General features: G+C 31.9%; 7 protein-coding genes, 1 long non-coding RNA gene, 1 other non-coding gene and 2 pseudogenes across 12 annotated transcripts in view; 7 read left to right on the top strand and 4 right to left on the bottom strand.

The window, feature by feature from the left end:
* Positions 1 to 12,405: 12,405 nt before the first annotated feature.
* Positions 12,406 to 14,575, bottom strand: LOC103829045. 2 transcript variants are annotated; one of them, XM_009104703.3, is made up of 5 exons: positions 14,121 to 14,575; positions 13,803 to 13,848; positions 13,514 to 13,675; positions 13,220 to 13,432; positions 12,406 to 12,888 (listed from the first exon to the last, which is right to left on the bottom strand). In XM_009104703.3, the coding sequence occupies exons 3-5, from the start codon at positions 13,673 to 13,675 to the stop codon at positions 12,688 to 12,690; spliced, it is 576 nt and encodes a 191-aa protein (XP_009102951.2). In that variant the 5' UTR covers positions 13,803 to 13,848; positions 14,121 to 14,575; the 3' UTR covers positions 12,406 to 12,687. The 2 variants fall into 2 exon arrangements, with proteins under 2 accessions (XP_009102951.2, XP_009102950.2); XM_009104702.3 differs by lacking the exon at positions 13,803 to 13,848.
* Positions 14,576 to 23,558: 8,983 nt separating this feature from the next.
* Positions 23,559 to 27,319, top strand: LOC103829109 (annotated as a pseudogene).
* Positions 27,320 to 28,062: 743 nt separating this feature from the next.
* On the top strand, positions 28,063 to 31,881 carry LOC103829043 (beta-glucosidase 9). Of its 3 annotated transcripts, XM_009104696.3 has the most exons (14): positions 28,063 to 28,695; positions 28,944 to 29,093; positions 29,170 to 29,233; positions 29,588 to 29,637; positions 29,731 to 29,806; positions 29,901 to 29,972; positions 30,045 to 30,132; positions 30,237 to 30,495; positions 30,586 to 30,701; positions 30,793 to 31,004; positions 31,079 to 31,102; positions 31,191 to 31,280; positions 31,364 to 31,454; positions 31,530 to 31,881. In XM_009104696.3, exons 2-14 carry the CDS (start codon positions 28,965 to 28,967, stop codon positions 31,756 to 31,758), a joined length of 1,500 nt encoding a protein of 499 aa, XP_009102944.1. In that variant the 5' UTR covers positions 28,063 to 28,695; positions 28,944 to 28,964; the 3' UTR covers positions 31,759 to 31,881. The 3 variants fall into 3 exon arrangements, with proteins under 3 accessions (XP_009102944.1, XP_033130809.1, XP_009102946.1); XM_033274918.1 differs by having other exon boundaries at positions 28,086 to 28,695; positions 28,944 to 29,233; positions 29,725 to 29,806; XM_009104698.3 differs by lacking the exon at positions 28,063 to 28,695 and having other exon boundaries at positions 28,970 to 29,093; positions 29,725 to 29,806.
* A 2,731-nt stretch (positions 31,882 to 34,612) lies between these two features.
* Positions 34,613 to 39,272, top strand: LOC103829042 (ATP-dependent DNA helicase Q-like 5). The gene is made up of 19 exons (XM_009104695.3): positions 34,613 to 35,602; positions 35,691 to 35,744; positions 35,823 to 35,935; positions 36,008 to 36,223; positions 36,287 to 36,365; positions 36,483 to 36,536; positions 36,621 to 36,695; positions 36,803 to 36,856; positions 36,940 to 36,984; positions 37,072 to 37,166; positions 37,261 to 37,390; positions 37,534 to 37,632; positions 37,750 to 37,805; positions 37,903 to 38,005; positions 38,352 to 38,480; positions 38,581 to 38,750; positions 38,839 to 38,863; positions 38,953 to 39,068; positions 39,176 to 39,272. The coding sequence occupies exons 1-19, from the start codon at positions 34,613 to 34,615 to the stop codon at positions 39,270 to 39,272; spliced, it is 2,700 nt and encodes an 899-aa protein (XP_009102943.1).
* Positions 39,273 to 39,931: 659 nt separating this feature from the next.
* On the top strand, positions 39,932 to 40,127 carry LOC117126937. The gene has a single exon (XR_004449698.1). It is a non-coding gene; the product is annotated as a U2 spliceosomal RNA (small nuclear RNA).
* Positions 40,128 to 41,454: 1,327 nt separating this feature from the next.
* Positions 41,455 to 42,840, bottom strand: LOC103829041 (probable methyltransferase At1g27930). The gene has a single exon (XM_009104694.3). The coding sequence runs from the start codon at positions 42,572 to 42,574 to the stop codon at positions 41,705 to 41,707; it is 870 nt and encodes a 289-aa protein (XP_009102942.2). The 5' UTR covers positions 42,575 to 42,840; the 3' UTR covers positions 41,455 to 41,704.
* A 1,709-nt stretch (positions 42,841 to 44,549) lies between these two features.
* On the top strand, positions 44,550 to 47,213 carry LOC103829040 (annotated as a pseudogene).
* Positions 47,214 to 53,792: 6,579 nt separating this feature from the next.
* LOC103829038 (nuclear transport factor 2B) lies at positions 53,793 to 54,603 on the top strand. The gene is made up of 2 exons (XM_009104692.3): positions 53,793 to 54,195; positions 54,338 to 54,603. The coding sequence occupies exons 1-2, from the start codon at positions 53,899 to 53,901 to the stop codon at positions 54,410 to 54,412; spliced, it is 372 nt and encodes a 123-aa protein (XP_009102940.2). The 5' UTR covers positions 53,793 to 53,898; the 3' UTR covers positions 54,413 to 54,603.
* Positions 54,604 to 55,197: 594 nt separating this feature from the next.
* On the bottom strand, positions 55,198 to 56,803 carry LOC103829037 (zinc finger protein CONSTANS-LIKE 15). Its single transcript, XM_009104691.3, has 3 exons — positions 55,771 to 56,803; positions 55,630 to 55,691; positions 55,198 to 55,545 (listed from the first exon to the last, which is right to left on the bottom strand). The coding sequence occupies exons 1-3, from the start codon at positions 56,530 to 56,532 to the stop codon at positions 55,443 to 55,445; spliced, it is 927 nt and encodes a 308-aa protein (XP_009102939.1). The 5' UTR covers positions 56,533 to 56,803; the 3' UTR covers positions 55,198 to 55,442.
* Positions 56,804 to 57,106: 303 nt separating this feature from the next.
* LOC103829036 lies at positions 57,107 to 61,589 on the top strand. The gene is made up of 2 exons (XM_009104690.2): positions 57,107 to 58,497; positions 60,413 to 61,589. Exons 1-2 carry the CDS (start codon positions 58,288 to 58,290, stop codon positions 60,707 to 60,709), a joined length of 507 nt encoding a protein of 168 aa, XP_009102938.1. The 5' UTR covers positions 57,107 to 58,287; the 3' UTR covers positions 60,710 to 61,589.
* An 8,519-nt stretch (positions 61,590 to 70,108) lies between these two features.
* Positions 70,109 to 70,184, bottom strand: part of LOC103829034 — a 3,841-nt gene continuing 3,765 nt past the window's right edge. The window contains exon 3 of the long non-coding RNA XR_625423.3: positions 70,109 to 70,184. This exon is cut by the window's right edge and continues 794 nt beyond it. This is a non-coding gene — a long non-coding RNA (uncharacterized LOC103829034).

Raw genomic sequence — 70,184 nt, 5'->3', positions numbered from 1 at the left:
ATTTTAATTACAGACATCAACTTGAACAAAACTTTCCAATTCAAACTATTTCTAACTAGCTTCGCTCGACCTATAAAGCACGTTCCGCTGATTCAAATTCGTAATTTTCAGCATTTTCATATAAACGTATCCATCTTTTGTAGAAGTAATCTCTCATGTGTGTAGTCGTCTTATGCTTAGTGATAAAAAGTCTAGCTTAATCAAAAGTAAGTCTTAAATTACAAATCAAGAAACCTTATTATTATTTACTACCCCAAAACCTTGGTCACATATATTTTTAGCCAAAAAAAAAAACAAACTTTGGTCACATATAAGACTAGCAAAAGCTCTATTGTATTATGATCACGTTTTCCGTTTGATGTGTAAATTTGGTACGGGTAAGTAGAGTTACAACTAATTTGAAAGGATTGGTTGTCGTCTGTTTCATTGCGTAGCTCTCATATTTCTCTTTGGGAAGATTTTCTTAACACTAGATTTTTTTTTAATCTATATAGATATATAGTTGTATCTGACCATTCGAAAAACAAGAGGAACAAATAAAAAAGAATATACGAAAATAAAATAGCAGGAATGAAAATGAATTGTTGTTTTTTATCAAATTTGACAAGGAATAATTTTGTTCTTTAATTCTCTACAAAAAGAAGAAATGAGAGGGAATTATTATTCCTTGTGAATGGTAATTTTTTTTTAGGAACGTTAGGAAATGCATTATTCATCGCCGTTCCCTGGTCACCATTCATACCCTTAGTTTAAAAAATCAAAACTACAAAAAGATATATCAATATTGATCTTAAGTAATTAGAAATTTTGTGTATGTAGCGTTAGAGTTATATGAATATTCCATCTTTGTTATTTAAGATCTTGAATCTATAGAGAAATAATCATTGTAATAATCCAAAAAAAAATCTAATCTATTAAAACTGAAGTACAAACATGAAATAACCCTTAAAATAATCTTTTAATTACACCCAATGCCATTTCCATTTTTCATTTTAAACATAACTAATTTTTATAAATGAACTTACAAAAAGAACATAATAAATATCAGTTTCCTTAAAAATTGTATTTGTTACACCAAATTCCCTAATATTATGCTAACGTCAATCTTTCATTTCCTAAAATAAAATATTGAAAAAACAATATTGTAATCGTTTTGAAAAAGATTTTAATTGTTTCAAACATTAAGCTAATTTCCTTTGGATTTCATTTCTCCATGTTGTCAAGCGAATAATTAAACCAAAACGTAGATATAACTTTTCATATTTAGACATATCATTGTTCAGTTGAGAACTTGAGATCATTTGAAATGTGTTTAACATTTAGCCATCTTTTCCACTTAGCATAAATGTTTTTAATATAAAACTTAGCATATGTACTGATAATTTTTTAGTTATATCTTATTGTTATTTATAATATACATCATACATCTATTATTATTTATATAGTTAACTGGTTCATACGTAAATTTGAGGTCATTGGAAATGGATCATCATAACCATCCATTTTTGTAGTTAAAATACATGTATATATAATTGTGTAGTTATCAACCACTGTAATTTCTTGGTTTATATATCATACATGTAACAGTTTTTATACATCAGACAAGTGTCAGTATTGATATTATATACCATTGTTTATACAAATATATATATATTATCTTATTACAAATGGACATGTAAACAATTATACTGTCAATTATCTTAGTGTAAAAACACTAGAAATTCATTTATGATGCACTAACTAAATATTTTCAATTGAAATATAAATAAAATCACATTTGCACTAGAGTTAATGGCAAATTTGGCTAGAAATAATCACTAATCTTGGATTCTTGATCAACGTTTAATGTATAGATCATATTAAAACATATTTTTTACTTAAAAAAAACATCTATATTATTCCACCAAATTAAGATATGCAATATATAAGTGAAGAAAATATAAAAATATCTCAATAATAATATTGAAAAAACATATAATATAAGAGATTTTGTGTAATTAATTTTAGGAGATAAATAAGGGTTTCATATTTAAATAAACACAATCTTCATATCTTATCATTTTTATTATTACTCATAAATTTCCTTTATTTTAAAACTTTAAACTAATTATGTTTTGTGTAAATGTTGCAAATGTTAAAATTATTGGGTATATAAAACAAATTGCCATCCATATAAAAGTAAATAATATATTATATTACTTTTCTATGAAATCTGTATATTTTTAAGATATCACTTTTCTTACTTGAATATCCAAAAGACATATGAACAACCAATACTATGTACTTATGTATAAACAATTAAAACTACAATCAATCTTAAATTTTGATTATAAAGAAAGAAAATACCCGTGCGTCCGCACGGGTCAAAGTCTAGTATATTATTAAAACTGAATTACTTTTTAAAAATAACCCTTAAATAACTACTTAATTACATTTTAATGCCATTGACAAACTTCTTATTCTTAACTTTTAGAATTCATTGTTTTTTTATCAATTAAAGCAACCACAAAACATTCCTAAATTGATTTTCAAATATTAACATACTTTTAAAATAACTATTTAATAAACATTATAAAACAATTAATGATATATTTATTTAGGAAAATAACATAAATCCATAACCAAACTCGTTTTAGATATATTGCAGCTATATTACTGATAACTTATTAATAAAAATGACAAAACACCCATAAAGCCACCTAAATCGATTTAAGTATTTAATTTACCAAATTTAGAACACAATATTGTTTTAAAGATTACTTATATTTCTCAATAGTATTAGTAATAATTAAAAAGTAAAATCCACATAAAAATATTTATATAATATATAAAAAATATAAAGTAAAATGTAAATATATTATTTTACATAATTATTTTCATTTAAATGATAACCCAATATAAATTTTAAGGGATATTTTCATGTTTACCACTTTCTGGTATCATTATTCATGTTTATCACCACTAAAAAATATTTTCTTCTATATATAATAAATGATTATTTAAATAAATAAAAATAAAAAATAATTTTTTTATGTTTTTGAATTATACTTTTTCAAATTCAAACTTTTTATAATTATTTTTAAAAAGAAATCCATTTTTTTTCAAAATTTATTTCTGAAAATTGAAAATTATTTTTGAAACTGTTTCTAAATTTTTTTTTTATTTTTAAAGTATTTATTTATATATTTATTAGAATCCTAAATTTTACATTCCAAAAACCTACTCACCCTTCAACTGTAAACCCTAAGTCTAGATTAGTTAACCCTAGAGTGTCTTTAACCCTTTATTAAAAGTGAAAATAAAAGTGATTAGTGTAAACATGAAAAGTAGTAATATGAATGTGATATTTTTGGTAATTTACCTAAATTTAATATGATACATGTTGAAGAATATAAAATATATAGCACCAGATTTTAATAGTATATTCCAATTTTATCATACATTAAAATTTTGACTCGTATAAAATAAAAATACATTTGTGTGGATACGTGGATCATATTCTGAAAATGCTGTTGATATAATTGATGGTTTGAAGAGAAAAAATACAATGTATGATTAGGAGAAAAGTAAATTTACTTTAAATTTATGGAAAACTAGCAGGGGGTTATAGTTTAGTAGAAATCTGATTATACACGATAGTTTTTATAGGGAAATAGATCTGTTAAACCCACTAAATATAAAAATTAGGTACAGTACTTTTCGTCTTATTCGATGTTCAATTCATCTACGACGCATAACTTTTTGTACCTTTTCAATTTATAATCCACATCCTTATACGTCGGATCTTATTATAATATCGGATCATAACGAGGTTGTATATTATTATAATATTCCAATTTGATGAAATAAATATGAAACATTCTGAATTTAAGAGAGACATGACAACCAGCAGTGATCATGCCTTAACTTAATTTTATATGTACTAGGTCCTTGACCGCGCTACGCGCGGATAGTATTTTAATTTTTTTTTTTATATTTTTATACTATTATGTCAATTGTTCAGTTTTATAAAATGTTATGTTTTTACTGTAAATTTGGAATTAAAAATCTAATTTTTCCTTACTGTAAAGTAAGTTAATTTTTTTGAATCTTACCACAACACATTATACATGAAGAGAATATAGTTGGTCTTTATATTCTTATTTGCTGTAATATTGAAAATTTTGATGATTTGTTTAAATGGTTTTTTTTAATTATATATTTTAAGATTGATTTTTCGTGACTACATTCTATAATTGTCTAAAAAAAATTGTTTGTCCCATATAGACATCCACATAAATATGAACTTCTTATAAATTTGTTCATTGGAATATTTAGTTTCACTTTCAACTTTATTCTCTTTTTTGGCACCCTCAAGCTAACTTGTGGGGCTAGCCAACTTGTTGTAAAAGGGTTTACAAAAGCTGATCGAGATGCGCGTGATCGGACACCTTTTGCTAGGCTATTCGTACAGAATTTTAAAGATCTAAGAATATAAGCAATAGAAAGTTCAGAAAATTATTTAGATACAGCATGTATTTCGTCTAGCTCCGAGTCCAAAGCAGGCCAGTCTTCCTCCTTTTGAATGAGTATAACCAGTTGTTCACAGTTGATTGAAAGACCATCTCTTTGTGTCCAAACTTCAGTATCACTTGCATTGCCCATAGCAAACCTTCAGCTTCCGCTTGCAGTGGTGATTTGGTGCGTGTATATTGGCCCTTGCTCAAAACAGCATTGGAAAGTCACCATCTATTAACACAAAGCCAAGTTCATATATATCTCTTTCATTTTATTCAGGATGTCTAGCAAGAGCTTTTCTTTGCGGAGGAACAGTTGTGTCCGTTACTTCAACTCCCATATCAATCTCCATAATCTCGTCTATACGTTGAGATATCCTCCAACAATCTACTTCAATTTTATTCGTTAATGGAAAATACATAATTCCTACGACACTATTAATTATTGTTTTTTTTTGTAACACCGATACGACAAACTTATGTTTGATTTAACAAAACTCTTATTTTAATTTTGTATTAAAGAATCAATCATATTTCATATTATCCATAATTTTAGTAAATTTGCTTATTTGTCATGTTTTTATTAGGTTTTAGCTAAGTCATTGATTTATTATTTATTTTTAGCTAAGTCACTAATTTATTAATTAAAAAAATACCCTTAATTAATATTATATATATATTAAAAAATAAATTTTATTTTAGTAATATTAAATTTCTATTTTATATTAAAATTTAGTTAGTTTTTCTTATTTTTCATATTTTATTAGGTTTTAGACTTTTAGATAGGTTATTGATTTATTATTAATTTCTAAGTGATTCGCTAATGTGTTAATTAAAACAATACCCTTAATAAATTTTATATATAATTAAAAAAGAATTTTATTTTAATCATATAAAATTTATATGTTATATTAATATTAAATAATTGATTCTAAAATAATATAATAAAATTATCAAAAATTGAAAAATAAGATAATTTTTATATATTTTTTGTTGCTATCTGAAAACAATATTTTTATTATAAAAGTTAAGAAGATACAAAAAATTATAGTTAAATATTATTCAAGAAAAAAACATTTATATAAAGATATTTTCTAAACTATTTCTAAGATATGAGTGTTTTAAAAAATTTAACACAGGATGTTTAGAACACGGGATTATGCTTATGAGAGAGTGGCTCGGGAATAGGCTTCGAAATGGGTCGAATGGGCTCCGAAAATAGCTTATTTTTTTTAACTCAAACTCAAATCCGGATGCAATGGCATCTTGATTGGTTCACAATATTTTGCCCATGTGGCAAGGCTTAGAAAATAGGGATTTAGTCCCTTTTATATAGTAGGATGTAGTTAAATAACCCGGATAATTAATTTATTTCGTAATTAAATAAAAATGACATTCGCATTAAGAGTATCCGAAAGGGCGTACTGTAAACGAAGCATTGATTCCACGAACTGTGCATTCAAAAGTTAGAGGAATAATCATGTTTAACAAGGAAAAAAATACAGATAGGCAAATCCGTAAAGATGCATCCGTCCTCTTATCTTGAAACATATTTTCAAGCTCTGATTTTATTTTCTTTGATAAATTATTAAAAAGTTATAAAGAGAAAATTATATGGAAATAATCTTTTCTTTTAAGCTAATTTATTATTATATATAACTATAAAAAATTTACAGACTATTTTTTTTAAGCGACAATTTTACTTGTTTATAATGATTCAAGTTTGACTTGTTTATAGATAAATTGGCAGTAAAAATGATAAACTAAATTAGTTATAATACATTTTGATATTTTAATTGATTTAGATGATTTAGAATAATTTAGAATGATTTAAATCAATTATAAATATTTAAATCAAGTTTTTAAGAAATCTAGTCGGTTTTCGAATCTGTAGGCACCGCTACCAATTTATAGAACATCGCTTTGTACTTACATAATATCGTCTTTGCTGACTTGGTAACTCAACTCTTGTATAGATGTATCAGCATTGAGTATAATGAAAATAATCTCTTTCACAAATTTTATATTTTGTGCCGTCCTGAGTATTTTTAAATATGTTTATTTATCTGCTAGCTTGACTTTTCATACTTATATGTTATAAGGGAATTTGCCACCAAGCCCAGCCAAAAAATAAGAAGCTTTTAATTCTTATTTTATTATCAAAGTTTTTAAATTTTGTTAAACAACCAACTATAATACATAAAATTAGCTTATTCTTTTTGGAATATCCATAACAAAGTTAACTAATTGATATATGACCATGCAATTATATAAACATCCCTTGCATACCAAAAAATACATTACAACTTTTGAGTTATGTCACATGTCATCATTCGAACGATTCTTACAATCTTTAGAAAGTAGGTTGATACATCTAAACATATATTATATTTTCTCATTAAACTAATAATAAATTAATTATTAATGTATAAAATATATTTTTCATTATTTTTTTAAAATAAAACCTACATAATTACTTAATATGATTAAAATATATATGACCATTAATATTTTTTAAAAATAAAAATTTGATAATAATATGTTTAGATCTTTTTGCATATATTATATTTTAAATTTAAAAATGACTTTAAATTAATATCTGTTAAAATTCCACATTAAAATTTTGTGATTAATGGTTTAATTGTTTTGTAACAAGATACAAATTATCATAAAACCAATGAGTACGAAGTTCCATTTAATAGATATTCATATATATCTATTTTAATTTTTAAAAAATTAAACTATATAGCATTTAAAATACATAAATATTTGAAATTTGAAATTTACTTTGATTTTTTAAAATAATTATAAATTATTAAAATTTTAAAAATCTCATAGTAAAAATTTGTTATCAATTATTTAAAAAATTTGGTTATAAAAAATACAAATGATCATAAACCATATAAGTAGAAATTTTCATTGAATAAATAGTCATATTAGAAATATATTATTTAACTATGTTAGTATCATATAAGTTTAATTATATATCATATAAATAGATAAAAGTGATAGTTTAGATTTATTTACTATAAAATAGTTGTAGATAAATAACAACGTTAGTTTTAATTTATATGTCCACTTCAATTGATTTATATTCCTAATAGTTAGTTACTTATAAATTTTTAATATATATTTATTATTTTATAATATGTAGGCAAATAAATAATAGCACGTAAAAATATTTGTAAATATTTATTCCATCTTAACCTAATATAATATAAAGTGTTGGATTTGATTTTATTTGCATCTAAAAATGTTAAGTTCTGCTAGTGGACGGAATTTAATGTAGAGTAAATTAGCTAAATATACTAACAAAGGTGGGATATCATTGAATAGGGGAAAAATGGTAATGTTGGGGGGAAAGAAAATTGGAGAGATATAGAGTATGGAGTGCAAATAGGGGAAAAGTGGTGTGTAGTGAATACAAATTCTCTTTAATGTATAACTAAATACATACAAAGTTATAAAATTAAATGTATACAAAGGTCTTGTACTTTCTGGCTTATTTTTACTTTTATTTTGTCTTTTTTTTTTGTTAATGGATTAAACCAACACAAAACGAAAACATACAAACCTAAAGGGTAACATTTTGCGTCAACAACGAGCTAGAAATGTACGGCAAATGAGTTTTTCTTGATATGTATAACATAAAAAAATGAAATAAAATAATGTCACAGCTTCGACGAAAAAACATTTGCCGATTAGATCCATTAATCGTGCACGGATGTGGCCATATCTTTATTCTTCACCGCTTCTCGTATGCAAGCTCTCTCATTATTATCCTAACTAGATTTTTTAACCGCGCTACGCACTGATAAAATATTATAAGTATTTTTCAATTCTAAAAAAATAATATAAAATATTGTATTACATTATTTAAAAAATATAAAATAAGATTACGTAACATAAATATATTTAAAATTTTTTTTTTGTGAAAATCATTATATTGTTTGATTATTGTACTTGATTCACATATTTGCATAGATATTTATGATAGATAAATAACTATATTTTTATTATCAATAAATAATGTATATTTATTATATAATATAAAAAAATAAAATTATTTACTTTTTAAATAAACTTGTCTTATGTTGGGGACTCGGTTATAGACATATCATATTCGAAGGAGACAATTTACATTTATCAATCTTCTTAACAATCAAAAAACAAATATGAATATCAAAACAATCTCTCATACGATCTCTTTATGAAATGACCGCTCTGAAAAAATTGAATTTATGCATAAAAAATGACTGGAAATGGATGTGCAGATGTATTATGTAAGCCAGCTTTAAAAAGTAATATTCATAGTTCGTATATCATTTATTGCATCATTTCTTAAACATCTTGAATAACTGATACTAATTAATAATAAACTTTTGGCTGGAAAAAAAAATCAATTTTGTCTAATTATCGTTTAATTCGTCTAACTGATATATGTATTTCTCAATTCTAAGAAAATAATGTATAATATTTTATTACATTATTTAAAGAATATAAAATAAGACTACATAACATAAATATATTTTTTAATTTTTCTTTGTGGAAATCATTATATTGTTTGATTGTTGTATTTGATTCACATATTTGCATAGATATTTGTGATATATGAATAAATATATTTTTATTATCAGTAAATAATATATATTTATTATATAATATAAGAAAAATAAAATTATTTACTTTTTAAACAAACTTGTCTCATGTTGGAGACTCGGTTATAGACATATCATATTCGAATGAGACATTTTTACAGTTATCAATCTTCTTAAAAGTCAAGAAACAAATCTAAGTATCAAAACAATATCTCATACGATCTCTTTGTGGAATAACTGCTCTGAAGAAATTGAATTTAGGCATAAAAAATGACTGGAAATGGATATGCAGATGTGTTATCTAAGTCAGATTTACAAAGTACTATTCATAGTTCATATATCATTTATGTCCATCATATTTTTTTGTCCATCCTTTCTTAAACGTTTTGAAATAACTAATGTTAATTAATATTAAACTTTTAGCTGGCAAAAAAAAATCAAATTTGTCTAATTATCACTTAAATATTTTATTAATATTGTCTAAGAAGCTTTCAAGTGATATCATAGTTTAATTTTTATTAGTCTTTTTTTTTGTTAATTTTTAGAGTTTTCTGTATTTAAGATTTTTTTCATATTAAGCTTCTATTTCTTTCACAGAATTAATATATATATATATATATATATATATATATATATATATATATATATATATATATATGTCATAAAAATTAACATCAAATCAGTTTTACTTATTTATTATTTTGGTTTTAATGAAAATACACTTTTTAAATAATTTAATTTAAAATAAAATTATATATTAATTTGTTGTATTCTAAAATTTTGATTGATTTAATTAATTTGCTTTGGTTGATAACTTAAAAAGTTTTCATATGAATCGGGGAAAACAAGCTTATGTTGTTATATTATATTTATTTGTGTATATAGAATTTATATATAATGCTAGTGTAATAAAGAAATAACATTATTTTTTTGTAACTTCAAAAAGATACTTTATTACAATTTGAAATTAATCAAAATTGAATAAAATGGTAGTTAAATATTTGTAAATCTAATTGTTTTTATATCTTTTTTAGTTGGATTCTCGTGAAAAGAAAACGATAGGTTAAACAAATGTTTCAAAATTTGTTGTGTTATTGTTTTATCTATAAATTTCAAAATTTATTGAATTGATATATTTAAATATTTCACCCTTAAATAATATTTTATTAAGACATAGAGAACTCTGTTTTGAGTTGTTTTGTTAGAATTGTACAAAAATCTATGTTTTTTCATATTTGTCACGAAAATTTATATGTTAGACTTACTTTTACAAAAAATTTAACTTTGTCACAAAAAAACAATCTATGATTTTTCTTATTTGTCAATGTTCTCACACTTTCAAAGAATATATTAGTTTAGTCACTTACTTTTTTTTTTTTACAAAACAAAGTATCGGAGTTTTGAAAGTTAAATTCATATTATTGTAACTATACATAAGAGTGTGATTACTTACTTAGTGATTCTTGTATATGTGTCCAAGAAATTTTCAACGGCTTACTGGTAACTATCATATATTTATTTCATGCTAACCTGGGTTCGATCCTTTCCTTCCATTGTTTTTTCATTTTTTTACGAAAAAATAAATGAGATGATGTGGCAACTTCGGGCTTTATAATTGGTTGATTTTTCTATCCTACGTGGACACTCTCTCCACGGCTTATATTTGCCTTTTAGTATTTTTTACGAAAAAATAAATGAGATGACGTGGCAACTTCGGGCTCTATAATTGGTTGATTTTTCTATCCTACGTGGACACACTCTCCATGGCTTATATTTGCCTTTTAGTATTGTATTGATTTTGATTTTTTAATACCAAAAAGTACTATACCGGGTTCGATCATTTCCTTCGCATTGTTTTTACATTTTTTACGAAAAAATAAATGAGATGACGTGGCAACTTCGGGCTCTATAATTGGTTGATTTTTCTATCCTACGTGGATACCCTCTCCACGGTTTATATTTGCATTTTAGTATTTTTTACGAAAAATAAATGAGATGACATGACAACTTCAGGCTCTATAATTGGTTAATTTTTCTATTATACGTGGACACCCTCTCCATGGCTTATATTTGCCTTTTAGTATTGTATTGATATCTTAACCATCCTTTTTTTTTGAAAGATAATATCTTAACCATCTTAAACATATACTACACGAAGAATGGCCTCTACACAGCTAAATCAAGATACTTGGTAGCTCGCAACTTATTACAACCTGACGAAGAAAAAGAAATACTAAAATCCAATATAACAAAATTTCAAGCCTTTGCTTGGAAGATAAAAACCCACAGAAAATTTATTATTTTATATGGCAATTGATAACATGTCATGTTGCAGTAACAAAAAAACTGGTAAGGCGTAACATGCGATGCGATATGGAGAACCAGAAGAATCTGTTACACATGCGACTTTTGATTGCCCACCAACTCTACAAGTTTAGCCCTTATCCTAGACGCTAAAGAATTCAAATATTTTTCTTGTTTTGAATATCTATGCTAATATGGACTATCTCCTCTGGAGGAAGAACATTATTATTGCGGCAGATTTAGATAGAGATCTTTATCCCTGGATAATCTGGTAATTTAGAAAGGCAGAAATGATAAACTTTTTAGTGGAATTGACAGAGATCCTTTGGAGCTAGTTCGTTATATAGAGGGTGAATGCCAAACATGGTTCAGTGCAAACGAGATGGTACCATCAAATACACAAGACCATAGTAGTGACGAACCTTAAGTCTTAAGCTTGGGTAATATTTGCATGATAGATAGGCCATGGACATCTACATCACAATTTAGCAGGTGTGGATGGGCGTGGATGGACAGCTTGGGGAAGGTTTCACTACAAGAAAATAATGTTATTGCAACTATAATTTTTGTCACAATATATAGATTTTTCGTCACAATTTTTTTATTGTGACTAATGTGTGACAAATTCAAAAAAGTCACAATAAAATGGTCACAAATCATGTTTTGTATCAAAATCGTCACACTTATAGTGACGATCTACTACGGTAGCAGATTTGTTACCAATTGTGACGAAATATAAAAGTCACAAAAATGACACATTTTGTTACGGTTAAAATGTAACATATACGTCACGAACAGTGACAAAAAATTAGTGACAGATTCGTTAGAAGTTGTTACCAAATTTATGTCACCTATTAGTCACAAACCCCCGGCCGAAAAAAAGTCACAAATCCGTCACGAATGGTGACCAAAAGGTAGTAATAATATTGTCACAAACTTTTAATTTGTGACGTTTTGTTGATACTACTATAGTTCATGATTATTAATAATCTGAAAACTGTTGCAAATTAGTCGTATATCGTGACTACGTAATTATTTTTCAAATATCTATAATACATACAATGAAACACATAATAAAACGTTAAATTACCACCAAGAACTAGCATCCAAATCAAAGAACGAAGTAGGTTTGCAAAGATAACAACAAGAAAAAAGCCTTAACAAAATACATAATAAAAGATACTAAGAACATGTGGTGAACGTACTCCATGGAAACTGGATAGTGTTGGTGGTGGATCCAGACCTAGACATTCAGACTTGTGATTGACTGAACAAGCTTTTCCATATTTTCAAGTCTTTTTTTTTTCAAAACTGTAGATTCTCTTTACAGCTCTGTTTAAGCCTGCTTCCACCTCTTGCAATCTTTTTGTTATTATTTCCACTTCTTCAGAAGCATGTGATTCATTCGATGGAGCTTCAATAGATGGTAAAACCTTACTGTGTAGTGCTCCAAGTCCAAAGACATGTCCTTGTTTAGATGTTCCAGCATCCTAATAAACATAACAAACGTGTGAACAAAAACTAAAGCCAAGCAAAATTGTAGTAATAATTAATGAGTAGGAATGTAGGATATTTACCACTGTACATCACAAAAAATCCAGTTGCAGTTAGTGAGTAACAAACAAACCACAATGACTTGACACTTAAGAAACACATATCACTACTACTATTTTATAATCGTACGTCAATTATATATTGTTTATCATTAAGGACAAATAAGAGAAATAATCAATTATATAACTAACTGTAAATATTTGGCATTAATATATATCACAAAACATTATTCAAACATTACAGTAGCACAAAAGTTTAGAATGTTACCTTGATAAATATTTCGTTTTTCTCACACTGATCAAGATTCTCAGGTGTCACATTCTGTAGACCAGAAGATTCAAGTTGTCCCAGGCGTTCTTGTACATGCTTTTCATAAGTGTCTGCAACCAATCGAGCTCGCTCATCAACGTAAGTTCCGTCCGGTTTTTGATGTGTTTTCTTCATCACAGCAATAAAAGAGAAGTCTTCGTTGTTTGCTTCCTACAAACAATTAAAAAATACATCAAAAATAAATAATACAAAATTATCAAGAGAAACTAAGAATGGAAATATAAACATTACCAGCACATCATGAACTTTGGCATATGAACATAAACCAGCTCTATGTTGATGTAGATCTAAACCATTGCGATTAGACAATCGAGAAGCACGTGCGGTAGCACTCGTCTTTTTGGCTTTCGGTGATCTCCCATAAGAGTGTCCACCTATTGTTGGTGGAGCCATCTAGAAAACCAATTTATAAGGATACGATACGTTGGTACAGTTTTAGCAAAGATACGATACTTAGATAGACTTTTAGCAATTCAATTTCAAACCAACTTCTCAAAATCCAACATCACGTAGAAATTACCTTTCTAACTGAAGGCAACGGAGAAAGAAACAAATAAGAGAGAAATCTACAAAGATAATTTCGTTTTTAGATTTGTTAGGGGAAGAAGTTATCAAATGCCTCAGGTACTTGTGTGTTTTTTTTTGGGATTATAATTGAGTTCGTGAAATACTTGGCAACATTTAAAGCGCTAGAGTGAAAAAGTTATGGCTCCACTTAAAAATTTTAACGCGGTCGATTAAAAAAAATTAGAAACCCACTACCTGATTTTAAGTCGTGTTTTAATTTTAACAAAAATATTTACTTATTTGCAATGAGTAATTTTGACAAGGGAAATACCCCTCATTGGGAAGTGATAGTCGGCATGATCTTTTGAATGCACAAAAGATAAAATAAGTTTTATGCCAAACTAGATAATTTGCGACTGTTGGTTGAGTCGTAAGACTCCCTCTACTTCTCAACGGAGGGATCTTTTCTCAAGCTAATTACTTCTGGGGTCTCTGCAGAGACACATGTGCACATAAACTTATACGTGTAATCAAAGAAACTTAGATACAATGATTTGTCAAATATATAATATGGCCAAGAAAAGAAACAAGAGATGATTATAAAATACAAAAAGAGGATATTAAATGATTTTCATGTGAATTATTATAAACCTTTTTGCAATTTTTTTTATAAACCTCAAATCCTCATGACCGACTTCAAACACACACAAGATTCAGGGTTTATGGTTCAGTGTTTTGATTTAGGGTTTAAGATTTATTTTTGGGTTTAGTATTTTTAAGATTTAGAGTTTTAAGATTTATCCAAAATTTTATGTTTACACAAGGGTTTAGAGTTTAGTGTTCTGATGACGGTGTTAAAAATATTTTTTAATTCTTTTTTTTTGCAACTAGTATTATTTTTTATTTATTTTAAAATTATGATATAAATTAACAATATTTTGTTTCTTTTTTTAAAAGATACTAAATATAAAATAACTAATTCATATTGGTTGGTGAACCTACAAATAATTCAAGAATAACTTTTTATGTTTCATCTGCTACAAGTTCTCTGTGTGTTGTCTGTAACAAAATTTAAAATTTGGTATAATACTTTAACAATTTATCAAAAACAAAAGGTTAAAATACTTTGCAGCAAATCTCAATCACCAATGATATTAAGATTCTTAGCAAAAGAAACACAGATATAATGGTTTGATTAAATTTTATAATTTGATCATATATATATAGAGAATCTAATCTCATGCTTACAAATAGAAGTAACGGTTTAGTTTTTGAAACTGAGAAAAAAAACTTTTTGGAGTAAGAATCGATGACTCTCCACTATTTATATTCACGTAAATAAAATTTACATGTTTTGTTAAAAAGAAACTAATTTTAGCAAAAATAGTCAGAAAATTTGATGACGTTCACTTTATAACAAATATACGCGAATTAGTGACTGAGTTATGGTCGCATAATTACTAACAATATGTAAGACGGAACTTTTCGTCACTAGTTTGTCATCATTTATGACATTCTTTTGTTACTTTTTTATTATGTTACAATATTATGACTAAATAATTACTATTTTGTAACATAATAGTTTTGTCACAAATTTGTCAGAAAATCGTCATAATATTGTGACAAATTATTTTGACACAAAAATCGGTCGCAATATCAACATTTTCTTGTAGTGTTTAACTTATGGGGGTACAGAATTATATTCGACGAGAGTCTCCTTTGCACTCAGAAGTAGAAGCAATAAGATGGGCGATGGAAAGTATGCTGCAATACTCGACGTGTCAAAGCTTTGGAACATACTACAAAGATTTGATTGCCATGATTACGGAACCACACGCTTGGCCAAGTTTTTTAACATAATTGGAGAGGATATAGACTTTGCATATACGTTTCCCGGATGTGGGAACCAAAATTCGCACTGTCGATTTCTGTTGAATTAAGAAAGATAGGAAACCCTAAATTTCCCAAAGGTCTCAGATATCTGATAAGCCACACGCCAAACAATCAGAAACACGAAAATATAGATGAAAAATATGAGAATCAAAAAGAGAGCAAGAAATGTTTTATTCTGAATCTGCGTATGAGCGTTACAACAAGGTAAGAGTCTTGGCCACGAGAGCTGTCGGCGAGATCCCTACTTCTAGCAACTTAAGACTGCGGAAACCTAGTTGAGTTGCAGCTCGATAACAAAAACGAAAAGTTGCCTAAATGCTCTAATTGCTAAGTTTGCTCTAAGTAGAAAAATTGTGTCCCTCTGCATCTTCAACCTCGACGTCCTTATATACTTCTCCTAGAGACGGATTGCTCTTTCTTTTTCTGCCCTCGGTCGAGTTTATCACTTCACAGAAATATTCCATTTTCATTCGATCTGAGTGTTTATCTTTGGAAACTTCAAATTTATCCTCCGAACTTGACATTTATCTTCTCCTTTAGAATAAAAGATAAATTGTCATAACGATTTGGGCTTGATTTCATATATAATTGTGAGCTGCGTTCTGGACCATTTCGGGCCGTTTTCCGACTTAAGCGTTTTTACGATTATCGAAAGAGCGCTTTCGAAATGACGTCGATTCCGAAGAAAGTTCGAATTTATCGTATATTGGAGAAAGTTCGCAGTGTTTAATTAACCGTTGCCGTTTTATACGATCAATTCGAACTTCATACGAGAAAACAAGTTCTTGCGGTTTGTAAATCATAAAGTTTCAATGGTGACTCCGATCGAGATGAAACAAGAGCAAGTTCGATCTGTTCTCAAAAGAGGGAGCTACGAGGACGGGATGAAGGCAGACTAGTCGATCCAACTCGCCGAATGGGCAAGTTAGACTGCTTGTTCGGTCCAACTCGCCGAATGGGCGAGTTGGACGACTTGCTCGATCCAACTCGCCGAACGGGCGAGTTAGACTGTTTGTTTGGTCCAACTCGCCGAATGGGCGAGCTGGACGACTTGCTCGATTCAACTCGCCAAACCGGAGAGCTAGATGCCTTGTTCGATCCAACTCGCCCGTTCGGCGAGTTGGACGTCTTGTTTGGTCCAACTCGTCCGTTCGGCGAGTTGGACGGTGTGTGCGGTCCAACTCGCCCCTTCGGCGAGTTGGACGATAGTGCCTTATAGTTGTTCGTTGTTTGGAATCCGTTTGTGCGGGGCCTAGAGTAACCTTTCTCGAAGACTTATCGTGTGAATCCTTTGCGGAGTTGTTACAGAAACTTGATTTAGGTTTTCTCATTTTTTTTTTCTTTTGAATTTTTTTTTCAAAAAGGACATTTCCCAGAAAGTTTTTGACACTGATTTCGTCGTAACCAATTTTGACCTCAACACCGGACTTTAAGATTACTCATATCCACTGGCGCATAATCAAATTGTTGATTCTTTAGCTAGGACGACAAGATCATTCCATAAAAAAATTGATTTTGTTGGTTTGTTTTATTCTGGAATGGTTACCAAAACCATCTTAAGTTTGAGTAATATAATAACTTTTCGTTTTCGTTGTAAAAAAAATAGATAGACTATATATATAAATGAATTGTTGACAAAAAATATATATTTATAAACGAATTTTTATTAAGAGAAAATTATATATAAATATTGTAATGGAATAAAGCTGGTCAAGTATCGAATCGAGTCGAAGGAATTTAATTTTCTCTCTCCTAACCAAACTCTCTCTCGCGACCAAAAAGCAGATCTACTTTCGGGTTGCCTCGGCGTTCGTTCCGGGCGCGTGCGTGTCCGTCCGGTGCCGGCGGTGACCCCCCATCTCTCTTTCTCTCTTGTTTTCCTTTTGCTCCTCATTGGCGACCTTCACTTTCTCTGCTTTGCTCGTCGCTCTGCGCTTAGGGTTTTCGTCGGAGCCGCCTTCGCACGTGAGAAGCTCCGGCTCTGGTGTGGATTGCTGAGTTTTGGAGCGGCGGCGCGGTGTGTGGTGTTGTCTCTGCCTTAGGAGTCGGCTCTTAGGGTTATCAAGGGGCACTTTTCCCCTCTTGGAGAATCAGTTGCGCGTGGAGGCGGTATAGGTGAGCTCGCCGTCGGATTCTTCTGCAGACTTCGGGCTGTATCTGGTCCTTGGCGAGTGTCGTGTGGCGGCAGATCCTCTCTTCCCCTGGGTGTCTAGGGTAAGAAGGTTCTGACTTCCCTCGATCTGAGAGCTCTGGAGATTCGGTTACTCAGATGCGTTTGTAGCTCGTGTTCCCGGCGTGTGTCGGATCACTTAGTGGTCTTGCGTGAAGCTCTGCTTCGGAGCGGTGTTGGAGTCGTCGTCTATGGCGGTTTCAAGGCGACGCTGCAGGCTTCCTATCAGTCATCCTTCCTCTTCCCGTCTGGTTTGGTGCCGTCATCGGAGAGCGTGTCGACTTGCTCTTGGTAGTTTTCATTCCCGTTTGTGCGTGGTCAAGTCTGATCCTTGCCACAGGTTTCAGCTTTTGGCAGCAAAGACTTTCTTATCTTCGGTTCTCGAAGGAGACAACCGACGAGTGTTTTCAGAGTTTCCATTTGTCAGTGGGGTCTTTGGTCCCTCGGTGGCTTGGTTGGTGATAGCGGCATTTCCCAGCACCGTGAGCAAGATAGGTTCATGGTGGTGTCGCCTCACATTGTTTTTGCAGGTCTTGGAATGTTATCGGCGTCGACTAGTAGCGGCAGGTTCGAGCCCGGTTTCTCTTTTTTCTGTTTGGTTGAGAGGCCTTCTCGGGCTCTTGGTCCAGATGGAGTGGCGATATAGGAGTACTTAGAGGGTATGGAGCAATTTTCAAAAGGTATGGTCTCCATATCCTATCTTCTATATGCGTCTGAGCTTAAATGTTGGTGAAAGTTATGAGTTCCAAGGAGATCACCGGGAGCTAGCTACTCCGGAAGCGACATGGGAGTTCCCGGCATCCGCGGCAACGCGGAGAACCTCACAGTCCTATGATCATCGTGTACGGTAGAGAACAGCAAACGGTTTCTAAGAATTTTAAAAACGAACTATCGGATTGAGCCGGGTTTAGTGGGTGGGCGAAGGTAGTTTTGTAATACATTGACTTAGAAGCTTTTGTTCGATTTGGGCTTGTAACCGGATCTAAAGTTCCCATTTTCGGGTTGATATAAATAAATATATATTAAAAAAAAAAAAAAAAAAAAAAGAATAAAGCTGGTCTCATCACTCCTTCTCGACCCCACAAGTTGACGGAGCGTGTTCAACATCATGCATGGTTTCATTTCGTTTATTTTTCTTTCTCATGACACAAATGATTACAACAGTCTAATAATCTATTTATTTCTTTTCTTCATTGCTGTATTTCTAAACCTTCCTCAATAGGAATATTCTCTTCATCAAGTACATATCTGCCGTTTTCAAAACAAAAAAGGTACATATCTGACCTATATATATAGGTGCACTAGATCAAGAACTATTATAACAATAAACGAACCAACAAGCAGAAGAAGGAGAAAGGCAGGAGTTGAAGGTTAGAGCGATGGACCTTTTTGTTGATGGTGAATTGGAGTCTCTCTTGTGGATGTTCAATTCTGATCAATGTTCATCATCTAAGGAGGACCGACCGAGAGATGAGATTCTCGGCCTCTCTAGCCTCTACAATGATCATCTTCATCATCACCAGAACAATGTCTCGTCTTCTAATCATCATACTCTCTTAATTCCTGATATGTTCCCACTTGGCGCAATGCTGGGAGGGAATCTTCCGACCACGCTTGATTCTTGGGATCAAAATCACCTCCAAGAAACGGCAACGCTCAAGAGGAAACATCTTAACTTAGAGAATCTACACAATACTTATTCTAACTGTGACACCACAAGACAAGTAAGTGAAAGATCAATAACGTCTACAACGGTTGCATTTATTCATTTTTCTATGCAATAAACTAATTACAACATCATTAACACGATATAGGAGCTGGTCAAAGCCAAGAAAAAGCAGAGGGTAAACCCGGAAACAGATACAGTCTACCAAAGCAACACTAGCTGGAGACATGGTCAGAGTATAAGCACCATTTCAGTTGAGGAGAAAGCTTCGGTTGCAAGTGCTAAAGGCAAAACAAGAGCCACGAAAGGACAAGCTACTGATCCTCAAAGCCTTTATGCTCGGGTAAGAAAACGTGTGAAAGTTTCTAGGACTTCTATCTTAAAACCGTTGTGAATCACTCTCAAATTGAACTTGAAAAAACAAGAAAACCTAGAAGCAAAACTCGATTTTCTAGGATTTGTTTATTGATTAAGTAAACGAATAAATTGCAATTATTTAGATCCGTATTATACTTTTGAAAATCTTGATATTCTTTTCTTTTTCTTTGCAAAAATTATCCTATCTACTTAAAGGGTTTTACGGCCAAACAAACCTAGCTTTTGCTTGTGCAACCGAGATTAAAGTCATTTTCAGAAATCAAAAATACTAATACACAATAGTTTACAGTTTTTGTGGGTTTCTAATTAATTATGGTAATGACTTTTGCAGAAAAGAAGAGAGAAGATTAACGAAAGGCTCAGGACGCTGCAAAACCTTGTACCAAACGGTACAAAAGTTGATATAAGCACGATGCTTGAAGAAGCGGTGAATTACGTGAAGTTCTTGCAGCTTCAAATTAAGGTATGTAAATTACTTTTATGGTTTTATTTTCCTTAGAACCCACCTTTATATCTATAACACCTATATTCTAACTAAACAAAATGCACTATATGTTATTGAATGTAGTTATTGAGCTCGGATGATCTATGGATGTACGCACCATTGGCTTACAATGGAATCGACATGGGTTTCCATCACAACCTTTTGTCTCGGCTTACGTGAAGAACTTACCGATTTAGAACATATGAATAATCCCTTTAATTGAGCCCTACCAGCGAGGTCTACTTTGGGAACGTACCATTTTCTATTAATGGTGTTGTTGTTCATTCTGATATTTTTGTTTATTCCTTTTTGTGTCTTTTTCTTTATTAAGGTTCGGGTAATAAAATATTAAAAAGTCAACTCTGGGACTAATAAAATAACAATCAGTCTTTCCTCGCACATTTTTGAAAACAAAATATATATTTGAACTAGCTGTTAAGAAAATATAGTTAAACTAGGTGTTCTGCCCGCATATGCGGACATAGTGTTCTTATAAATATTTATCTATTTATAACTATTAAATCAAAATCAACATAAGAAATTGTTAATTATGTTTTTAAAAAGATAAATCAAACACTAAAATTTATATTTTATAATAAAAATAAATATTTTCAGATAAGACACAACATATTTAGGAATTATCTTATGTTTTACAAATATATTTCATTTTTGTGAATTATATTATATTTACTTATAGTCAATTATCTGATATAACATATAAATAATATATTATTAATATATATTCATTAGTTTTTATCAAAATAGATAAATGGTTATTGTTGTGTTAAATTTTAAAAACATTCACATATTAGAATTATTTTAGAAAATCATTAGCATTTAATTATAAATTGCTTTATATCTAACTATAAATTTTATAATAAAATATTATTTTCAAATAACAACATAATATATCAAAGAATTATCTTATGCTTTAAACGTGTTTTTATTTTTGAAAATTTTATTATATTTATTTATAGTCAATTATCTAATATAATATATAAATATAATATTATTAATAGAAATTCGTTTATAATTATTTATATTTTAGATAATTCTTATGGTTATTAATTTTAATCCCTTATTTAATCAGATGATTTGTTTTTATTTTTGGCTAATTTATATAATTTTTTTATTAAGGGTATAAACGATTTATTATTAATTCTAATCACTTTTTATTTAGATAGATTTGAAATTCGTTTTTATTTTTTGATTAATTTAGATAGTTTATTCATTAAGGGTATAAACTATATTAACCGCTTTAACTTTTAACGTGAGAGCTCCGTTGCAAACATTTACTTCTCAAATAATTGTACATATTTAATCAGATAATTTGCTTTTATTTTTGACAAATTTATAAAATTTATTTATTAAGGATATAAACGATTTATTATTAATTTTAATCACTTTTTATTCAGATAGATTTCAAATTTGTTTTTATTTTTTTTATTAATTTAGATAGTTTATTCATTAAGGGTATAAACGATATTAACCGCTCTAACTCTTAACGTGAGAGCTCCGTTGCAAAAAATTACTTCGCAAATAATAGTATAGATCGCCGGCTTTATTTAGAATCAAATGAACAAATTTGAAAAATATGATACATTATATTATTGGAGTATTATTCGACGGAGGAAACCCTTCGTACGTAGCCAAGCATCCTTTTTTTCCTAGGATGCCACACGAAAGAGGCCATGCCAAAGTCTTTTGATCCCATAGTCAAATAATATCAAGCCTTCGTTTCTACTTAGTACTGAATAATTATTAGGAAATTTGGAAAAAATTATATATGTTACGCTATTAAAAAAGAAGAAAATTGAGAAATAGTGTTCATCTGTGGAGAGGAACTAGAGACAACATCATACTGCTTGCTTATTCCAATGTCGTGTCTCACGTGAAATATAGTCAGTAGCTAGTACCAAGTACAACCCCAAGTGCTAGTCAGAACCGGTCCTGAATAAAATTCGTTGAAGCATGCGCTTCTTACCTTGTTTACAATATCATTGTGCTTATTCCAGTGTCGTCGTGTCTCACGTGAAATATCATTGTGCTTAGTACCAAGTACCAATCACTACCAGTCTTGAATAAAAATCACTGAAGCTTGCGCTTCTAACCTTGTTTATAATATATTGTTTTCTTAAGTCAAACTGATAATATTAGTTCTGACTTCTGAGAACCTGATGGGTTACGTATACAAGCATCAAACAAACGAGAAACTAAGTGGATGAAAGTAGTGAAAGCTGATCAAATTCCCTGAGGGATTTCATTATCTTAAGGTGCCTATATAAAGGCAGAGTAGTTACACAAATACCGTGATCTTTACAACAGAAGATCTAAATACAAGATATTCAAAAATATACAAGAGAATATTCTATAGGGAAAATTGCCAAAAGAGAATAAAAAAACCAGGTTGTTGTCCCTTTGGTATAAAGCTAGTTTTGTCCATTTTTTCTCCTTTTTACCCTTTGTATTTCTGAAAACTAATGAAATAAATAATTTTGAGAATCAAAAAAATTATTAAAAATATAAACAATTAATAAAACATCCATATACACAAGTTGGTAATTTTGTTTTGTTCAAAAACTTGGTAAATAAGATTTTTAAGATACGTTCTACTAAAAGTAAAATGCGTCTTCAACATAAAATAGTATAGTAGAAAACAATTTCTAAAATAAACACGTTCATCTACTTCTTTTAGAACGTCCATTTTACTATTTACTAAATTTCTAAAAAAGAGGAATGTGCATTCTACTAATCGTAAAGGTATCCACTTTCCTTCCGAATGCATCTTCTACGTTTATAAAGTATTCTAAATTTTAGGGAATGTGTTTTCTACAATGTACTCTTACGTCTACTCAAAGTAGAAAATGTATTCAAAATTTTTATCATTCTTCTAAACTTTTAGAAGTCGCCTTCTACGGATAAGAATACCTGATTTTTTGCGAAAATTAATGAAATTTCAGTTAAGGAAATATTATAAAAATCTCCTAAAAATATTCTAACTTCCTAAAACGTGTTATGGTCGATTTTACTTGAAAAAATTAAAGAAAAAATGATTCTCCCTTCTCTTCTTCATCAATCTATAGTTTTCCCATAGTTTTTCTTTTGATTCTTCTCACAAACTCTTGTTCTCTATGATGCATATCTATACCGTTTTTTTTTCTTTTCGATTGCCTTTCAATTTTTTTTTCATTTTTTCCATTAACTTCTTTTTTAAATTCAAATTAACTTTTAAATTGTGTTTAATTAGATTAAATATAGGGATAATTTTGGGATTATGAGAAAAATTATACTATTGAGACAACTTCATGTTGGTTTTATACCAAAATAACAACAACCTTCTTTTTTTGTTCTCTTTTAGCAATTTTCCCTATTCTATATTCACTAATAAGTAGAAGGTTACATCCAAAGCTAATGTCCCAAGTAGAGGAGATAACGAAGTCGTTGTAATTAACACACATTAAAGTCAAAATCAAAACAGTCAAGCAATGTATAACAAAATTGACATTCATATATGTTCTAAATAGCAACCAATTTTATTGAAGTTGCGAAGAAGAAGCAGAGAAGGCTTACTCGAAACGCTTATATCTGACACCGTTGGAGTCGTAACTCGGCGTCAACCTGATTCCGGCTTCCACCAACGCGTTGAAGAGAAGTGAGAATAATTAGAATTCAGAGAAGACAGTAGGGAATGCGCAACGAATGGAGGAAATCTCTAAACGTCGATGAAGCTTTGGGTTGCAGAAGATGAAGTTATTCACTGTAACCGATAAAGAAGAAAATGTAAAATAATTGTATTTGAGTGGGTGAAAACGGAGTAAAATGAACAATTTTCTTTTTTTTTTTTTTTCTTTTTTTTTTAATGAACAATTTTCATATTAAGTTTAGTTCAGTTTCTTTGTCTTAGGCTCTGTTATTTTTTTCTTGGTGTGGTTGGGAAAGTTGATATAGTTTTGATATAGGAAACTAAGCATCACTTTTGCAGAAACTCAGCGTAAGAACGCTCGGGTGGATTTGTTTGATAGCGATGATGATACGAGTAGTATAAGCTCTTCCTCCATCATGCAATCTGAACGACCTGGCATGGGTGAAGTTCAGGTTCACAAAGATGTTCTATTGGATCAATCCCTTGATGCTCTCTATGAGAAAAGGTATGCTTCTCCTCTCCTCTCCCATCACTTTTTACTGTTTTCAAAGCTGGTTTTGAATGCGCTTTTGCTTGATTTTGGATGCAAAACTGATAATATTTGGATTCCTTTCTGGATGTGAAGGAGTTCAACGAGAGAGCAAGCTTTGGCTTCCATTGTTGATGCATTCAACAGCGACTTGCAGCATGAGTTTGTCGAAAAGAAGTAATCGTCTCTTTCTCTATTTCGATGTAGTTTAATCTCATACTGTCATACATGACTAAATTGTCTAATGTTTCTTCTTAACGTTGCAGATTTGCCACACTATTGCATCAGTGTTTACACTGCACCAAGAAAGGGTCTAGTAAGGAGACCTCCTTAGCATCAAATGTTATTGGTTAGTCCCCGAGTTAAAGCAACTTTTATGCATCATTCTCCTTAGCTTAATTTATTAAATAACAGTTAGTTAATGTGGCTTTTCAGGGTTGCTAGCATTGACTGTTGGACTCGGCGACCAAGCACAAGAGATTCTTGAAGAATCTGTCACTCCTCTTTCTCAGGCCCTTAAATCTAGTCGTGAAGCCTTGAAAATAACCTCGGTATTAATGATTTCATAATCTAGTAGCTTGTCATTCTGTTAATAGACTCTAAATAATGTCCAATCTTGAATTCACGCTTTGTTAAATTCAGATTCTTGAGTGTTTAGCAGTCATCACCTTTGTTGGTGGGGCCAATCCAGAGCAAACCGAGAGATCTATGCAGATTATATGGCAAATGATTCACCCCAAACTAGGTTCTAATGTATGCATCTTTACTCTTTTCTCGTATTAAACCGAGAGTTCTAACAGTTGGTTAACCTAAAGTGTGCAGTAGGCTCACAGGGTAAGTTGGCGTTTTGTGTAGGTTATTGCGACCAAACCTTCACCTGCTGTTATAACTACTGTTGTGTCCTCCTGGGCGTTTCTGCTCACTACAGTTGACTGATGGACTCTAGGTCCCAAACTTTGGCAAGAGTGAGTGGAGCTCGAAGCATTTATTTCACCTAGTGTCACTTATTAATGGATCTATATAAGCTGATTAGATATTGGTAATCATTGCAGGATCGTAACTTATCTCTCCTCGCTGTTGGAAAAAGATGACCGATCTGTACGTACAGCTGCTGGTGAAGCGCTTGCTCTTATTTTGAGTTGGGAACTCTAGAGAAGTTTGCTGCTGAAGCTAAAGGGTCTGCTGCTAATGGATCAGTGAAAGAAGGTTGTGTGTCTCAGGAGGCATTGATGAACATGCATGGCTTGAAATCTAAAGTCACTAACCAAGTTAGAGACCTCGCTGCGGAAGCAGGTGGTAAAGGTTCTGCTAAGAAAGATCTCAACACGCAACGAAGTTTGTTCAAAGATCTCGTTGAGTTTCTTGAGGTATGCATGCATCCACCTTGTATGCTCTTGATGAGGTTTTTTGTTGACTCTTTTGTTTGAATTTTGATTAGAATGGAGTCGCACCTGAAACCTCTACAAAGGTTGGTGGGGACTCTTTACAGACGTCAACGTGGTATCAGATGATACAGGTTTCTCTCGACCTGTTCTGTTGTTTGTCTCTTTATCTTCTTCTTGTGACTGTGTTTTAAGCATAGACATGTTTCTTGTTCATCAGTTAAATTTTTTGAAGCATTTCCTTGGGGGTGGCTTTATCAAGCATATGCAGGTTTGTTTTCTTGTTTTTCTTTCTTTCCAAGTGTCCACACATCTTTAAAAGCTGACTCTTTGCTGTTTCATTCAATTTGGCAAAACTACAGGAGAATGAGTTCCTTCATGATGTATTTAGTTTCACTCCAAAGAAGATTGGTGGACATTCTACTATGTCTAGTGAAGAAAAGGTTTGTTTGTTTGCTAGACTTAAGTTCCTTTGATTATTTCTGGTTTTAAGCATGAACGTTTCTCATCGCATTGTTTGCTATTATTTGTGGCAGAGGTTGTTTAAATCACCAAACTCAGCTCTCAACAAGGCAAGGACGCTATTCTTGAACAAGCAGAGGATGTTAGCTAAGGTATTGTAGATTGTAGTTGATTCGTCTTCTTAGAACATTTTGTTGTGGGGGAAGAATATAGTGGAAGTGTGTTTTGTGATTTGCAGAATTTGAACGATGGGCATTACGCTGCGATGGTGGAGAATGAATGAATAATGTATTACTATATGTCTACCCTTAGAATCATATGATTGGTGCCTTCATTATATATGTGTAGCATTTGAAGTCTTTTTTTCCAATAAAGTTTTTGGATGCGTTGTTCCTATGATATAACAGTTGTTGCTCTTAGAGAGCCATTGATAAATTGTAATTTGAGTTGTCACACAATTATAGTCTCTTGAGTAACCCATCTCATGGATGATGGATGTTAGCTAAAACTTAATTAATGTTCTCGTTAAGTTCTTTAATGTTTTCTCGAATAATTATTGTTTTATTCAATTTCTAAAAAGAACCATATAAAGTTTTTTTTCTGATGTATGGTTGTTTAAGATGGATATGCGAAATTATTTTTTCAACATTTCCAGTTCGATTATGGAGAAAATTGCATTTTAAACCTTAAGAGCGTGATATCCTCGCACTTTAAATACTGAACATTTTTTACTAGCACTTTAAACCGTGAAAGTGATATTTTTATCATAACAAACTTCCAATGAAGTTTACTTGTTTTCCAAGTCAACTAGGAGACTTGTAGTGTTCATTTTGTGATGACGTGTTAGTCTTTTTCTAAAAATAAAAGATAAAATACATAGAAAATTCAAAAAAATCTGACAAAATTCAAAAAATGTAAATTTTTTTAGAAATATATAAAAATAACATTTCAAAATTAAAAATAAAATATTTTTAAAAATTAATCCAATTATAAACCAATAAATATATAATATAATAACTTGAATGGCGATTTAAGATTTGATTTTTGATTTTTTTTTTAAAATTGATTTATTAATACTTAATTTATTAAATTTTCAAAATTAGTCCAATTATTGGTATTATTTATTAAAATTATATTTATTTTTGTAATTTAAGTTTGTTTAAAATGAAATTACTTATAAGTGAAGTTCTTAAAAATTGTAAATAACTTTGAAATTAAATAAATAACTAATCAAACTTTAGAGAAACTAAAATATATGTTACTTATCTAAGAAGCTCCACTCACATCAAAACCTAACATATACAAATCTAGAGGCATACCTCTATATCTCTTAATTATATTTCAAACTAACTTACAATATTTTAGTTAAGGTTAAAAACATTTTAAGTGGTTTATGAGATTTTTCTAGTTTCACAAAAATTTAATAACTTAAGTATTAATAAATCAAAAATTAAAAAAATCAAAAACAAAAAAAAAAACAGAATCTAGAATCACCATTCAAGTTATTATATTATATATATATTGTTTTGTAATTGGATTAATTTTTTAAAAAATATTTTATTTTATTTTGAATTTTGAAATGTTATTTTTTCTATTTTTTGAATGTTTATATTTTTCTGAATTTTTCAAAAACAAAATCGATTTTTTCGAATTTTTTTGAATTTTCTATGTATTTTATTATTATTTTTTTTTTTAAACTGACACGTCATCACAAAATGAACACTACATGTCACCTAGTTGACTTGCAAAACAAGTAAACTTCATTGAAGGTTTGTTATGATAAAAATGTCACTTTCAGTTTAAAGTACTAGTCAAAAACGTTCAATGCTTAAAATGCGAGAATGTGACACTCTCAAATAATTTTCCATTCGTTTATGTGGACACCATGTTTTGTCATGTTTAATTTGTCCACTTGATTTTCAAAAAAAAAGAAAAGTTACTGGAGCTAGATTCTTTTAAATAATAATGTAATTAAATTGTAAAATTTTATTAAATTTCAGTTAGTTTGATTTTAAATTTGGGTTTGGTTTGGAAATGAAAAATAATTATTGTAAAACTGAAAAAGCTATGGATAGGAATGGATTTCCGTGTGGTCTCAGTGTCTACCACACAAAGTGAATCTGATGGAAGATGGTTAGAGTTGATTGCCGAAATGGTGGCCACTCAATTAAACTGGTTCAAACGTCCCCATGTGGAGCTTAACATATTCAAACCAAATACATGTATATATATGGTGGTTAAGAAGAATGGATGTCGAGAAACAAGTACATATATAATAGGAGAATCTTACACAAATAAGGTAACTTCTCTCACCTAGCTAATTTCGTTATATTTTGACACATCCGTACTTTCTTCAAAAAGATATATAAACTTCGAAAAGGTTACAAGTAACTTGAATGAAGAAGAAAACACCTTTATCACACTTCCTTCGTATGTTGTCGTCTGAATTGAAGATACGACGCGAAAAAGATTGAATAATATAGTTTTTAGACACGCAAAGTCGAATGAAACAGCACGGTTCTGTTTTTCTTCTTCTTCGTCGTGTAGGTTTCTGGAGGATAAGAAGAAATGGAGCTGTTTTTGTTTCTGGTAACAATTTGTTTGAGTTTGGCTTTCTCCGGGAAATGCAGTGATGATTATAGCAGGAACGATTTCCCGGAGGGGTTCGTCTTCGGATCCGCAATTTCGGCTTTTCAGGTTTGCAATTTCAAAGGTCGTTTCCCTACACTCCCTATTATCGGAAAAATGGTTGTGATGATGAGTACTCTCAAAGTGGGAAGGAGCTATTGCTGAAGACGGAAGAATGCCTAGTATAGTGGATACATTCGCTCACGCTGGTAAACTCTTCACTAATAAACACTTGAGAGTTGAATTTCAACAACTAATTAGGACATCTTCAAGTCTACTTTATTTCTCACTCTAAAATAGAGTTTAAAGTAAAAATATTCTAACTCAACTATATATTTCAATCTATAATAAAATAAAACTGAATTTATTCTACAAATATAGTAATTCATTTTTTTGGTGTTCATCATTCAATTTTTCTATTTAAAGTAGACTGCCATTTGAATATAACTTAACTGTGTATTATAGAGTTATTATATATTTTTTGTTTTAAAGAGTGAACCATTGGAGATGGTTTTAGATGATTGAGATTTTTCTAGGGTTTTAATGACAATCAATATCACCAGGTAATGGATCTAACGGAGATATAGCTTGTGATGGGTATCACAAATATAAGGTTTGTGTAGTAGTCAATTATGCAGACGTAATATTTGTTAAAAATTCAGCTAAGCTATGACTTTTGGAGAATGATAATGCTGTGTAGGTGTAGGAGGACGTAAGGCTGATGTATGACATGGGTTTAGATGCACTACGACTCTCCATCTCGTGGTCGCGGCTTATATCAAGTGCGTGTGGTTTCCTTGCTTCAACTCGAATTTGTTACCTTGCTCGAGCTGTAAACGCTTTTATTTTTTGTTCGGTTGGTTTTTCATGTTTCAGGTGGAAGAGGTCCTGTGAATTCAAAGGGTTTGCGTTTCTATAAAAATCTCATACAAGAGCTCAAAACACATGGTAAAGTCATTATATGTCTTGTGTCTTGGTAAGAACGTGAATTGAGTTTTGTTGTTATGTTTCTTTGTGCAGGAATTGAACCGCATGTTACATTGCATCACAATGATCTCCCTCAGGCTCTTGAGGATGAATACGGAGGATGGATCGACCGCAAAATCATGTAAATCCAACATTTTCTTGCAACCACATTTTTTATTGTAATAGAATCTCTAATAAAATTGAAGTGTATGGTATATATCGCCTTATGTGAATTTTTTATGGCAGTGGTGACTTCACGGCTTTTTCAGCCGTTTGCTTCAAAGAGTTTGGGAATGCAGTGAAATTCTGGTCAACAATTAATGAGCCCAATATAGTAGCATGGGTAGGTTATGACTTGGGATCAGGCCCTCCTAGCCATTGTTCTCCTCCATTTGGGATGGTCAACTGCTCCAAAGGAAACTCCTCCACTGAGCCATATATTGCACTCCATAACATGTTGCTTGCACATGCATCTACCGCGAGATTGTATAAGCAAAAGTATAAGGCAAGCGTAATACACACATACGTATCCCTGGTTCCAGCTTGAATTGCTCGATATGACTATCTCTCTCTTTTTTCGTGATCGATTGTATAGCACAAGCAGAATGGATTTGTAGGTATAACCTGTTTTGCATTCTGGATGGTTCCTTTTACTAGTTCTGAAGAGGACGAGATGGCAACTCAGAGAGCCAAAGATTTCTTACTAGGCTGGTTTGTTGTACACAATTATCTTGAGTTTATTTTAAAAATTCTTCTTTGGCTGCTCTGATTGAAATGGAAAACAACGTTTTCATTTATGTAGGGTTTTGCATCCGCTTGTGTTTGGGGACTATCCTAATGTCATGAGGAGAATCGTGGGCAAGAGATTGCCAAATTTTTCGAAAGAAGAATCATATCTCGTTAAAGACTCATCCGACTTCTTGGGACTCATACACTACACAACAACGTACACAGCAGACTTATCCAGTCCACGCCAAGGAGATTATGCTTCAGACATGCATGCATCAATAATCCGTATGTTTTTCTTAAATGGCATCTTTTGGGTGTGTTTTTTTTTTACTGACTCTTTATTTCATTTTATTGGACAGCCTTTGGGAATTCTTCACTGGTCAATGTATGTTTCGCCAAATTCAGAAATCTGACATGTTTTAATACACCAAACATTATTAATTAAGTCTTGATTCCTTGTCATACGTCCACATGTCGATTTGCTTCCATGGGGTCTTGAAGGATTGTTGGAATACATAAAGCAAAACTATGCCAATCCTCCTATCTACATTCTTGAAAACGGTCTCTCTCTTAACATGTTGTGAACTTAAGTTTTCAAACATTACCAATCTTTACAGAGTTTTTCTCAATATCTACACAATCAGGTAGACCTACCAACCACCAATCATCGCTTAACGATGTGGGAAGAATTGAATACCTTCATTCGTACATCGCTGCTGTGCTTAATTCAGTAAGGTGTGTAATATGCTTGAAAATCCTACTTAAAACCCAAATACTGAACGTGATACAATTTTTTTTTTGGTGTTGCAGGAATGGGTCAGAGACAAGAGGCTACTTCCAATGGTCCTTCATGGATTTGTTCGAGCTCATGGAGCCCAATTATACATATGGATTATACTATGTAAATTTCAGCGATCCGGAACGTAAAAGATCTCCTAAAACCTCTGCTCTTTGGTATTTTTGTTTTCTCAATGGTATGACCAATTGTTCACAAGAGCTCTCGGCATCTTCTTCTCCTGGTCTTTTTTCTGCTCAGTGAAACAGAATTGACCGTGTAATTTTATATTGTGTGTTTCATTCGTTGGCATTTTGCCTTGTAGTTTAAGTATTCTTTGTGTTAATCATTTGCGTTTTTTAATATTATAGGTTCATATACTTCTTATTAGAGTCTTAATGGTATTTATACAACTACAAGAGAGGGGGATAAGCTAGTAGATCCTTGAGTCATATTATCTATACACCCCCTTAAGTTGTACTAATAGAGGATATGATCACTCCAATCTTGGAACAAGCATGCTGAAACTGGCTTCTGGAAAACAGCTATCCGGTCATCATAAGCTCCTTTATAAACCCTATTTAACATTTCTACAACATTTTTTTTTGTCTATTAGTATCTCAAATAAAAAAAACAGCTGCATACCGAGGGAAAAAATCGTCGGTATGTCATCGGAATAACGCTATTCCGACGACATACCGACGAAACAAGTCCTCGGAAATTCATTTTCGGAATTCTGAGGAAATGAATTTCCGAGGAAACTCCGAGGACCACAAGTTCGTCGAAAAGTTCCTCGGAATACTTTCCTCGAAATATTTCGATGGATTTTCCGATGGCCAATCCTCGGAAGTCCTGACGAAATATTCCTCGGAAATTTCATCGGGAATTTCCGAGGAACGGAGCCCTCGGAAAATTCCGAGGAAGACTTCCCTCGGTCGACGACTAATTCCGAGGAAGTGCTCGTCGGAAATTCCCGAGGGTTCGTTTCCTCGGAATTTTAAAAAAAATTATTTTTTTTTTAAAATTAAAAATTTTGAAATTTAAATTCGAAAATATAAAATTAAAATTAAAATTGAAAACATATTAATTAGATAATATTCAAAATTGTACAAATAAAAATAAAACATTCCGAGTTTTTGAAAAAAAAAAAAAAACTACGGGTCTTGAACGTTCAGGAACACCTCGTTCGGGTACATCCTCTTCATCATCTCCATCATTTGCTCGTTCAGCCTCTTATGTGCCTCATAGCCCGCCTGTTGAGCTGCCATCTGGGTCTCCAACACAGATATGCGATCATCCTTATCCTGCAACTGAGCCGTAAGTACTTCTGGATCAACATAGGGCGGTGATGCAGAAGAAGGAGCAGCCGACCGGGAGCGACGACCCAAACAGACCAAACATCCCTTCTTCTTTGGAACCGACTGAAATAGAAAGTAGCCAAATTTAAATAATATAAAAAGATGATAAAATAAAGGCAAATACCACATCCTTTTATATGGCACTGGAACTCTTCCACTCGTATCTTTATAACGAGGCTTCCCACAAAATTTGCATGTAACCCGCTGTTCATCAGCCCTCCAATAAATTATGCAGTTGTCTCTGCATACATCTATTACCTGATACGATAAACCAAGACCAGCTACGAGTTTCTGAACCTCGTAGTATAAACCATGAGCTACATTATCCTCGGGTAGAATACTTTTTACAAAATCAGCAATCGCATCCACACAGTCTTCAGCCAAATTATAATCTGTTTTAATGCCCATCAATCTTGTAGCAGATGATAAAGCTGAATGACCATCTCTGCAACCTTCGTACAATGGTTGCTTTCCAGCATCCAACATATCATAAAATCTTCTAGCTTCTGCATTGGGTAAATCTTCCCCTCTAAAATGATCATTTACCATCTGCTCAGTACCTACACCATAATCTACATCCGTTCTAATTGGTTCTTCTAATCTAACCGCTGGCTGAGGTTCGCTAGTACTACCATGTTCATAATCAGTTTCCCCATGATGATACCAAATTTTGTAACTTCGTGTAAACCCACTCAAATATAGATGAGTCCAAACATCCCACTCTTTAATAACCTTTCTATTTTTACAATTAGAGCAAAGACATCTTAACATACCTGTTTTTGCTTCCAGTTGTCGGTGAACTAACCCCATGAATTCGGTTATACCTCGTTGGTATTCTTCCGTAAGCAATCTCGTGTTCAGATCCAAATGAGGTCGATCGATCCAAGAACGAAAATAATTTGAAAAAGACATGTTTTTTATGAATCAAATTCGTGTGTAAAGAGAGTAAGAGGGAGGATGAAGATATGGAGTGAATGAAGAGGAAGAGAGGTGCTTGTATTTATAGTTGAAATCCTGCCGACAGACCGAGGAAATTCCGACGGAATTCTGACGCTAACGGATTCCGACGCTAATGGCTAGTTCGTCGGAATTTCCTCGGAATTTTTAAAATCTCCCAACGGCTCTCCAACAGCTCTCTAACGGCTATAATATATCCTCGGAATTCATCGGTTTTTTCCGAGGAATACATTTTTCATCGGTATTCCATAAGAATATTCCGACGGAATAATATTTCCTCGGAATTCCGTCGGTATATTCCGAGGAAATTCCGAGGAAACCAAATTTTGTGTTTCTTCGGAATATCCTCAGAAATTCCTCGGGATATTCTGAGGATTTCATTTTCCGTCGGAATGTCCGTCAAAATACCGCTGTTTTCTTGTAGTGAAAGTATTTCATAAATAAAATATTACTAATTTTAATATAGTCTTCATATAAGTTATAACAATGAAGTGAACAAACCATGCAAAACATCATCCCAAAGTATCTTCCATTTTTTTTTCTGTTGAGTTTCTTGGAAGAGAACTCCACTCTCTTCTCTCATCAACTTTTACAATATAATTAAGTAGTGAGCTATCTGGTCCGGTTATCACATAAACCGGAAAACTAAAATTAACATTTCGGATTAATGAAACAAAAAAAAAATGAAAAAGCGGCATGAACCTAAAACATGGCGGGAAAACGAGGAAGAGTGACATGGACCTAAAACCCCCAAATACTCAATTTCTCAAAAATCTGATTTATCGCAAAAATTGAATTTACCGATGGAATCCGATTCAGACTCCGACGGTTCTCATATCTCCGCCACTCCTCCCCGTGACCCTTTTCCTTCACCGCCGCCAAAGCAGGTTCCTCCAGTTTCCCGTAAAGCACCGTCTTCTTCTTCTTCTTCTCGCTCGAAGCCCAAAGCACATACGCATCCGCAGGCTCCTGATCACTCGGAGGAAGCTCCAGTACCATCTTCCTATCCTCCTCCACCTTCTTTATTCACCGATCTCCCCTTCCGGATCTGCGAACCCTCGAATCGATCCCAACCCGCTGGGTCTTCCTCTTCCGTTTCGTCCTTCTATAGACTCCCGAGAGCGAATACATCGGAATCGGAATCCCAATCGAGTAGCGTCAATCATGTCCTCCCAGAGCTCCCTCACGTGCCAGTCGTTAGAAGAAAGCCTCCTAACCTCATCACGGATTCTATAACTTCTCAGCCGGTTAAAGCTCCGGTGGTGTTTCGTAGCGGCGGCGAGGGTAATTTCGTGAAATTGAACTTGAACGGCAAGAGAGGGAAGAAGTTTCCCAGCAAATACAAAAGCGCATCCAAATCCAGAAGCAAATTCGCATACAGAGGGAAGAGATACAAGAAGTCAGAAGCTAACGGCGAAGAAGAAGAAGGTGAAACTTGGTTGGATGAAGAGTCTGATTTGCAGAGAGATAATGGTTTTATCAGCTCGGTAGAGGAAGCTGTTCTTGCAGTGAAGGCTGAGGCTTCTGATGAGAATCTGACGAAGCTGTTGAGTTTAGTGTATGGTTATGAGTCTTTTAGGGATGGGCAGTTGCAGGCTATCAAGATGGTTCTTTCTGGGAGTTCAACCATGCTTGTGTTGCCTACTGGTGCTGGCAAGTCTCTCTGCTACCAGATTCCGGCTATGATTCTTCCTGGGATCACGCTCGTTGTGAGCCCTTTGGTTTCGCTGATGATTGATCAGTTGAAGCATTTGCCTTCGGTTATTAAGGGTGGTCTCTTAAGCAGTAGCCAGGTGTGTGCCTCACTTTGTTGCTTGTTCTTTGTGTTTGGATCATTTCATAGTCTCTAATGGAGTCTGCTTTGTGAATGTGTTTTATTAGAGACCTGAGGAAGCAACAGAAACATTGAGGAAACTCAAAGAAGGCATAATAAAGGTATGTTCTTTAGGGATGTTTTGGACGGCTTACTTCTGATATGAATACTTCATGTTCATTTGTGTTGTTAAATATCAGGTTCTCTTTGTGTCTCCCGAGAGGCTTCTGAACGTAGAGTTTTTGTCAATGTTTCGCATGTCTTTATCTGTGTCGCTTGTCGTTGTGGATGAGGCACACTGCGTATCAGAATGGTGAGTGCTTAGTATCTACTGCTTTTCCTTGTTCTGTTTTTTTTTTGGGTTCTTAAGACCTATTCTGAACAGGTCTCATAACTTCCGCCCTTCATACATGAGACTCAAGGCGTCAATGCTGTATTCTGCACTCACGGCAGATTGCATTCTTGCAATGACTGCAACCGCCACTACTATGACTCTTCAGGCTGTCATGTCGGCACTAGAGATACCGTCAACCAATCTTATTCAAAAGTCACAACTCAGAGAAAATTTCGAGCTGTCTGTCTCATTGAGCGGAGCTAACAGGTATGTGCTTTGTTTACACGTTTCACCTTTTGTTGTACTGATTGAAATCTGAAATCTAAACAGACTGAAAGATCTATTGATTTTGATGGAGTCTCAACCATATAAGAAGATTCGGAGCATTATCGTGTACTGCAAATTTCAGGTAAGCGTGCTTATTTAATTATCCACGGATATTTGAAAATACTCTCAAACTTTCTCGATTTCTTACTTAATCATTCATAATGCGAACTTAAGAGACTTTGGGATGTGTTTTGTGCAGTATGAGACTGACATGATAAGCAAGTATTTACGTGATAACAACATCACTGCAAAGGTTGTTTCCATTTTGAAATCTCCAATAGACGTTTATTTATGGCTAATTTTATTCTAATCAAGCTTAGCTCGACCATTTATCCAGGGTTATCATAGTGGTCTTCCAGCGAAAGACCGTGTTCGCATACAAGAGTCATTTTGTTCCAATAAGATTAGAGTGGTGAGAAAATAAGTTCAGTGATTTCCATACACCTTGTTTATAATTGAAAACTCTCGCTGAGAGCTGTGTAATGACAGTACTCAACTATTTTTGGTATGTTTTGGAAGGTTGTTGCAACTGTGGCATTCGGCATGGGACTTGACAAAGGAGATGTTGGAGCTGTAAGCTTAAGGAAAACCCTTATAATACTTGAAAATTGATTCACACAATAGACATGCTTCTAAAGTTTATCGGTCTACTTTAGGTAATCCATTTCAGCGTGCCAGGCAGTTTGGAAGAATACGTTCAGGTTCAAACTGTTTTTTTTTCGTTCCCAGTATGCTAAGTGGTCAGTTTGCATATGACGGTCTCAAGAAACTAAATGTATTTATCACAGGAAATTGGACGTGCTGGTCGTGACGGGCGGTTATCTTATTGTCATCTCTTTTATGATGAGGACACATATCTAAAGCTTCGGAGTCTTTCACACAGGTGATTTGTGTGGGTACTAACTATCATTTGTCCTGGCTTTGCATTGAAAGGCTTTTCAGTTACTTACCTTTTGTCTTCCCCGTTTCTTGTTCAGTGATGGTGTTGATGAATATGCAGTTGGAAAATTTCTCACCCATGTGTTCTCATCTGACACAAAGCAACATGAGAAGATATGCTCCATAGTCATTGAATCTGCCTCTCATAAATTTGACATGAAGGAAGAGGTATTCTTCTTAAACTTGATGACATTTCTTGAACCCATTGTTCTCTACCTTCTTATCATTAAATGTCTGCTCTTGTGAGAGTATGGGCAGGAAAATTCGATTTTCATCATAAATTCTCTGACTCCTCACTGGGGATCTGGCAGGTTATGCAAACGATTTTGACACATTTAGAGTTGGGGGAAGTGCAATACTTACGTATGCTTCCACAGGTTAACGTATGTTGCACGTTGAACTTCCACAAGGTAAGGAAGCTGTTTGCTGAATAAATCCCCTTTTAGTTACAAATTCATATATATTTTTGTTAGCGGTGTATGCTCTAAGCTTCTGATGCTGAGAACATTGTTATGCTACATGCGCAGTCTTCTCCAAATATTCTGGCTGCACGAAACATCATAGTTGCAGCAATTCTGAAGAAGTAAGTGTCTATCCATCGTCTCCAGCTTTACTAGTGAAGTGATTCTGAAGATGTGTTATAGTTGCAGCAATACTTGAGATTTTTGTGCTGTTTTCAGGTCTCACGTGAAGCAAGGGTTATATGTCTTCGATATCCCAACAGTGGCCTCTAGCACAGGTGTTGCAGCAACAGATGTCTTGGCTGAGATTCAAACTCTGAAGGTTGATAATCTTTCTCTGGCCTATAATAAATCTATGGCTCAGTAATATATTGTTTCATTTCATCTTCATAAGAATGTTAACTACACAAAGGAACCATGATCGAATTGCACGCAGTAATTATGAAGAAGAACTTAAGCCCACAGAACTGAAGGATATATGAATGAACATCACTGATAGACACATGAATTAACTTCACGAATAGGACTCTAGTATGATATAGAAGAGATACTTAGTCAGAGTATCATTTTGTGATAAAGTTTGATTCCAGAGAAAATTGATTTTTCCTTTGCTATATTGCTTAGATTGTATAGTTTTGAAGACTTTAGTCGTTGATATGTCATTGTAGATGAAGGGGGAAGTAACATACGAGACGAAGGACCCCGCCTTTTGTTACACAATCTTAGAATCTCCAAAGGATACATCTTCGTTGTCCAGCCATCTTACCAAGTGGCTCGCAGAGGTTGAATCTTGCAAAGTAAGTTCGTCACTTGCAGCTAACAGTTACTCATTCTTTCATGGTTGCAGTTACAATGCTTGTTGTGCTATATGTTGACATAATTCTGCAATTGAATTAGGTAAGGAAACTAGATATTATGTCAAGTGCAGCCATGGCTGCTATAAATGTCTCCAACACTTCAGAAACTAGTTCGGGTGCCAAGCAAACTCTGAGCCTGCAAAGCAGAATCTTGGATTACTTCAATGGAGACGAAAACTGTGACGTTCCGAGCAAGACGACTCAAAATTGGTACACTAACAATATGTTTAATGTCTTTTCATCTTTGTTAAAGACGTCTTTCTATTTAAACTGATCAACACTTATTTTGTGGATACAGTTCCTTTCTACGAGCAGACATAAAGGTGAAGATCCAAGAAGCTATTTAACACTTACTTTGTTTTGCTATATATCCAAAAGAAAAATTCATCTGATATTGAGAGTGAAAAAACAGGTGTTCTTGCAGAGTAATCGCCAGGCCAAGTTCACGCCAAGAGCCATAGCGAGGATAATGCATGGAGTTGGAAGTCCAGCTTTTCCTAATTCAATCTGGTCCAAGACACATTTCTGGTATGATCATCAGCGTTTATCTTAAGCCAAGCCAGACACATATGTTTTGTTTCAGTTAATCTTTGATGATTTGATTATTTGATTTTTATTGAATAATGGTGGTGCAGGGGAAGGTATATGAGCGTAGACTTCCGAGCGATAATGGAAGCTGCACAAACAGAGCTAATGAATTTTGTTGATAGAAATGCGGCTTTAGCTTCATAGAGTGAAACTTGAATATTTACACACTTACGTCAATAGATCATTCTAAATTGTGCATTGTCTATTACAGTGTGTGTTTACACACCGTGAAGATTTGCTTAGAGTCTGACTCACATACAGTTGTGCACTGTATCCGAGGTTAGGAGTTAGTAAAAAGAACTAATGAGAACTACATTAAAGATAATGTTTTTGTTATAATTTTTCTTGAGACTGTTTACATCACTTTATTTATGTCCTTTACGAGTAAGAGATCATTCTCTGGCTGCTTTAAATCATACGACATTTTCAGAAACTGAAGGTGTTTCTGCGTTGTTGATGTTCCCAGACAACTGAGTGTTCTTCTCCTCAAGATTTGATTCGTAGACATAGAAAGACTGAACCAGATATATGGCCTATGGGAACGATGGGCAAAACAGAAAGAAAGGATCAAGATTAATAAAATTAAAGAATTAAGCTTCCTAAAGAACTGTAGGTTAAATTCAGTGACTATACGGTGTAAATAAAAGTATCTCACATTTAACGCAACGATGGTAATAAATACAGTTGTTTAATTTAAAGATGAGACAAGAGGTCTTTTTAAAAACATCCCACATCGAGAAAGAGAGAACTTTACACATGAGCTTCCTAGTATAAATAAAGAAACTGAGCCCATCTTACAATTCATACCTTTCTCGGCCTTTTGGCTAAGATCAAGTGTAGTATCTGTTCTTATCAGTTTAATATCTGATATGTGGTCCATTGGGCCACACGATATTAACTTTATTTTTTGAGGGAGATGGCCCAATAAAATAGCTTGCTATCTGGGTTATCACGAGTCGCTCATGCGTTGCACTACTGCACGGGCCTTGCTCAGCCCACCAACATTTAGTTCTAAAAATTAAAATTGTGAAATAGTAATTATTAAAATTGAAATAGGATTGGGTTCCGTGGACAATACTATTTTCTTTTTGGTCTTTATTCTGTTACTGGGCCTTATAACATGTAAATTAAAGAAAATATCAACACTGGTAAACTGAGAAGCCATAGCTTTTCCATATAAAACTGAATTAGAATTTCTCGAGGCTGATTTACACATCAGTTCTGAATCTGTAACAGTGGCTGCATCAAGGGGAATAAATACCAAATAAGGTATCACCCCTTGCAAATCCATCTAACTATAGATCTCACTGTGGCAACATAATATCAGAAGCGAAGAAAAACTACCTGTGTCTCTAATACACAGTCACTTTTCTAAGAATATGTATACCTTGCAGATTAATAATGAAATTCATATTAAAATAGTAACTCTGCCGTTAACCATGCTAACTATTCGTGTCTCGTTAGCATTACTTTCACATCATATCACATTTTAACTTGAAATATGTTACTAAAAATCACATATCCAAATAAAAAGTAATATGCTAAACTAATTTGGGTATTAGTCTGATCACTGATGTGATGAAAACCAGCTTATACATTATTGTGTGAAACAGTTTATGAAATTATTCTAACTACTATTAGAGTTTTAACCCGTTAGCACGGCCACAATGTTAACTCAAAACACCAAATCTCTTCATAACATCAAAAAACAAATTACGCTTATTAGCCAAAGTGTTTCTAGTTACCCAAGATGTCCAATTTTTTCTCCCTACTATTTTCCCAGACCAAATGATTTTATATGCCTAATATCAGAAAGTATATACATACGAATGCATATTTAAAAAACCTACATACGGTTATAAAAATAGGCACGATCGAAGGTGACCATTTGGCTTGTACTTAAAAGTTAAAAAGTTGTCGAATATTTTAAATAACATCTAGGAGAACACCTCTTGTTGGTTTTCGTTCCCACTTGTATTTCCACATCGCCACTTCTACATTTCTTAATTTACTTTTGGGTTTTAATGAAAGTTGAACACACAATTTAACGAGAGATTCTTGTCGTCATATCTTTTTTTCCTTTTCATTACTTTTCTAAAGGTAAATTCCAAAATACTCGTTGGAAATAAATAATTATGCAAAACCCACCTTTCGTCAACAAAAAAGAAAAGTCTTGCCCTTTATACTAAACTAGTAAACAAAAAACGTCTTAACGTGTGAGACTTTTAGGCAAATGAAATATCGTGATAGAGTTTTTGCCAGATTTGCTATTATATTATATACTTTTACGTTCTCTACCAAAAAAAAATAATTATTTAGCTTCCACTTAAAATATAAATGTCAAATTATTATTTAAATAACGAAAAAGTATGACGTAAAAATGACCTATGCAATACGGAAAGTCCACGTAAGTAAGTAACAATACCGAGATGTAGTAGATCCAAAACACGAGATGAGATCCAAAACTGTCGGCACTAAATCAGATACTCTAATAAGTGAACCGTATGTAATAAGATCCGATAGTAAAAAGGGCAAAAGTGGAAATAATAAAGGCCGTGTGACGTGTCACAACAGTCTTAACAAAACCTGTAATCTCCACCGTCGATCGTAGCGTTCGCAGCCACCGGAGGAATCGCGAAATGCCATAACCTCCCCGCGGCATGAACTCTGTATTTCGCGCATAGAAACTCCTCCGCGAAAGTCTTCTCAACTCTCCGGTTAACGTCGTGCAAGAACACGTGAGTGACTCCAGGCTTCTTCCTGTTCCTAGCCATAACCGCCGCCGAGAAAATCGCCGCCATTCTTCCCGGAGCTTCGGCGAAGTAACCCTTAGGAGCGTCCAGCATGATCAGATCCCACTCTGTGTCGTAGAACTCATCAGGAAGCCCCGTGAGAGCGAGCTTGCAACGTTCGTTTCCTCGGAGATACGCCTTCGCCGGGAAACAGCTAGGTTCTGTCTTGTAAGAACGTAGAAGCTTGTCGGCTTCTTGTAGCTGCGTTCTGTAACGCACGTGATGGGCGTGGAGGAAGGGAGCGTCTTTGGTTACTTTCTGGAACCACTCGAGATCTTCTTCGAGGAATATGGTTTTGCCGCGTGGGTTAAGAGAAGCCCACATGAGCGAGTCGAGGCCCAGACCGAAGACGAGGAAGTTGGCCGGAGCTAGCTCTTTCAAGACGTTGAAGGAGATTGAGATCTCGTGGATGTTTTGTTGTGGGGTTATGGTGGAGGTCGCGTAGTGGACGATGGCTTGGAGCTGGATCGGTGTCGCTGAGTAATCAGCTGCTGCGGCCACCGCTCGGCTTTTGGCGCTTGCGGTGGAGCAGAGGAAGAACGCGTCGTCGGCTGATCGTATGAAGGATGTGAAGAGTAGAGCGCTTCCGATAAGACCGGCGAGTAAAACGAAGGTGATGATCGAACGTTTCTCCGATGGGATTATGTTGCTCATCCTGTTTGTTTCTTTATTTCAGATCTGACTGTTTCTTTCTGTGTGTTTTGTCAAGTTTCAGACCATGAAATGAGGAGATAGAAATGTGAATGAGTTGAAAATTAGTAGGTTACTATTATTTGGAGAATGGCCTCTGATATTGTGACACGTGTCGTTTCCGACCATTCAAGTAGCTTTGGCTAAAGTGGATGATATGAGCTAGACACGTAACTATGGTTTATTCGAATTTGAAAAATTGTCAGTGTGGACACTGGACATATGTTATTTTATTGGAATATGGCTTTTCGTGCCCACGTTGGTTTGCGAAAGGTAACAATTAACAAGATCGTCCATTGCCAAATTAAATGAGATAGAAGAAGATTGGCTATACTATCTAATTTGTTTTCATGTCACACCATATAGTGGGTTATCAATCTTATGAGCTTATCAGTGTGGTTGACGTTGGTTTAATCTGTTATCTTCTAAGTTAATATGTGAGTGTTGAAAGAAAAAAATGCGAGTGTTGTTTTCATATGAAAAATGAAGAAATTGATTATGAAATAACAAAACATACATACTCTTTAACATATCTTTTCAAGCAAGCCCATTTTAAAGAGCCTTAAATTACATCATCTATTGTTTTATTTTTTCCTTGATTATTACAAAAGATTGTGGGTCCAAATATTACTTGATTCGATCGTATACACGTGTATATATGTGCGTCTATAGTAATTAACCGAAGAAAAAGGCAAAAGAAAATTCAACGATCGTAAGTCACACTTGTTAACTGCTTATAAAAACTATCAGATATCTACGACTTCCCTTCTACACAACTCTTCCTTGTGCAAAACAGCGATCGTGTCTGCTAATGGCCGATACTCGAGAGCCTATGAGCCACAAATACCGTGGTTCGTCCATTCATCAACTTGTCTAGCGCCTCCAGGACCAACTTCTTAAAAAACAAATCTATGAATTTTTTTTATTTCTTTTTCAAATCTATGAATATTACTCAACTGAGAATCTCACACTATTACTTTTTTTGGTATAAATCTGAAAGACCGTTTGAATTACTTGTAAAGTAGCGAAAGAAAAATAAATTCAAGTGTATTCTACTTTTCTGGCCTGGTCTTCATTGCGCTAGTGCGGTCTTATACTCATCTCCAGTGCGCGATCGAATTGCATTATATCCGCTTGTCGTGTCTGCTTTCAACGTATGATATATAGAATATAGAGCTATATGAAATGTATGATATATAGAATATAGAGCTATACATGCAAATCGCATCAATTGGCACCTTTGGATAACATATTCATGGGAACTATCAAACTCATAATTAAACACAAGGATCAGATCAATTTCAGATCCTCGCACAAGTAACTAGCAATGTCTATTGTCAACACCGTAATGTTGTGATTAAGCCTTTCGTCCGCATCCTTAGTCTGGATGAAACCCAAACGAGCTGAATATGATATTTTCTCAAAAGAGGAAATATATCATGTGCGTATAACTGGCAATTCTCTAGATTAACTTACATTGGTGCTCATAACACACACATACTTGGTGAAGACCTAATTACATGGGATATATATCATGGCCTCATGGGATATATATCATGTGCGTATAATGTATCAAAATATATGTAAGTATGTCCCTTCTTTCATCTTTATATTAAATATAAATGCTCTAAGCCAAGGTTTCAATTTAGATTTATTTCTGGTTAAAATATCATCCAGAAAGTTGACACAAACGTTGTACCTTAGTGATATGCCTGCTAGAAGAAACATCAGTTTGGAAGAAAAGACCGTTGTACCTTAGTGCGTGTTTAAGCTAATACGTGTTATTAATTCTGAGTATATTTTTGATCTTGGAGATCTCTTTTCATTTGTATTCTAAAAGTTTTTGTTTCTCTTTTTTGAACTGAGGTATTATAAAAGTTTCCATATATATATATCTTTGACATTGACTCAGAAATTAACATCAATATATTACGACGCCTTAGAAGATATGATTAATATTCGTGTGAGAGTGTGTGAGGTAAACCTTGAGAAAAGCCCAAGACTTCTTCAGCTTTGGTAGTTGACAAGAAACGAAGATAACTTTTGTCGCTAAATGTTGAAACGGCATAGCATTAATGCATTGTAACAACTTTCTTTTAGGGGTCAACACTTGTGGAATTCTCTTTTAAGAGATTTTCATGATTTACGGATTTAGCATCCCAATATGAAAGAGGTTGATTGAGAATGGAGTACCCAATAAAAAGAGTCACATGTACATTCTTTATGGATACAACTTTTTTTGAAAATTATATAGCTCAAGATATTTTTGTATAACGAAAAAAACAAAGGAAAGGAAGAACCAGCAGGTTCTATCATTGAATCGAATGAATGAAAGCGACAAAATTACTAGAAACTGAGACTTCATATCTTGATCTTACGTGAACGACTAAATTAGTAACGCGTTGTAGCAATTACTCTCGTGCGGATGCATTTATCACTTTCCGTTGGACTCAGCCCGGACATCGTCATTTTTTTCTTTGCTTACATGAGTATCCTTCCGGTTAAAGATCGTATATGAGTTTTAAAATAATTACTTTGTTACAAAAAATTATGTTTCATATACAAAAAGCTAATCAAATATCAATCTACAAATGAAAAAAAAAATCAATCATGAAATGGAAAAATGCCTTCTTGATTGATGCTAGATATATATATTCTTTAATGTGAAACACATTCTCTAGTTATAAGCAAATAACATGAAACTAATAAAAATATTACAATCTATATAATCAGTTGGGCAAATAAACCTCTGCTAAATGCGTAATTTTGAAAAAAGAATAAGGGCAAATTCGTACTTTCCTTTTGAAATTAAACATTTTTCCATTGATAATGGATGTGTTTGTTACTCGACCCAAGCGTCAATAATACCACAAGCAAACAAAAGAAAGGCCAACAAGTCAACAACTATATCAGCGTCGTTAATGTTCATATGTATAGGTGTCGATCTAAGCTCCCAACTACAAACACCACGTCTACAGTGGCATTTACTACGCAACACACACCTCAAAGTCATTTTTGCTTTTAAATACAAACAAAATCTCCAACAAAACAAACAAAGCAAAACACAGAAGAAAGGAAACCAAAAAAAAAATCTGATAATGAAGGGTCTTCATTTCCACCTCTTCCTAGTCACCATGACGGTCGTTGTATCCGTCTCCGCGGCTACACCGGCAGCTCCGGCGGCAGGAGGAGCGTTGGCAGACGAGTGCAGCCAAGATTTTCAAAAGGTGACGTTGTGTTTGGATTTCGCGACCGGGAAGGCACCAAATCCGTCTAAGAAGTGTTGTGACGCTATCGAAGATACAAAAGAGAGGGATCCAAAGTGTTTGTGTTACGTGATACAACAAGCGAAGACAGGAGGACAAGCTTTGAAGGATCTTGGTGCCAAGAAGATAAACTCATTCAACTTCCAACTTCTTGCCAGCTCCACAACGCTAGCATCTCCAACTGTCCAAGTACGTTTTGGCTCCTTTTCTAGTATTACTTAATTATTTTAGTTCATATATATGTATGGTTTCACTGAGATTTAAATTCAGGAAATGCATGTTGTTGATTATGGATTTGGTATCTCAGCATTGCACTTTTGAGGAAATATATTATTGAAATTACAGAATATTATTTATATATTCATATTAATAATGAGGCGATTCTTAAACTATATCTATTTGTAGCCATAATCGTGCGGAGTTTTTAATGTTCAAGGTGATTGATATTTTTTTTGGTTAAGGTGTTTCAGATACTCTTTTAACTGATTGTCTCAGTAGTTTGATTTCCCTTTTGTATAGCATCTACAAACAAAATTATTTTCGCATGCTTATACTATAATACTTTAAGGGAATACGATAGCTAGGTGTCTTGAGATGCAACTATATATTTACTGCGAATCGTATTTAATATGTAGCGCATTGATAAGTATAACCTACTTTTTATACACCTATTTTTTATTATTAAAATACAGCCAACTTGTATCTAATAATAGTTGCATTTAAATAAGAAATTATGATGCTCCCTTCTTTTTCACTCCTACAGTAACTATTCTCTTCTTTTCACATTGTAGTTTTTGTTTAAACTTTAAACCATACAGATTTTAGTTAGCAGTAAATATAGTTGCAACTATTGGGAAATGACGATGCTAAATATACATTGTTAAGTGATGCTATTTGTTAATATATGCATGAATGAACAGAGTTTCTCGGGATTTCACCGAGCTCACCAGACGCAGCCGTATTCACAAGCAATGCCACGTCAACAACAACACCAGCGGCGCCAGCAGGGAAGTCTCCGGCAACTCCAACGACGTCTATGGGTACAGGAGGATCACCTTCCATAAGAGATGGTCACGCCACCGTGGCTCTAGCTTTCGCTTTGATCATGACCGTCTCCTTTGTCTCGATCTTGCCTAGAATGGGTTTGGCCTAGATGGTAGGCACGTGACATTAGGGATGTAACCTTTCTTTATTATGTGGTGCGCTTTTGTTTCAAAAAATTGCAAGACTATCGTTTCAAGTGTGTTTCTTGGTTCGGATCATTTGTTGTAACGAGTGAACATTCCACTTAATCGGATCTCTTTCCGCACATAACAAAAATCATCCAACGTTCAAAAGTTATTGTTAGGTTCTAACTTTTAACTTAACTGAGTTTGTGTTCCAAGACTAACGTCGTTGTTGAGAGAATTTGTGGGGTGTGTTGGTACAGAGGTGGGAGGATCGGATGCGAGATTCTCAAGAACAGCACAGTATGGTTTCCTTGAATAGCTCTCTGTCTCTCTTGGTAGAAGCTAAAGTCATCCAGTTTCGAAGAACGCATCCCACAGCTATTAAATATATTTAACATCACTATACCTTGTTCTAGTCAGCCTGTAGCTATAAAACGCAATACTATTTCACATCTTATATTTTGAAAGTCTGCCAAATGTGGTGAAATTAAGTAAACATAGATGCTGAAACTTATTTTCATTGGTCAGTTCTTGGATACGTTTCCTCGAACATCCACACATTTTACTACCTTGGATATTTTTAAAGTACATGGGAATTTATCAGGTAATATAAGCATTCTCTAATTTCCAAGAAGACAAGTTCTATGTTGGCTATATCCACGAAGGAGAAGATATTATCTTCATGAATTTGAATTCAGCAAGACCTTCCTGAATAAGTATAATATTTTCTTAAAAATTTAGGAAGATATTGATAATATGAACATCTTTATAAAAGTTAAGAAAACTTTTGTAAATGTGTATTTAGAAATATATTCTCAAATGTGTATTTAGGAAAAACTTGATAAATATATATTTATGAATACATCATTGAATTTGAATTATATGTATATTTATATTTAATAATATTTTTTAATGGGACAATTTTAAGTGATAGTATCCTATAAAGACTATGCTGAATTTCCGGCCTATATTTCCAGTTTTCCTTTTTTTTTTGTTTCCTTTCGCTTTTGAATTAGTCATGGTAGAAAAGAATTAGTCATGGTAGAAAAGGGGATTCTCTTTTTATTTCCAACACTTCCCCTGTCTTGTGCCTAAAAGAAAGTGCAAGACATTTTGTTTCCATCCACACCTCCAATCTTTTGATTATGATAATGAATTTTCTTTGCAGATATGTATAAGTTGTACATAAACTGCAGGGGAGATGAAGTCAAAGTGGGAAAAGAGAAGACTTTTGAAGGCAATACAGAGGGCCAGGGGGCTACCATGTTTGTCTATGGCGGTGGCGCAGAGAAGCACTAGGGATCTAGTAGCACATGACGTTTCTTGGACGATGTTGCAGAAGTGGGCGATTACACCATATTGAACACTTCAAGACTATCAGCAAACAGACCATCTCCCATTATTGAAATCTACAAAACAGCTAGGATATCTCCACTGGTATTGACCTACTATGGTCTTGGCCTTGGTAATAGAAACTACACTGTGAGCCTGCACTTCGCTGAGATTGGTTTTAAGGCCGACATGCCCTAAGAAAACTTTTAATAACATATTTTTTATAATTTTTATAATATCATATATATATATATATAATTCAAAATATCACACAAGTTTTTTAAACTAATCCAACTCCATTAATAATTATTAAAGATAATTTTATGAAGTTTATTTTATAGAAATATTTGTTAATATTATCACCAATTGACTATAAATCAATCATAATTTACTAAAATCAATTGTTAATAAGAAAATTTAACATTTAAAAATGATATTTTACTTATATTTTATTTAATTTTTACTCATATTTTATATAATTTTACTTATATTTTTATTATTTTTCACTTATATTTTATAAAATTTTAGTAAAGTTTATATGTAACAATAATAAATTCGTAAAAACATTAGTTTTGTTTATATATATTTTTAGCTTGTGTGGCTTGTCATCTGGGCAGGCTTTGGCCCTACCCTATGATTTCAGCTATATTCCCATGGAACCTAGTATGTCTTTAATTTTAATTCGGAAATGAATGGCTTGAATTTTTTTAGTGAATCGGTGATGATTGCCTTTGCTCTCAGTTTGCAGATTTTAAACCTCCAGTTTATCATGATAACAAGGGCCTTATCATAAGCATAGCTGTTGCGGTTATAGTCAGCGTCTCCCTTATTATTAGAGGACAAAGCCTAACACAAAAGCAAATAGAAGAGGTATGTGCTGCATAGTTGCTCATGAGACTATCTAGATGTCTTGGAAAATTAAGAGGGTTTTAATGCCAAAACCTCTGCTCATTGAGTCCCCCTTATGAAAAAATAAATTAATTAAGTAACCTTTATTTCTTCTTGATATTACATTGCAGAGGATATATCGCTCCCGATATGCGATGCATGGTGAATTGACTGAAAAAGACGATGTAATTCAGTATGGTTGCTCTTGAAATCGTCAGTGGGAGAAGTAACTCAAGCTTCAAGACGGGCGAGTAATGTAGAGAATGTGAATATAAGGGTCTTTTAGTCTTTGTATTATACCTAGAATACTTCATGTAATCAGTATAAATACCGTATCATACATAATAATAACTAGATTTTGATCCGCACAGGCGTGCAGGTGTATTTTTTTTTAAAAAATATGATGTTATTTGCTGTTTATGTCACTATTTAGGGTTGGGCAAAAAACTCGAACTCGAAGAATTGAACCGATCCCAATCCGAAGAAGTAGTACTAAATCCAAACTGGAATTGAATAAATATCTGAATTATTCAAATTTTGGTATTTGAAGAACTGAAACCTAATCAGATTCGAACCGAAGTATTTTGGGTATCCAAAATAGATTTATATACTTATATATTTTAATTATTTTTACATTTAAAATATATAAAGACATCCAAAATATATATGATACTTTTAAGTTTGCATAAATGCTTGAAAATATATACAAATAATCAAACGTAAATATCTTAAATAGTTAAAAAATACTCAAAACTCCAAAAATACGTAAATAATTATTAATTCTCTGTCCAAATATTTAAACCAAACCTATTTAAATTGGTTATCCAATTCCGAACCAAATCCTCAAAGATCTGAACTGGACACGAAATCCCAAAAGACCCGAAAATGAACCTGAACACCCACCCCTAATCACTATTATATATATATGTGTGTCATCATAGGTTACAAAATATGTGTTATCATATAATTAATCGTATTTTATATGTACTATCAAATAAGTTTTCTTATAATTAATAATATTTTATACGTACAATCATGTAAATAATCATATATATTATATTTTAAAATTTAATATGAAATATAAAAACCATAATTTAAGTTGGTGTTTGAAATTGGGCTTCGTATTGTATTTTTATTATATATATTGAAAATATTTTTATAATAGTTATTGGAAAATATGTTAGTAAAAATCAAATTTTGAATATATGTATATTTTTGAATGAATTTTTGATATAAATTAATATTAAATTATTATTTTGATTTGAATATATATATATCAAGTAACATAGACCCATTATTTTTTAATATAATGTAATGGACTTTCAAATTTTTAGTAGCATAAGCCCATTATTCTTTTTCTTAACTTACTGATATCCATGTTTCCAAACATAACACTTTTTTTAACTACTATCCATATTGCCAAACAATCTCAATGTGTACTTCAACTTTAATAATATAGAAGTACGTTCAGCAAAAGTAATTTACGTCCCTTCTTAATTGGGCTTACGTTTTGCAGGATAATGGACGTTTGCTTGAGCTTGTTGATCCAAAATTAGGGTCAGAGTTCTCTGAGAAGGATGTCTGTATTGTTGTGTACATAGCAATGATGTGTATAAACATGTCTCCTACGCTAAGGCCACTATGATCGAGGAGGAGACTAATCACATCTGATATTAAATAAATTTCGTTTTTTAGCTTCTCTCCATTATCAGCCAAAACAAAAATTAGATGAACAATTAAAAGCATAACAGATTTATATTTAAACTATATAGGATCTTGTATCTTCACTATTTTTTAATCTTTTTATTTGTTTGTTCCAGTACTATATATATTTTGCAATCAAATTATGCTAGTAACCGATCAAAACTAAAAGGAGATGGAATAAATATTACCTCAAAACCGGGCTCAAACGTTTACAATATATATAGAAATATTACCTCTAGCAATATACACTGAAATCAGACTGTAAAAAAAGTCTAGAAAGTAATCAACTTCTAATAAGCTATAAGCTTGGTTCCACAGTAAACCAGGAGTAGTAGACAATCTCCAAACTAAATCATCCAATCAGAAGATCTGAAATTACACATCATCAAATACATTCGTCACTTGCTACACGCCGCCGAAGAACACATTTTCTTGATTCACCTTCTCCCACAAACCACAATCTCTCCACCTTCTCAAAATGTGAATGCTCAATCGAAATCAATACTGAAGAGAATTGTGAAGTGTGGTGTTCGACTCCAGCTCGTTACACCGAAGACTTGTTGGGACAGAACCCAATAGTGAAACCTGTTACAGAAGCAATACGGATAAGTGAGATTGGCATCAGGTAGAGTTAAATGAAGTCCCTAAAATCGACACTAACCTTATAAAGAGAAGGCTGCATTGTAGAGGATCTGAGCTCATCTAACAACGTAACAACCTCATCTTTTTCATTCTCTTCTTGTATACATAAGAGAGTGTGTGACGCCATTAATGTACTGAGAGAGAGAGCTTATGTAGCTCTGGTGATAGTGAATTCCATGCACTGATCCTGAAGGAAATGTACCCATACATTAACGAGGAACTCTAAAACCTATGTGTGTCTTTCTTTCTTGCTTTCAATTGCTTGCGTTTTCCTTCTTGAGTGTCAAAGGAGTCGCGAACCTGAAACAAACGAGAGACGATCACAGTGAGCTAGAGAGAGTGAGATAAGAGAAAAGAGAGATATAATGAGCGAGATACTTCTACAATTGGTATCATAGCTCGGTTAGAGAGCATTAAAAGGATCAGAAGGAATACTCAACACACCGTACACGCGGTGAACAAGGGGGACAATGGATCGATGAATTCATCAAGCAAGGAAACCGTAACTTCATCAAAAGAATCCAGATCAAGATCTCAGGCCTATTCTAAACCTATCTTTTACTTTTGAATCGGATACATAGAAAATTTGTGTAGTACTAGTTCTCTGTGAGATTGTTTTTTGTTGATTGCAGGTAACATGAGTGTTGCTTCTACATCATAAAGATGGATCCAACTCCAAGGAGGTTCGAGATAGAGAAGTTCATGGAAATGACAGTTTTGGCTTATGGAAGTTCAAGATGCTGACCCAATTAGAAATCCAAGGCTTGCTGTCAGTTCTTGACAAAGATACGACTTCAGTATCAGATGAAAGGAAGTTAGAAAAAGGAACTGATGTCAAGAAGGATCCAAAAAAGTTTGAAAGGATCTACGGGTTAGGAGTCTGTTCAGTACATGCTTAAGTGATGTAATCCTAAGGAAAACAATGCACGAGCAAACAGTTTTAAGGATGTGGAAAGTATTGGAAAGGGACTATCAAACAAAGTAATTTCTTAATATGATCTAATTGAAGAAAAAGTTCTCTTTCTTCAAGATGGAAGAAGACGAGACACTGGAAGAAAACTTTGATCTATTTCTAAAGTTGAAAGCAGATTTGGCAAGCATCTAGGTTGATCTAGCTCTCAGCAGCATACGAACCATTGGTTCACAAACTGTGAATGAAGTCATGACAGCAACCTAATCCAAGAAGGTGGAATTGAAACATAAAGTAATGTTATCATCAAAAGGGAGACAGTCGGAAGGTCTATACGTGGATGCTATGGGAAGAGCAACTAGCAAAAGTGGAACTTATAGTCAAAGTAAGTCTCCCTAGTAACTTATACTATTTCAATCTATTTTTTTAAAATATAATGAAATATCCTTAATTAGTTACCACTTTTCAAAATACAGTTAATAAAAAAAATTAACATTTGGATTTAAGGTTTAGTGATTATTGTTTAGGATTTAACATTTAAGGGATGAGAATGTGTTTATAAACATTTATAAATGATTTAGAAGTGTTAACTTAATTTTTATCACAAACTTACACATTTATAAAATTGATTATCATTTAAGAATAAATTTGATAAAAATAGTATCAAATTTTTAGTAAATTTGAAATTCTTCCAATATAGTGTGATACATGTGATCTATTTCCATTTTAACATAACTAAAAATTCATGAGTATGTATTTTTCTTTCGGCTTATGGGTATTTTATGTCTAGTTTGAAAAAAATTGGAAATCTATAAAATAAAATATATTAGTTTATGCTAATATTATGATAAAATATAGAGAGATTCTCATGGATAGCCTTTTCTAGTTTATTTTCATAAAATAGATTTCAAAAAAGAAAATGATCAAAATAAGTTTTATTAAAAAGTAAATATGTATTTATACTTAAAGGTTGACTAATCCATAATTAGAGTTTAAAGTTAAGAGGTGAGGTTTTGGGATAGAGATTCAAATTTAAAAAAATAAAAAATAAAAATAAAAAATTTTAAAATAAAAAAGTCTATTTTGATCATTTTATCTTTTGAGTGTTATTTTGTGACAAAAATGAAAAAATGCGAGAGAATTATCTTACAATATATAAGTTTATAATAATATGATTTTCGTAATTTGAGAAGAAAATTAAAAAGAAAAATAAATAAATAAATAAATAAATAATAGTAGCGTTATTGCGACGCAAAGTTTTAACAGGTCAGAGAGAGCATCTCTCCATCTGAATATAAAACCCTTTCTAATTACTCGCCTCATCGTCGTCTACCTCTCTCTCTCTCTCTCTCTCTCTCTCTCTCTCTCGCGGCGCAGATGGATCCCGATGCAGTGGCGAAGGCCTTCGTGGAACACTACTACTCAACCTTCGACACCAACCGCGCCGGTCTAGCCGGTCTCTACCAGGAGGCTTCCATGCTCACCTTCGAGGGTCAGAAGATCCAAGGAGTCCAGAGCATCGTCGCCAAGCTCACCTCTCTCCCCTTTCAGCAGTGCAAGCACAATATCTCCACTGTCGATTGCCAGCCTTCTGGTCCCGCCTCCGGTATGCTCGTTTTCGTCTCCGGCAACCTCCAGCTCGCCGGCGAGGAGCACGCCCTCAAGTTCAGCCAGGTCTATCCTTCTTCCTCTGTACTGCTTCGTTTCTTGATTTTTTAAAGAATTAGATCGCTAGTACTTGCGTTTACTTGATTCGTATAGGGGCTATTGTTACTTTTTTTTGTTTGGTCTGATGTTGACTTTTGCGTGCTTCCAGATGTTTCACTTGATGCCGACTCCACAAGGAAGCTTTTACGTGTTCAACGATATCTTCAGGCTCAACTACTCCTGATTACATTGTTGTTGCATTCCTATTTGAGCAATCCTTTTATCATATCCCTCTCTATTTGTCTTTTTTTTTTCTTCATTCATATATGATTTGTCTTGAGAACAGAGGAAAAAACTCTTAGTCTATTGTGTTTGGTTTGGTTTGGTCATTTTCCGTTTACAATCTATTGGCTTGATCAGACACTTTGAAACAAAGTAGATTCACTCCAAAGTATCCTAAATTGCCTATTGCTAAATACCGTCTAATACAGAACCAGGCAGCTACCTACTAAAAAGAAAACGCTTTATCACAGTTAACTCAGACCGATTCTAAACGGTCAAAAAGGCTTTGACTTGATGATAGAAGAGCATTGGCCTTTGCATTTGGTGTAGCATTGACTGGTAAATATTACATCTTTTACACCAATCAATGATGACAACTATTCTCCGGACTGTGTAAAGCAGTGGCACAAGAGCTCTTACCGGTGGCGGCGAGAACAGAGATAGGCCGCTTACTATACCTTCTCTGTCAGGATTTGACATGACAGTAGAAACAAGTGTGGTGTTGCTGATCTTACCGCATGATCATATCTCCTCTTGCGAACCTGGTAGACCATATCTCGCTCGTCTAGCTGTATTGTACAGAGATATCATGTGGTTAAACGGACGAGGTAGCCCATATCTCTCAACTTCTGGAAGATTGATTACGATTTATCCATAGTTTTCTCAGATCTTGCGTAGAAGCTTAAGAATGTCATTGTTCTTGACAACACAAAAAATGCCACAAGACAACCACAAGGCTCATGAGAATTCAAAAATTGGACCAATAAACAGTAAACGGATAATTTGCTTCTACAAGATTAAGACATTGATCCTTTTTCAACTAGAGAAGTTTCCATGGTACAATAAAAAGGGGCCAGATAAGGCACACAACGACAAGACAAGCGTGGCCAAATGAAACAAGACCGATCTATATATGCATGTCCGAGATGGGAAGTAGACAAAAAGGTTCCTAACTTTATAATCTAACAGGAAACCTATGTAAAGAGAGTTTTTTAAGGATAAGGAGCTTCAGTAGCTTTCACAAATCGTCCTTTGACACGCAACCTTGTATCAGCTGTTGCCTTCCTCGATTCATACCTTATCGTCTTATCATATCTGCTCACAACCAAGATACGGTATTAGATTCTCAAGTGGGAGATGTGGTACAATAAGGAAAAAAATGTCTAAAGCGGTATTTACCTCCGAGTTTTCCTCTTTTCCTTGTAACGCTGCATTGCATTGTCTCTGTTAAAATCCCATATCTGCATGTTCACAAGTTAAGACAAATAAAACTCCACAAGAGTGACCCAAAAAAAAGAGAGAGAGATAGATTGCACAAACCTGAGTAGTCCGGCCAGCACTACTAGCACTAGGATTATCAGCATTCAACAGCAAAGAAGTAAACGACGTCGTAGGAGGCTGCTGGATAACTTCTCCACCGCTATTGATTTCCTCTGCATCTCTCGCCCGTCCCATTCTCTCCGGCATCTCCGGAACCATAAGCCCTTCCCTTGCTTCTCCTCCTCCTTCTCCTTCTCCGTCACCATCATTGTCACCATTATTGAACAACTCCTCAAGCTGTTTGCACAACACCTGCTTATACCTCCCACAACAGCTAGACCCACGCTTCCTAAACGACGTCGTCTCCTTGGGCACCGGCACAACCAGCTCCTGCAAAACGTTAGATCCAGTAACCCACGAATCCAGCTGCATCCCGAAACTCTCCATCGTCGGCCCTTCGTTCTCTTCTTTCCTCCCTCCCAGATCGACTCCCAGTAACGCGGCGAGCTCCAACGCCGATGGACAGCCGGAGAACCCTTCCAGGGCGGAGCGGACATGAGCGTCGGAGACGGAACAGCTCCCGTGGACATCCCAATCGCAGTCCTGACACAGGACGAGGTTGTCGGTGAAGCACCGGACGGAGACAGGCTCGTTGCCGCAATTATCGCAGATCTGAGATCGCACGTGCTTTTTGGAGAGGAGATTCGCCGTGTGCACGTGCTGGTCGCAGGGCAAGCAGAGCTTCGCCGTGTCGGCTCTGCAGAACAGAACCGCCGCTCGCTCGCCGCAGAATTCGCACGGATGTCTCTCGGAACTACTCATGAATCCTCCTCTCTTTCTCTCAGATTATGTCTGGTGAGAATGTTTTGATCAATGGAAGAACATGACACCGAAGAGGTTTTGTCAAAATGTGTTATCTGCAAATCTTTGTAAAGTAAAGAAGATAGACAGAGAAAGAAAAAGTATTTATTGTCAGCTTAAAATGTATCTCCTCTAACACTGTGCGTTTGGTTTGGGATATGCTCCTCTGTCTCGCCATCTATTGTAGATCGAGAGATGCTCAGATCTAACGGTGTGTAGAGTGAGTCTTCATTGTTTAGACGGCGACGCTTACGTAGGTGACAGAGAATGAGAGAAATATCTAATCTACTTTTTCACCTTTCTAATCTTTTTTTAATTTACAACGGGAATGTTAGAGGAAAGCACGTGACTTTTTGGAATTAGGTAATTCCTTAAATAGCAATTACTTATGGAGTTTGGGTTCTTTATTAAGTCACCACTCACCAGTACCAATATAGTAGTAACGGTTTGAATCATATTTGATCTCTTACGGTCTTACCAAACATTTGTATCTTCAAAATAATGAAACCTATAGCATATATTATGTGCATTATATTCCCAAACACCGCAGGGTTGGTAGACGAAAAAAAATTACAGGAGGATATAATATCAACTTCTGTGTAGTTTCTTGGCAAATTTTTTATCTAGTAATAGTATATGCTAAAAGCACATGTCGTATAACTCGGCAAGATATTTTAAGACAATAAATGTGAAAAGAAAGTGACGTCGATAAATAAAAGTACAGTGATATTAATCATATTTTTTTAAAGATTCATTATGTGTTTGTCGGGTATAAATATCTTGATATTCCAAGATATCAAATCCACTAAAACTAAACGAGAAAACAAAGAAAAAAATGGTTGCTACATTAAGAGGCTTAAAAAAGAACTAATGTAAATGGGCTTGGGCCTATAATGTAAGCTCGACGAGTGGACTGGCGGCAATAGATGGGTTGTATTCTTTTAGTTTTTCCAGATCTTGTTTTCGATTTGTCGCTGGTTTATTCGGGTTCGTTTATAGCAAAAACCGGAGTGTTATCCGGCAAAAAAATTTCTTTCGAGTGGAGGAACCCTGAATCACCATGGACAGTGAGAGATACTCCAGGAGCAACCAGGACAGGGTAGTCAAACTAAATGATGCAATATGCATGATCAGATTCACCTCCTACCTCATTAATACACAAGAACAGAGTTAAACTCTGGAACAAATTTAGTACCATTGATATTTTCAAAATGAAATGGTTCGTTTGTCACAGTATTTTCTATAGATTTTACTTCTTATCAAAGGAAAATTTAAAATTAACTTGGTCACTAACTGAAACCATGATGATTATCTAATGCCACGCGCATGAAGTGGTCATAGAATATTATACTATGACAAATGAAATGGTTCTTTTGTTATAGTATATTCTATAGATTTGAGTTCCTACCAAAGGAACATATTAAAATAATTTATTAGTTAAACTGGCCACTAACCGGAACCATGATGATTATCTAATGCCACGCGCATGAAGTGTGTCATACCTTCCTTTTACAGGGGACGTGCACAAAATGCGAGCCTCAGTGGTCATTGTGCGCCTGACAGCTACGGCCTCCAGCTTTCTCTTTACCCAACAATCATGTTTCTTTGTTTCCGTTTTCTACCTTAAATCCTTTCAAACTCTCTCTTCCTTGTCCTCTGGTTTGGAAACATTTCGGTGTGTTTGATCAAAAGAAACAAAGTAGTGTGTTATATAAAATGGCGGCCCTGGATATGGATACGGTATCGAAATATCTGGAGAGATCGATGCAGAACTGTTCATTGAGTAACCAGATAATGAGTTTCGAAGATGGGTTTGGTGTGACGGACGAGAGCGAAGGAGATCATATACCGATCATAGATAGAACGTTGGAGCTCAATTCTCACATCCCTGTTCCTTACCATTTGGAACAGTGTCTTGATCTTAAGGTAACAAACACAAAAAATTTCTTCTTCTGCCTGTTTTCTTTCTTTCTTTCTAGGTTTAAGTACTCTCTAGCTAGTCTCTACAGGAATTTCGAGTTTATGTCATTTTTGTATTTAGTGTCAGAATAAAAGGATAAATAGCTTCTTGTTTTTCCTTAAATTTTTTTTTTTGGCATTTTTGTATTTTTTGTTTATTTATGTTGCATTTATTGCTTCAACTCTTGTAAGTTGTGACTATTGTCTAAGAGTAATTCTTGAGTTCATTCCCTAGGGTGAACCTCTAGGTTCACCAACCAATAGTGTTTGAGTATTTGATATTTGATATCTTTTAAAAAAGGAAACAACATTGAATTTTCAAATAAGATTATCTTTTTAAAATAAAACAATAAAAATACATAAAAATAGTTACAAAAAATAAATAAATAAATAATTTTAAGTCTTCAGCAAAATACTAAACCCTATACCCTAAATCTTAAACCCTAAACCCTAAACCTTAAACTTTGGATAAACTCTAAACGTTTGAAAATCTTAAACCCTAAATCATACATTAAAAACTAAATTTTAATAACACTAAACCCTAAATCCTAATCACTAAATCCTAAACCCTTGAGTAAACCCTGAACCCTTGGATAAATCATAAACTGTAAATCAAAAATATTTAAAATTAAACTCTAGAGTTTATGATTTATCCAAGGGTTCAGTGTTTACCCAAGGGTTTAGGGTTTAGTGATTAGGATTTAGGGTTTAGTATTATTAAAATTTAGTTTTTAATGTATGATTTAGGGTTTAAGATTTTTTTTATCCAAAGTTTAAGGTTTAGGGTTTAGAGCTTAAGATTTAGGATATAGGGTTTAGTATTTTGCTAAAGACTTAAAAATATTTATTTATTTATTTTTTGTAACTATTTTTATGTATTTTTATTTTTTTATTTTAAAAAGATAATTTTATTTGAAAATTCAATGTTGTTTCCTTTTTTAAAAGATATCAAATATCAAATAATCAAACACTATTGGTTGGTGAACCTAGAGGTTCACCCTAGGAGGTGAACCCAAGAATTACTCATTGTCTAATGAGTCATTCTTGGGTTCACTCCCTAAGGTGAACCTCTAGGTTCACCAACCAATAGAATTTCATAATTTCAAATTCGATATCTTTTAAAAAAGGAAACAAAATATTCTCAAATTATATTATGTTTTTAAAATAAAAAAGTAAAAAAAGATAATAGTTACAGAAAAAAGAATTAAAAAAAATATATATTTTTAATGTTTTCAACAAAACACTAAACCCTAAATCCTAATCCTTAAATCCTAAATCCTAAACCTTAAACCCTAAACCCTTGGATAAACCCTAAACCCTTGGGTAAACCCTAAACCCTTGGGTAAACCCTAAACCCTTGGGTAAACCCTAAACCTTTGGATAAATCCTAAACTCTAAATAAAAAACACTAAAACCCTAAATCCTAAACGCTTGAATGTTTTAGTATATAGTGATTTTGATTTAGAGTTTAGGATTTATCCTAGAGTTTAGGGTTTATCCAAGGGTTTAGGGTTTAGGATTAAGGGTTTATGGATTAGAATTTAGGGTTTAATGTTATGCTAACGACGTAAAATATTATTTTTTGTAATTATTACTATTTTTTTTACCTTTTAATTTTAAAAACATAATATAATTTGACAATATTTTGTTTCTTTTTTTAAAAGACATCGAATATAAAATAAAACAATCTTATTGGTTGGTGAACCTAGAGGTTCACCCTAGGGGGTGGACCTAAGAATAAGTCTTGTCTAATAATGATGACAAGGTTTGGTTTAAATCTTAATTCTAGTAACCAAAAGAGAACCCTAGCTGAAATTTAGGGGTTTTAAAGTTGTTTCTTATTATTTTTGGATTAAAATCTGGAGGCCGGTTTTATGTTTAGACAGGAGAGGTTTACTACGTAAACCGGAACAGTGGAATGAGAGTGAAGGAAAATCCGAGGAAATTGGTCAGTAGCAGCTATGCAGATCAATTCAGTGGAGACTCCGATGTAACTGTGTTTTCAGAAGAAGGTAGCTCGTATTGCGAGAGCGAAGAGTCTTCATCAGAGTCATCGAGAGAAATTTACAAAGAAGAAGTTCTTGTGGTAGCTGGTTGCAAAGCTTGTTTCATGTATTTCATGGTCCCTAAACTCTTAACGGATTGCCCCAAGTGTGAAGCTCAGCTTCTCCACTTTTGATCGACCACATTCAGCTTCTCCTTAGACCTCCTTTTTTGTTTTTTTTTTTTTTTGTTTTTTTCATTTTTATCAAAGATTTGTTGGTTGCCTTTTGTTTCTTATTCTCCTTTTTATATCATAAAATATTGGTCTTGTAGTATCTCAATCGCATTAACACAAAGTTTGATGGCAATGTACCAAATATAAATAAATAATATATATACATATATAACACAATATTTTACAAAACTTATGACTAAAAATATGAGATTCAAAATAAAAAATCACCTATTCATTTTTAGTAATTTTCCATTTAGTTGACTTCGTATTTTAATTATAAAACTATTAACAGATTAAGCTTATAAAAATATTATCAAACTAATTATTTTTAATAGTTCATAAATATCTGTCACAATATATTTGAATATATATGCACTATCCCTTATAAAAAATACTATGCACAAGGATGATTTAGAGTAGTTGTTTTGATATTTGCATATTTTGTATTTCCTTTACTTTAATACTATTAATTTTATGTTTTATATAAAATAAAAATATAATTTTTTTTATACTTATTCATGACACTGAATTTTTAAAATAGAAGTGTGATTCATAAACGGAAGCTTAAGCTTATACTAGCTACAAAAACGGTCTATTTTGAAGTTCGCAAACTATATATTTGAAGCTTCAAAGTGTTCTTCTCCAGAATTAAAACTTCAAACTTAACTTCAATATTATTAGTGTTTTACACTATAGTCTTTATATTTGTCATAATTAATATAAATTCATAAGAATATTATAAATAATTAACACATATATAAAAATGATATAAAAATATTAACGAATAAAATCTTAAACTAAAATATAAAATTATAAATAGAAATACATAATTAAAATAAAATCAAAATACCATATTATCCAAAACATTATTTCTGCAATGCTCCCATATAATTGGTGTTGTTGTAATATTTAAATTTGTGTAAAAAATATGTCTTCATGTACTTTCTTTTAAAAAAACAAATTCTTTATTATGTTATTTTTTGTAATATTTTATTGTCTAATTCTAGTATTCAAATATTAAATATTCTTTTAAAATTTTTATTTAATTTTATGTGTAAAAATTAAATTTATAAAATAAATTTGAAATATTTATGAATAAAACAGTTTTTAAGGATTGAAACTATAAACGAAAAAAAGTATTTTAGAATAATAAATGTGATGTGTAATTGTAAGGTCCAAAATGCAAACAAAAAGATGAAACTTCAAATTCTTTATTGGAGAACAAAAAACTAAATATTTGAAGTTTAGAATGTCTTTATATGAACTAAATATTCAAAGACTCTATATTTTGAACTTTAGAAAACTTTAAATTTGAAGCTTCAAAGTGTTCTTCTCTAAAATCAAAAATTTTAATTCATAAAAATTTAATAAATAACTAAAACATATATAAAAATGACACAAAATATTAATTAATAAAATCTTATACTAAAATATAAAATTATAAATATAAAAACATAATTAAATATTAAACTACAAGCAAAATGCCACATTATTTCATAAAATTATTTTCGTAATGCTCCCATATAATTAGTGTTGTTGTAATATTTAAATTTGTGTGATAATTATTTCTTCATGTACTTTTGAAAAAAAAATTAAGTTATTTTTGTAATATTTTTGTTGTCTAATTCTAATTTTAAAATATTATAAATCTTATTTTTTAAATTTAATTTAAATTTATGCCTAAAACTTAAATTTATAAAAACAAATTTGAAATATTTATGAGATATACAATTTTTAAGGATTAAAACGATAAACAAAAAATCATTTAAAAATCATGAATGTGATGTGTAATTGTAAGGACTAAAATACAAACAAACAGATGAATCTTCAAATTTGATGTTTAAAGTTCTTTTTCGAAGAACAAAAGACTATGTATTTGAAGTTATATAGTGTCTTTCGAAGATGCTCTTATGTAAGCGACCTTAATTGTTCTAAGAAAAAATAAACCGAATCTCTGATTAAGTTTTTTGGGGTTCATAGAATTAGATTTTGTTCCCAGTGAAGAGAAAGCGTCTACATACATGGGATCAATGAAGGTTGAAATAATGAAATCACACACCTACTTATACATACGATCAAGGATTGCTGAATATTTGAAATCACACAGTAGCATAAGGATTATACAAATTCTACGAAAAACAAATATGAACACTTCAACCACTAAATTACCACCAAGTTCCATTTAGTCTATTAATAATCTCACAGACACTTCCTTTTACATTTTATATATAACTATATAAGTTACTGAAAATTAGATTTACTGTCTATGTAGATTTATATATTATTTTTATTTTTCATTATAACTAATACATATAGGCTAAAAAATAAAAAGTTATAAATTTCATCTAAATTTATTTTAAATATTTAAAGATGTTTTTGTGCTGTGCTAGTTGAGAACTGGATTTTTAAATTTTAAGTTTCACAGAGTTATATATTATTTTCGTCATCTCATGCAATATCGAATGATAACAAGATGAAAACTGAATTTTAAGAGTCAATCAAACAGACTGAGCGAAGAAGTATAAAGGAGGCAGGGCCGGCTCAAGTGCAAGGGCGATGGCTCAGGGCCCATACACAAAAGGGGCACAGTCCAAAAACTGTTCTAGCGCTACTTATCACTAACATATTCACGTTTTTTTATTTAATCTCTACTAATAAAAGGAACCTTTTGAGGCTCCATAGAGCGTCCACATCAGCAAAAAAAACTTCTCTCGAAAGATGACACGTGGCATAAAATATAGTTTTACATTTTAATATTACTAATTTTTGAAAATTATAAATAATATGTAAACATACAATACAAAAAATTGAAAAACTACATTAAACATATGTAAGATTACCATTTTTCACTTAAAAAAAAAGATGGCTTATCTCCATAATGTAACATTACCGTTTTATAAAAAAAAAACAAAAAACATTATATATAATTTCAAAAATAATAAATATATGTAAACATACAACATAAAAAATAGAAATACTACATTAAACATATGTAAGATTACCATTTTACATTTTTATTTAAAAATAATAATATGTAAACATACAACATAAAAAATGGAAAAACTACATTAATTAAACATATGTAAGATTACCATTTTTCACTAAAAAAAGACGGCTTATCTCCATAATGTAATATTAGTAAAAAACATTATATATAATTTCGAAAATAATAAATAATATGTAAACATACAACATAAAAATGGAAATACTACATTAATTAAACATATGTAAGATTACCATTTTTCACTAAAAAAAGACGGCTTATCTCCATAATGTAATATTAGTAAAAAAACATTATATATAATTTCGAAAATAATAAATAATATGTAAACATACAGCATAAAAATGGAAATACTACATTAAACATATGTAAGATTACCATTTTACATTTAAAAATAACAATAATATGTAAACACTCAACATAAAAAAAATAGAAAAACTACATTAAACATATGTAAGATTACAATTTTCACTAAAAAAACGGCTTATCTCCATAATGTAACATTACCATTATATAAAAAAAGAAAAAAAAACATAAATATAACTATTTGACTATTTGTCCAAGTTCTTCTATTAAACATTTCCGCTTTACACTAAAAATGAAAAAAATACATTAAGATTTAAACATCTATCTTAAAATATAAAATATATAAATTAACTAAATTAACTAAATATAAAGTATAATAAAGAGAAATACTCAATATATAGAAAAATAAATAATAAGTAAATATTATAAATATACAAATTATATATACAATAATAAGTAAATGCACAATTTATAAAAAATGGAAAGAGTATATTAAATATTAAACATCTATCTTAAAATGTAAAATATAGATATTAAGTAAATAGAAAGTATAAGAAAAAGAAATACACAACTTAAAAACAATGGAAAAAGTATATTAAGATTTAAGCATCCATCTTAAAATGTAAAATATAGATATTACGCAAATAGAAAGTATAAGAAAAGGAAATACACAATTTAAAAAATGGACAAAGTACATTAGTATTTAAACATCTATCTTAAAATGTAAATCTATCTTAAAATATAAAATTATTAGTAAATAGAAAGTATAAGAAATAGAAATACACAATATAAAAAAATAAGTAAATATATAATATAAGTAAATACCCAATTTAAAAAATGGAAAATTACATTAAGTTTTAAAAATATATCTTAAAATTTAAAATATAGATATTACGTAAATAGAAAGTATAACAAATGAAAATATACAATTTAAAAAAAATGAAAATGTACATTAAGATTTAAACATCTATATTAAAATGTAAAATAGAGATATTAAGTAAATAAAAAGTACAAGAAATAGAAATACATATACAGGAAAATAAATAATAAGTAAATAATGTAAATATATAATATATGAATTATATATATAATAATAAGTAAATACACAACAAAATTTAAAAAATGGAAAAAGTTCATTAAGCATTAATCATCTATCTTAAAATGTAAAATATATAATATAAGGAAATACACAATTTAAAAAAATGGAAAAAGTACATTAAGATTTAAATATCTATTTTAAAATATAAAATATAGATATTACGTAAAAAAAATAAGAAATGGAAATAAACATTTTAAAAAATGGAAAAAGTATATTAAGATTTAAACATATATCTTAAAATGTACATCTATCTTAAAATGGTAATAAATTATATAAAAATGGAAATATCACATTAAAAAAAAGTATAGTTTTACATCAAGAAAGTCTCTATAAAACCCATTATACCATCAACATCAACCTCACACTATCAAGGAAAGCTTCAAAGCACTCGAGCAAAAAATGGTTCCACCATTAACTTTTACCGTCCCAAAAACTTTTAATGACCTTGAAGGAGATTTTTTATAAGAACGAACTTTTTATTAGGTGGATTCATTGTTGGGAACCCTGCAACTTCCAAAGGCAAACTTATTCATGGGAATTGAATTGTTTTTCATAGACTCAAAGGTATTCTTACAAATTTAAATTAATTTAATCCATAATTTTATTGTTAATATTCATACTAACTCTTTCATGATCAAACCATTACTGTTAATATCCATCCAAGCGTTTATCCCGGAACACTTCCTTTCTCGCCGAATCAGGTATTAGTTCATGTTGGTTTAGTATTGTTTTTGGTTTATTAACAGGTTTAGGATGGTCCTATTGTAAATATAATTTAAGTTGATTTAGCATATATTATGCTTAAAATAACTTAAATTAAATAGTAGTAATTATGCTTAAAATATAATTGTAGAGAGTTTTCAAATATAGTTTACAGAACATTATAGGTGATGAATTTAATTTATTAAATTCATTTATTACTTCAAACTAAGTTTTTTTTTTAAACATACTGAGTTATAAATATCAATGATGGATTGATGAGTATAATATGAAGACAAAAATATAATTATTTGATTTTCAAGATAAGAAATTCAGCTTTTATTCAGTTACTCAATATATAACATCTTAAATTATTTCTTAAAACATACACATAATTTATATATATAGATTAATCTTCCAAACTTAAACTATTATATTATATATGGATAATGTTTTTAAATAAAAATAATTTCTGATTTAAATAAAAATAACAAATGGTTATTTTTAAATAATGGATGTAATTTACATTATACTATCATTTAACAAGTATTAGATACGTTTTGATATATCATTATTTTCTATTTCCAGAAAACAATAAATTGTTAAACATCAATATCATCAAGGTTAAGTATACGAACAAAACAAATTCAAACATCACAAAAAAATATTTACATAAATATTATAATACAATAATTTAATCAAAAATACAATTCAAAAAGAGAATATTCAAAAGAATAGTTATATACTTAATATTTGAAAATCAAAGATACTTTTGCTAAAATTGTACTTACCTGGCCAAGGAGATCGACCATCTTTTTACGGATCGATCGATTGTTGAGCATGTGATCGATCCGAAAATACTCTGCAGTTTAATTTTTTTTTTTTTTTTTTTTTTTTTTTTTGTCGACGCCCATCTTCTAAGATCAAGTGGTAGTCGGGCTTGAGTCGTTCCGAAGAGACGCTCTGTCCGGCTGGATCTGATCTATATGGGAAAAGAGAACTCCGATGTTTCTTGCCTCCTTCGCGAGAGAATCTGCACGCAAATTCCTATTCCTGGGTATACGGTCAATGTTAAAAACCGAGAAACCCGCCTTTAGGCGTTTGAATGAGACTAACTCGGAGGCAAACGCCGGCCAGTCGGTGGGATTCGCAATCATGTCCACTAGGTCTGAACAATCCGTCTCTATATGAATCATGGTGCAAAGTAGGTCTTGCAAACATGACATTGCCCATATGAGTCCTTCCATCTCAGCATGGAGAGGTGATATGCTTTTCCGACATCCTTGCAGTCCAAATCTCTCAACTCCCATTTGATCCTTATAAAACCATCTCTGCAGTTTAATTAAATATCTAAAACATTTATTCCAACACTCAACAGATGGTTTTGCCAAATATGATAATTAGATAGCCAACAAAATTACAAAAAAATATTTAAATAGTAAAAATATGTTAATAGAACGTGTTAAAATTTAAAATAAATTTTAATTATGACATGCATCTTAAGATTTATAAAAAATATATATCATAACCTAAATATAAATAATTTAACAACTTAAATTAGAAAAAAATAAAAATCCCGGGCGTAGCCCGGGTTAATCCCTAGTCCTTACTAATAAAAGGGACCTTTTGAGTCTCCATAGAGCGTCCACATCAGCGAAAAAAATTCTCCCGAAAGATGACACGTGGCATAAAATATAATTTTACATTTTAATATTACTAATTTTTAAAAATTATAAATAATATGAAACATAGAGCATAAAAAATGGAAAAACTACATTGAACATATGTAAAATTACTATTTTTCATTTTTAAAAAAAGACGGCTTAATTCCATAATGTAATATTACCATTTTACATTTTTATTTTTAAAAAAAATAATATGTAAACATACAACATAAAAATGGAAAAACTACATTAAACATATGTAAGATTACCATTTTTCACTAAAAAAAGACGGTTTATCTCCATAATGTAACATTACTATTTTGTAAAAAAAAACATTATATATAATTTCGAAAATAATAAATAATATGTAAACATACAACATAAAAAATGGAAATACTACATTAAACATATGTAAGATTACCATTTTACATTTAAAAATAGCAATAAAATGTAAACATACAACATAAAAAAATGGAAAAACTACATTAAACATATGTAAGATTACCATTTTTCACTAAAAAAAACGGCTTATCTCCATAATGTAAAATTTCTATTTTATATTAAAAAAAAACATAAATATAACTATTTGACTATTTGTCCAAGTTCTTCTATTAAACATTGCCGTTTTACATTAAAAATGGAAAAATACATTGAGATTTAAACATCTATCTTAAAATATAAAATATAGATATTAACTAAATATAAAGTATAAGAAAGAGAAATACTCAATATATTGAAAAATAAATAATAATTAAATATTATAAATATACGAATTATATATACAATAATAAGTAAATGCACAATTTTTAAAAAATGGAAAGAGTACATTAAATATCAAACATCTATCTTAAAATGTAAAATATAGATATTAAGTAAATAGAAAGTATAAGAAAAAGAAATACACAACTTAAAAACAATGGAAAAAGTATATTACGATTTAAACATCTATCATAAAATGTAAAATATAGATATTATGCAAATAGAAAGTATAAGAAAAGGAAATACACAATTTAAAAAAATAGAAAAAGTACATTAGTATTTAAACATCTATCTTAAAATGTAAATCTATCTTAAAATATAAAATTATTAGTAAATAGAAAGTATAAGAAATAGAAATACACAATATAAAAAAAAAAAGTAAATATATAATATAAGTAAATACCCAATTTAAAAAATGGAAAATTACATTAAGATTTAAAAATATATCTTAAAATTTAAAATATAGATATTAAGTAAATAGAAAGTATAACAAATGGAAATATACAATTTAAAAAAAAATGAAAAACGTACATTAAGATTTAAACATCTATCTTAAAATGTAAAATAGAAATATTAAGTAAATAAAAAGTACAAGAAATGGAAATACATATACAGGAAAATAAATAATAAGTAAATAATGTAAATATATAATATATGAATTATATATATAATAATAAGTAAATACACAATTTTTTTAAAAAATGGAAAAACTTCATTAAGCATTAAACATCTATCTAAAAATGTAAAATATATAATATAAGTAAATACACAATTTTAAAAAATGGAAAAAGTACATTAAGATTTAAATATCTATTTTAAAATATAAAATATAGATATTACGTAAATTAAAATATAAGAAATGGAAATAAACATTTAAAAAATGGAAAAAGTACATTAAGATTTAAACATCTATCTTAAACTGTACATCTATCTTAAAATGGTAGTAAATTATATAAAAATGGAAATACCACATTTGACAAAAAAAATGTATAGTTTTACATCAAGAAAGTCCCTATAAAACTCATTATTCCATCAATATCAATCTCACTCTATCAAGGAAAACTTCAAAGCACTCGAGCAAAAAAATGGTTCCACCATCAACTTTTGCCGTCCCAAAAACCTTTAATGACCTTGAATGATATTTTTTATGACAACAAATTTTTTGTTAGGTGGATTCATTGTTGGGAAACCCGCAACTTCCAAAAGCCAAACTTATTCATGGGAATTGAATTGCTTTTCATAGACTCAAAGGTATTCTTACAATTGTTAATATTCATACTAACTCTTTCATGATCAAACAATTACAGTTAATAATCATTCAAGCGTTTATCCTGAAACACTTCTTTCCTCGCCGAATCAGGTATTGGTTCATGTTGGTTTAATATTGTTTTTGGTTTATTAACCGGTTTAGGATAGTCCTATTGTAAATATAATTTAAGTTGGTTTTGCATATATTATGCTTAAAATTAAATAATAGTAATATTATGCTTAAAATATAATTTTAGAGAGTTTTCAAATATAGTTTAGAGAACATTATAGGTGATGAATTTAATTTATTAAATTCGTTTATTACTTAAAACTAAGTTTTTTTAAAAACATACTGAGTTATAAATATCAATGATGGATTGGTGAGTATAACATGAAGACAAAAATATAAATATTTTATTTTCAAGATAAGAAATTCAGTTACTCAATATATAATATCTTAAATTATTTTTTTAAAAATATACATAATTTATATATATAGATTAATCTTCCAAACTTAAACTATTATATTATATATGAATAATTTTTTTAAATAAAAACAATTTCTGATTAAAAAAAATAAATAAAAAAACAAATGGTTAAACATCAATATCATCTAGATTAAGTATACGAACAACACAAATTCAAACATCACAAAAAATA

This window comes from Brassica rapa, chromosome A07, assembly GCF_000309985.2.
Source record: "Brassica rapa cultivar Chiifu-401-42 chromosome A07, CAAS_Brap_v3.01, whole genome shotgun sequence".
Lineage (NCBI taxonomy): Eukaryota > Viridiplantae > Streptophyta > Magnoliopsida > Brassicales > Brassicaceae > Brassica > Brassica rapa.
This window is presented reverse-complemented; position numbering and strand designations above follow the sequence as displayed.

Coding starts and splice junctions, on each gene's coding strand:
- LOC103829045 (XM_009104703.3), bottom strand. CDS start 13,675: ATGGCTCCACCAACAATAGGTGGACACTCTTATGGGAGATCACCGAAA. Junction 13,433..13,513: donor CCAAAGTTCATGATGTGCTG/GTAATGTTTATA, acceptor AATTGTTTGTAG/GAAGCAAACAACGAAGACTT. Junction 12,889..13,219: donor AAAACGAAATATTTATCAAG/GTAACATTCTAA, acceptor TATGTTTATTAG/GATGCTGGAACATCTAAACA.
- LOC103829043 (XM_009104696.3), top strand. CDS start 28,965: ATGGAGCTGTTTTTGTTTCTGGTAACAATTTGTTTGAGTTTGGCTTTC. Junction 30,496..30,585: donor TGTATAAGCAAAAGTATAAG/GCAAGCGTAATA, acceptor TCGATTGTATAG/CACAAGCAGAATGGATTTGT. Junction 31,455..31,529: donor GCTGTGCTTAATTCAGTAAG/GTGTGTAATATG, acceptor TTGGTGTTGCAG/GAATGGGTCAGAGACAAGAG.
- LOC103829042 (XM_009104695.3), top strand. CDS start 34,613: ATGGAATCCGATTCAGACTCCGACGGTTCTCATATCTCCGCCACTCCT. Junction 36,985..37,071: donor GTTTGGAAGAATACGTTCAG/GTTCAAACTGTT, acceptor TATTTATCACAG/GAAATTGGACGTGCTGGTCG. Junction 37,391..37,533: donor AATTTGACATGAAGGAAGAG/GTATTCTTCTTA, acceptor GGGATCTGGCAG/GTTATGCAAACGATTTTGAC.
- LOC103829041 (XM_009104694.3), bottom strand. CDS start 42,574: ATGAGCAACATAATCCCATCGGAGAAACGTTCGATCATCACCTTCGTT.
- LOC103829038 (XM_009104692.3), top strand. CDS start 53,899: ATGGATCCCGATGCAGTGGCGAAGGCCTTCGTGGAACACTACTACTCA. Junction 54,196..54,337: donor ACGCCCTCAAGTTCAGCCAG/GTCTATCCTTCT, acceptor GCGTGCTTCCAG/ATGTTTCACTTGATGCCGAC.
- LOC103829037 (XM_009104691.3), bottom strand. CDS start 56,532: ATGAGTAGTTCCGAGAGACATCCGTGCGAATTCTGCGGCGAGCGAGCG. Junction 55,692..55,770: donor GTGCTGGCCGGACTACTCAG/GTTTGTGCAATC, acceptor GTGAACATGCAG/ATATGGGATTTTAACAGAGA. Junction 55,546..55,629: donor GAAAAGAGGAAAACTCGGAG/GTAAATACCGCT, acceptor GGTTGTGAGCAG/ATATGATAAGACGATAAGGT.
- LOC103829036 (XM_009104690.2), top strand. CDS start 58,288: ATGGCGGCCCTGGATATGGATACGGTATCGAAATATCTGGAGAGATCG. Junction 58,498..60,412: donor AACAGTGTCTTGATCTTAAG/GTAACAAACACA, acceptor TTTTATGTTTAG/ACAGGAGAGGTTTACTACGT.